A 69,583-nucleotide genomic window follows, 5' to 3' on the forward strand; every position below is an offset into this window, starting at 1 on the left:
AATTTCAAAACACTCCTGTTTCTAACTACTTTCCTCAAGGAAAGTCTGATAAAAGACTTCCTCCTGAGAGCCTGCCTTCTGTCTGTGGTCTGTTCAGCAGCTTCTCAGCTGTAGCGTCTGGAGCTGCACACCAGGCACCCCGTTCAGACGGCCGGCTCAAACGGGACTGAAAAGAAGGTGTGGCATTGGGTTCTTAAAGGTGCCCCCTAGGCCACGAAATCTGTGATTTAATCTAACCAATTAGGCCACGAACTGTGTGAATCAATCTAACCAAATTAGGCCACGAACTCTGTGATTCAATCTAACCAAAGTAGCCAAGTAAGAAAAACACCTGATCTTAAGGCATCAACACATTCTTGATTGAAGACTTAAAGGCACGGAATACAGTCCTGATTGGAGACTTAAAGGCACGGAATACAGTTTTGATTTAACACTTAAAGGCACGGAATACAGTCTTGATTGAAGAAAAAAGGCACAGAATACAGTCTTGATTGAAGACTTTAAGGCACGGAATACAGAGTGAAAGTATATGGCCAAACATGGTAAATGCCTTTGAATGGTTTGTTTTATGTAAGTGTATCATAAGATGACCCAGAAGAAATGTCAGAACCTTGGCTTCCACTGTATTCCAAGAATGTTCCAAATTTAAGCCCTTAAGTCTCAGATTGACTAAGCTTGGGAGGTGGAAATGCAGGTACTGGTTACTTAGTGATGGGCAGCAGAAGATCACAGTTTCCTGTCATGTCACAAAACTTAATTTCGTTGGTTAAAACTCTTGTTTTTCTGCTATTTCAGGATATCAAAGCCAAACGACTTCATAGATGGAGTCCCATATTAAGACCTGGGGCCATTGAGCTGCCCCGTTTCCAACAGCTCAGAGAAAGCCAAGAGGCTCATCGGAACAGAATATTCCCTCATTGAAAGAGGAGAGAACCCTAGGGTAAGTGGAGGCCTGTTGTGTCAGCCAGTCCTGAGGCTAGGTGAGACAATGGACTGGACTTCATCACAAATTCTTTATGTTGTGTGGGATCCACCAGAGAAGAATGCTGAGATTTGGGTCTATGACCATAAATTAGTCAGCTGGCAGAGTACCCTGGGTGGGTCCTCTGTGTCCCAGTGGATCACTGAACATTTCTCAGGGAGAGCTTTAAGTGCAAAAGTTATATTATATAGTTCTTGGTGGAAAACAAAAACACACACACACACACACACACACACACACACACACAAACACACACACACACACACTCACACACACACACACACACACACACACACAGTGTGTGCTACTTCCACTTAAAGGTGTCTGAAAAGGTGTCTGAAATTGCTGAAAGAGAAGAAGCCTGTGGGGAGCCACAGCTATCAAGATGCTTATTTTCAGATGACAGATGCATACTAGAACTCTTGATACATTACCAGCTGTACTTGAATGCCGAACAGTCACAGAGAAGCCTGGATGTCTGTGGAATATTGCAATAATCTTTATCTTAATGGAGCTGATGGTTTATCAGACATATGGGAAAGAGTCTGTGTTATACTCCTTCCTTCTCTAAATCTTGCTTTGTAACAAACCTAGGGTATTTAGTTACCTTGGTAACATACAATTAAAGGAAAAGTATATGAGAAATATGTCAGCAGAAGCCATTAGAATGCAGATGTTTCAACATCTGTTTGTGTGTATCAGCACACACACTTCTCACCCAGATGGAGTCCCAGAAAAGGCGTGTGTTGATTCTCCATCTTCATTGGAGACTAGCTGTCACAGAAGCTGACTAAGCAATTTCTGCAACCTGGTAAATCTTGGCTTTGAGGTTCCTTGGCACCGAAGGAAGATACTAAGAGGATTTATCTATACAGAACAATATATTTCATTCTAGAGAAACATGAGTCAGGTATGAAAGGGAAGGGTTACATATGTCAGTGATTACAGGGGCCCTTGAGTGATGTGCTGGTCACCTTGGGTACACTGATTGGCCTCCTTTGGTGACTAGTGAGTGGTTATGGGAAGCCCAGGCAAAGGCTCTAAAAGTGTTCTGTTTTACTTAATTCAGAGCTGACACCCAAACTGTCTGTCCTTCCAGTGACCCCCTAGCTGAGGGGCAATATATTGCAAGGAAAGCCTAAGAGGCTCATGGATGTTCCTTCATTCTCACATGATTTGCAACACACATATACACGTGGCCATGAAGAGAGAAACAGGAAAGAACAAAAGGCCAGAAAAAGAGAGAAGATGAACTCAGCATTTGATGCAGTCACCAAAGCCTAGCATGTTCAGGATTCTTCAGTGGGTGTTGACAAGGATAAATATATTGCAAAACCCATGCTATAGAAACTACTAGAAGGTTTCACAGTTCTGGAATCATAGGTGAAAGCTGAGATTAAGCTGAAGTGTAGGACAGTGAATTGTTTCACCTTGGAGCCAAAGTTGATTGGAAACTCACTAAGAAGCCCCTTGAGTTCTGAAATGAATGCAATCCTCAGGCCTTTGTCTACTGTACTGCTGGTATCTCATATGTGAACACTGGCACTGTTGTCAATCCCTGTTGTTGAACCTTCTTCAGCTCCAGTGAAAGATTTAGGGGACCTGCCAGGGCTTAGATCAGGATAACCTAGGTGTAGAGGAATTTTAATCTAGCAACATGGCTGCTGTGAAAAAGGATCACATCCAAAAGACCTTCTAGGCCTATGTGCTCTGAGTGGAATGCAGACACTCTTGATCACAATAGGACCTGGCCAGTCTACAGACACACCCGTAGTACACACCGTTAACCTACAGCAAAGAAAGTAAGGTTATTTCGAAGAAGGAAGTAGCTACGTTTGAAAGCAGCCATATTTGAAAGCAGCCATGTTTGAAAGCAGCCATATTTGAACGCAGCCATATTTGAAAGCAGCCATGTTTGAAAGCAGCCATGTTTGAAAGCAGCCATGTTTGAAAGCTGCCATGTTTGAGAGGCAAAGTATTCAATCAGAGAAATATTTGATAGAATGAGTCAGAGATGCTACAGACCCAACTCTCATGAGAAGAGAACAGGAAAGAGAGACTACTTAAGAGAAGCACAGGGAGAGGAATGAAGGTGTGGTGGTGTGCACAGCAGTTTTACCGGGATAGGTTGGAGAGAGAACAGGCTAGAAAGGATCAGCATATTCCACAGTAAGTCACAAGGCTGAAACATTCTAGGCCTCAGTTAGCAGATGGAGGTTGGAAGCTGAAGACTTCAAGGTCTGGATTTGCGGAGGATTTGATTGTATGAAGGCTAGAAGTGTTTAGGCCTAGTCCTAGGGAGAGTTAGAAATGAGAAAACAACCTTCTGGGCTCAGCCTAATCATTGTATCCATAAAGCTTGGGTGTGGCTCTCATCTCATCACTTCATCCAATGAAATAAAAGTGATGATTACATCTAGGCCTGAGTCAAAAGAGTTTCATTCCATGTGGTACCTATATGGAACCAGGGAGGATCCCACATGGGATACCCAAACAGAGTTACCTGAGCTGCTGCTGGTTGGGGACGACAACATCCACAGAAAGCTATAGATGTAGCTGTGTCAGCACTCTGGCAGGCTAGTAGGCTGGAGAGATGTAAGCCAGTGAAGCTTGTTAGCCAGCAGAGATAGCAAAGTTGTTGAACCTCTAGTGACTGGGAGACCCTGTCTCAAACACATAATCACAGAAAAATACAGGCACTTCTGTGGGCATTGTCATGAACACACTTAATGCAAAAGCCACATGTAGAAAATTTGCAATGTCCTGAACTCAGGGATGGATAACAAGTTTAAGACGACATGTGAGGTTCAGTGAATTGTATCATATTAGAGAAATGTTTGTCTAACAGCCCAGCAAGTAGCTAACTGAACCCTGAAATGGAGGCAATCCTCTGGCCTTGGTCTACCATATGGCCAACATGAGCTATGTGACTTCCAGCCCTGCTGTTACTGTGTGTTGTTGAGCATCCTCTTGTTTCAATGGGAGAAGGGCAAACCTAGGGGAAACTGCCAGGGTCCCACACCAGGTTACCCTGAGCTTGAGTCACCAGGACTTCATACCTTACGGTATGTGTTACCTGGTTTCTGGGAGTCAACAAAGCCAAAGCCTTCAGTAACACAGCAGAGGTCTAAGGAGAGAACAGACTGTCCTGTCTCTCAAGGGTCTTAAGATCACAGGTGGGAGATACCTGTGCACAGTGTCAAAAGGCCTAAGTGTCAACATGGTGAACCTGATGCAGTAGGTTGAGCACCATTTGGGTTTGTGGATTGCTATTGGGCCATAGGGAGTATGAGAAACCTCATGCACTTGTCAGAAGAACACGAATGCACAGACATAATTTCTAGGGCAACTTTATTGGTGAAAGTAGAAAATCTCATACAATAGGATAACTGGCAGATAGTTTTGAACACTGAAGTAGCTGAAAGGACATACTAGAGGTCACTGATGACAAGAGTGGAGAGAATGGTGACTTTTCTTCAGAGTGATTCTCAGAGGCTCACCTCAGAGTCCAGAGATCATGCTGAGGTGAGGCTAGTGGCAAAGAGAGGAAAGGAATGTGGTCCCACCCACCGTAGAGGGCGCTCATTTGGAAGCAAATTAATAGGATACAGTCATGTCAGCTACTTGGTTAAGGTGGGGGACAATCAATTTGAAAGAATCTGGCAAGTCTGAGCAGGGAGGTGGCATCTGTTCTTCAGGTGACAGGTTATTCTCCATCACTGTCCTCTGAGGAGGAGGAGACCTGAAGGTCCTCATAGAGGACACTCAGTTTGACCTGGGATCCTGCTGCCTCCCCTTCCTCAGGGAAGGCAGGGCTCTCGATCTGAGGCGTTTGCTTCTCAATGGGAAGTGGTGCGGGCACTGTCAGGAACCTGGAGCTCCAGAAATTATGGCTGTGTTTGGTAAAGATCATTCTGAGGGCTTGGCCAGACTCAATACAGGGTCTGGTTGAGACCAGAGCAGCCCTGCCATGTAGCTGTTGTTGGTCAGTGCTGGGCACCTGGACTGTTATTTTCTTGCTCATTTCAGCTGCATCTTTTAGTTCAAGTGTGTTGGCAATGGGATAAGACAGACTGTCCAGGGTGCTCTTGGAAGCAGTCCTTGCATGGCTCTCCTCTGGTGCATTGGTAGAGTCTATTCTTTGTTTCTTCAGGGGATTCTGGCTAGGTTGTGTGGAGCACTGGGACATTTCCTCATCTGGGGCCCAGAAGCTGAGTTTTGGGTTCTGTCTATCTTGGTGGATGACAGGATGCTTGCTAGGTTGCATTTTCTTACTGGGACCCTGGGTCTTTGACTCTTTGTGAAACAGTTCACTAATTGCTTTCCTTTTGGGGACGGCAACAGGGTGTTGATGCGAGATATCCTGTAGCTTTTGATCCAGTAGGTTTTCTGAGGCTGTTTTTCTGCCATCCTGGCTGAACACTGGCTTGGCAACACTGGGGACAGTCATGTTGTGACCTTCCTTCTGTCTGGAATGTACGATGAAGGGGCTGTCCAAGCTTTGCAGGGCAGGCTTCTCAGGGCACGTCTGCTTCCCAAGAGCCATTTCAACTGGTGGCTCAGATATCTTCCTGTAGCCAGGAATGATTGACATCTGTGGTTGCTGTAGAAAAGATAGAGATATGGTAAGATGAGCTGGGCACTGTCAGCATGGAAGGACAGTCAAGGCTTTCAAAACACCAGGAGCTCATGGGATTTATGGTGGCATGAGCAGCTCAGTCTGCTGTGAAATCATCAGGCTGTGGTGACCCACATTAGCTATCCAAAACTTGCAGCATGGTGGGTTGGAAAGTGGAAGGGAGAGAGTTTCAGTCTCCCTACAAAGTTTAAGTGAACCTTATTCTGATAATCCAAATCTCTCTCTCTCTCCCTCTCTCTCTCTCTCTCTCTCTCTCTCTCTCTCTCTCTCTCTCTCGCTCTCTCTCTCGCTCTCTCTCTCTCTCTCCCTCTCTCTCTCTCTCTCTCTCTCGTTCTCTCTCTCCCTCTCTCTCTCTCTCTCTCTCTCTCTCTCTCTCTCTCTCTCGCTCTCTCTCTCTGTCTCCTCCCCTCATCTCTCTCTCTGTGTGTGTGTTTTTGTGTGTGTGTGTGTGTGTGTGTTGTCTTTGGACAAGAGGTTCATGAAGGGAAATATTGACATATGGATAATCATAGAGACAGCTAGGAAGATGTCCATGATCCTTCTGTGGTCCTAGAAGAACAGTTAGAATCAAATTACCATGTAATTGACAGCATAGTTTTGAAAATTCTAATAATTTCCCTTGGGATATGAAGCAGGGCAAGAGGCATTTGCTTGCCTTGAATCTGTTTCTCACAATGGTCTTTGAGGTCAGTGATGTAGGCAACAGATTGGGAAGGTGTAAATGGATGTGTTCATGCTGCTTAGACTTCTCTAGCATAAGTCTAGTTTTATAGAAAGAGCAGACAAAGTCAGTTCAAAATGGCACCAGCAAAGCCTGTGGCCATATGCACAGGTCACCAGAAAGCTTGGAGAACAGGCCATGTTTTTAATCTGACCTCAGAAGGAGCGAAGACCTGGAGACCTACATGGGTAAACAAGGAGGAAACTGCCTATCATCCAGGTAAGCTGACCTATAAAGGAGACCTAAAGCAGAGGTTCACTCACTCCTCCAAACCCAAGTCCATCTGAACTATGAAAATGAACAAATGAATCGTTGCTGCCAGAGAGGGTTTGTGAAGCCTGGTGTGTACAGAGGACACTGGGTGAGCAAATAGACCATGCAGAAGAAGGTGCAAGCGTCAGAGCAGAGAGGAAGGGACTTTCAGGGACAGGGTATGTATTTGTACTTACAGCCAAGGTGCCCTGCTGGTTACTCCATTGCAGCTCTGTTGGAAATTTCTGGAAGGTTGTCTTTCTCTGCTGCTCATCACACCTGTGGGACAAACAATATGGTGGGAAGACTTTAGTCTTTAGTCTCAAATACTCCCTCCCTCCCTTCTCCTTCCCTCTCTCTCTCTCTCCCTCTCCTGTGAGAAGACCATTTACTAGCTCTCTGGCCCTTTCTGTTTGGAGACTGGGAGATAAGACATGGTATCCCCATGAGCTCCGTCCTACCTGGAGCCTTCCCTTCTGCCAGATCCATTCCCATCACTTACCTCTGTCTGGCAGCTTGACTGAGTTTCTGTAGACCCTTAGGCCTGCAAGGATCCATGTTCTCTTTCTCCTTCTTGGCTCCCAGAGGCTGTGCAACTAGGAGGAAAAGGCCCCGCTTAATGGGACACCTTCTGTTTCTTGCAATGTGGCCAAAGGCTCCACAGTCTCTGCATTTCACCTGTGAGGAGCAAAAGAGATCTATGAGCCAAAACGGGATCCAGGGACCTCTCCACCCTCAATCCCCCCTCAAGGCTCAAAGACCCCTTGATGTTCTCTCCAAGGACAACATTCACTAAAGCACGGGTTGGAACTCCACCTGGTTGTCTCTTTGAACCTGGGAGAGAGAAGCATAATTGGGAGATGTATGGGGAAACACTGGAAACCCTGTATATGCCATCAGACCAATCCTGCCAAAGAGGAGCTGAGCTTTTTCTCAGTCTGCTTCAGATGCAGGGGGAGCAGTTCCTTTGTCTGGCCCTCTGATACCTCTGATATGGTCAGGAGCATGGATCAGTGTGACAAATGTAACAGGGCCCCAGATCTTAGGAACCCCCAGACATTTATATAACTATCTCCAAGATAGAAGTACCCTTCATGTCAGAGAACTCATTCCATAGACACTACCTCCTGGCACCATGAAAATGGGACCTATAGAGATCATATCCAGAGGTTAGGCAATGCACCTGATTGAGGGATGAATCCACTTACCCATTTCCAAATTTTAACCCAGTATGTGCCTATTCTAAATCATCAGATCCTACCACAAAAGCCTATATTCTACAAAACTGGAAAACCTGGAGGAAATGGAAAGTTTCTAGACAGATACCAGGTACCAAAGTTAAATCAGGATCAGATAAACCATCTAAGCATTCCCATAAAGAAATAGAAGCAGTCATTAAAAGTCTCCCAACCAAAACAACCCAGGACCAGTTGGGATTATGCAGAATTCTATTAGACATTCGTAGAAGGCCTAATATCAATACTGCCAAAACTATTCCACAAAAAATAAACCAGAAGGAACACTCCTGAATTCCTTCTATGAAGCTATTATTATAGGTATACCTAAACCACACAAAGACGCGAAAAAGAAAGAGAACCTCAGACCAATTTCCTTTATGAATATTGATGCAAAAATAGTCAGTGAAATTCTCACAAACAAAATCCAAGAACACATCAAGACAATCATCCATCACGATCAAGTAGGCTTAATCCCAGGAATTCAGGCATGGTAATCCAGTATAGAAACAAACTCAAAGGAAAAAAAAAAAAACCACACATGATCATCTCATTAGAAGCTGAGGAAGCATTGGACAAAATTCAACAAACCTTCATGTTAAACGACTTGGAAAGATCAGGAATTCAAGGCCCATACCTAAACATAGTAAAAGCAATATACAGCAAACCAGTAGCCAACATCTAACTAAATGAAGAGAAACTTGAAGTGATCCCACTAAAATCAGGGACTAGACAAGGCTCCCCACTCTCTCCCTACCTATTCAATATAGGACTCAAGTCCTAGTCAGAGAAATCAGACAACAAATGGAGATCAAAGGGATTCAAATTGGAAAGCAAGAACTCAAAATATCATTATGTGCAGATGATACAATAGTATACTTAAGTGACCTCAAACGTTCTTCCACCAGAGAACTACTAAGCCTGATAAACAACTTAGCCAAAGTGTCTTGAATAAATCAGTAGCCTTCCTCTACTCCAAGGATAAACAGGCTGAGAAAAAAATTAGTGAAACCACAGCCTTCACAATAGTTGCAAATAACAAAATAACTCGATGTGGCTCTAATTGAGTAAGTGAAAGATCTGTATGACATGAACTTCAAATCTCTAAAGAAAGAAATTGAAGATCTCAGAAGACGGGAAGACCTCCGATGCTCATGGATTGGCCGGATTAATACTGTAAAAATGGCCATTTTTCCAAAAGCAAGCTACAGATTCAATGCAATCCCCATCAAAATTTCAAGTTAATTCTTCATAGAGTTAGAAAGACCAATTTGCAAATTCATTTGGAATAACAAAAAACCCAGGATAGTGAAAGCTATCCTCAACAATAAAAGAACTTCGGGAGGAATCCCCATCCCTGATCTCAAGCAGTTTTATAGAGTAATAGTGATTAAAACTGTATGGTATTGGTAGAGAAACAGGCAGGTAGATCAATGGGATAGAATTAAAGACTCCAAAATAAACCCACACACATATTGTCACTTGAACTTTGACAAAGGTGCTAAAACCATCCAATGGAAAAAAGGTAGCATTTTCAACAAATGGTGCAGGTTCAACTAGAGTTCAGCATGTAGAAGAATGCAAATTGACCCATTCTTATTGCCCTGTACAAAGCTTAAGACCAAGTGGATCAAGACCTCCTCATAAAACCAGGTACACTTAAACTAATAGAAGAAAAAGCCATCCAGAGCCTGCCCTACCTGGGGATCCATCCCATATACAGCCAGCAAACACAGAGAATATTGCTGATGCCAAGAAGTGCTTTGCTGATGGGAACGTGATATAGCTGTCTCCTGAGAGGCTCTGCCAGAGCCTGACCAATACAGATGTGAATGCGTGCAGCCAACCATCAGGCTGAACTTGGCGACCCCAATGGAGGAGTTGAGGGAAGGACTGAAGGAGCTGAAGGGGTTTACAAGCCACAGGAAGAACAGCAATATTAACTAAACATACCCCCCACCCCTGCCCCTAGAGCTCCTAGGGATTGAACCACCAAACCAAGAATACAATGGAGGAACCCATGGCTCCAGTTGAATATGTAGCAGAGGATGGTCTTGTAGGACATCAGTGGGAGGGGAGGCCCTTGGACCTGTGAAGCTCAATGCCCCAGTGTACGGGAATACAGGGGTTGGTAAGTGGGTGGTTGGTAGGTGGATAAGTGGGTAGGTGGGTAACCACCCTCATAGAAGCAGGGGGAGGGTGATGGGATGGGGGTTTTCAGAGGGCAAACCAGGAAAGGGGATAACATTTGAAATGTAAATAAATCCCACAGATTCCTGCTCCCAAACCCCATGGGAGCAAGAGCTCACAGCCCAGAGTAGTGGGCTCTCCTGACACTGCAGAGCAGGAGAGATCACCAATACTGCCCACCCCTGCCCACATCCCTGGCCTAAGAGGAAAGTGTATAGAGCCTGTGGGAACTGGAAGATAGGGGCACGCAAGCTGCAGGTCCACTTCGGTCCAGACACCGCTGGAATCTGAAGGGACTGGTCAACAGCACCCTGCACCCAAATCCTGTGGGAGGGAGAGCTAAACCTTCAGAAGGGCAGACACGCCGGGGAAGCTGGAAGAGACTACACTCTGCCCACATTTCTGACTCCAGAGGAAAACACCTAACTACATCTGGGGCCCTGGTGCACCTGGGACCTGGGAAAAAGGCGGGGCAGGCCCTTCTGGTTGCAGCCCTCACGGAGAGCTCAAAAGCAGCCCCCCATGAGCAATTTCATCCCAGGTCTAGAGGTAAGATCAAATTTTCTCCTCCAAGTGTCCTGCCTGGTGGGCTCAGGACACACGCCCACAGGAACAGCTGTAGACCAGTAAACAGGAAAGACTACACACCTGAAAACAGAACACTCTGCTCCCATAACTGGCTGAAAGAAAACAGGAAAACAGGTCTACAGCACTCCTGACACACAGGCCTATAGGACGGTCTAGCCACTATGATAAATAGCAGAACAAGGTAACACCAGAGATAACCTGATGGCGAGAGGAAAGCACAGGAATCCAAGCAACAGAAACCAAGACTACACGGCATCATCGGAGCCCAATTCTCCCACCAAAGCAAACACTGAATATCCAAATACACCAGAAAAGCAAGATCTTGATTTTAAATCACATTTGATAATGATGATGGGGGACTTCAATAAAGACATGAAGAACTCCCTTAGAGAAACGCACGAAAACATAAATAAACAAGTGGCAGCCTATAGAGAGGAATCACAAAACTTCCTGAAAGAATTCCAGGAAAATACAATCAAACAGGTGAAGGAATTAAAAATGGAAATAGAAGCAATAAAGAAAGCACAAAGGGAGACAACCCTGGACATAGAGAGCCAAAGGAAGAGACAAGGAGGTGTAGATACAAGCAAAACCAACAGAATACAAGAGATAGAAGAGAGATCTCAGGAGCAGAAGATTCCATAGAAATCAGTGACACAACTGTCAAAGATAATGTAAAATGGAAAAATATACTGGCCCAAAACATACAGGAAATCCAGGACAAAATGAGAAGACCAAACCTAACGATAATATATAGAAGACAGTGAAGACTCCCAACTCAAAGGACCAGCAAATATCTTCAACGAAATCATAGAAGAAAACTTCCCTAACCTAAAGAAAGACATGCCCATAAACATACAAGAAGACTACAGAACTCCAAATAGATTGGGTCAGAAAAGAAACTCCTCCCATCACATAATAGTCAAAACAGCAAATGCACAAAGCAAAGGAAGATTAAAAGCAGTAAGGGAAAAAGGTCAAGTAACATATAAAGGCAGACCTATCAGAATTAAACGAGAGGTCTCTCCAGAGACTATGTTCTATTCTTGTTAACTGAAATACAACAACCTAGAACTTGATTTCCATGCAGGAAACTCACTGGGAGAGAGGCTCAGTGATCCACTGGGATCCAGAGGACCCAGCTACCCAGTGCACTGTCCCAGCTGGCTACACAGGGCTCTTTATTGGCCTAAACCTATATCCCCGCATTCTTCTCTGGTGGATCTCACAAAACACAAAGAGTTTGTGGTGTAGCCCTGCCCACCTCTCACCTAGGCCCAGGGCTGGCTGACACCTACAGATCTCCACTTACCCTAGGGTCTTCCTCTTTCACTGGTGGAAGAGTCTGTTTCCATGAGGCCCCTGGCTTTCTCTGGGCCGTTGGAGCTGGAGTGGCTGGATTGCTCTGGGTCTTCACTTGTGACTTCATTTTGTGGACCCGTTGGCTTGGATTTCCTGAAACAGAAGTTAACAAAAAGAGTTTCAAGCAATGGAATTAAGTTTGATGACATTGTAGGAATATGTGGCCGGGTGATGGCTATGGCAAATGAACCTGTTCCTGTTCCCACCTCCCAAACGTATTCCATCAGGGACTCAGGGACTTGAAGTAGGAACATTCAGGGACTGTGTCCCTTCAAGAATCCCTCACTACAGTCAAACTCTAAAGGAGAAAGTAGTATTTCAGTGAAATGCCCTTACCCTTACGTGAGAAATCCATCAGGGAACTTCAGATTAATTTCAAAACACTCCTGTTTCTAACTACTTTCCTCAAGGAAAGTCTGATAAAAGACTTCCTCCTGAGAGCCTGCCTTCTGTCTGTGGTCTGTTCAGCAGCTTCTCAGCTGTAGCGTCTGGAGCTGCACACCAGGCACCCCGTTCAGACGGCCGGCTCAAACGGGACTGAAAAGAAGGTGTGGCATTGGGTTCTTAAAGGTGCCCCCTAGGCCACGAAATCTGTGATTTAATCTAACCAATTAGGCCACGAACTGTGTGAATCAATCTAACCAAATTAGGCCACGAACTCTGTGATTCAATCTAACCAAAGTAGCCAAGTAAGAAAAACACCTGATCTTAAGGCATCAACACATTCTTGATTGAAGACTTAAAGGCACGGAATACAGTCCTGATTGGAGACTTAAAGGCACGGAATACAGTTTTGATTTAACACTTAAAGGCACGGAATACAGTCTTGATTGAAGAAAAAAGGCACAGAATACAGTCTTGATTGAAGACTTTAAGGCACGGAATACAGAGTGAAAGTATATGGCCAAACATGGTAAATGCCTTTGAATGGTTTGTTTTATGTAAGTGTATCATAAGATGACCCAGAAGAAATGTCAGAACCTTGGCTTCCACTGTATTCCAAGAATGTTCCAAATTTAAGCCCTTAAGTCTCAGATTGACTAAGCTTGGGAGGTGGAAATGCAGGTACTGGTTACTTAGTGATGGGCAGCAGAAGATCACAGTTTCCTGTCATGTCACAAAACTTAATTTCGTTGGTTAAAACTCTTGTTTTTCTGCTATTTCAGGATATCAAAGCCAAACGACTTCATAGATGGAGTCCCACATTAAGACCTGGGGCCATTGAGCTGCCCCGTTTCCAACAGCTCAGAGAAAGCCAAGAGGCTCATCGGAACAGAATATTCCCTCATTGAAAGAGGAGAGAACCCTAGGGTAAGTGGAGGCCTGTTGTGTCAGCCAGTCCTGAGGCTAGGTGAGACAATGGACTGGACTTCATCACAAATTCTTTATGTTGTGTGGGATCCACCAGAGAAGAATGCTGAGATTTGGGTCTATGACCATAAATTAGTCAGCTGGCAGAGTACCCTGGGTGGGTCCTCTGTGTCCCAGTGGATCACTGAACATTTCTCAGGGAGAGCTTTAAGTGCAAAAGTTATATTATATAGTTCTTGGTGGAAAACAAAAACACACACACACACACACACACACACAAACACACACACACACACACACACTCACACACACACACACACACACACACAGAGTGTGTGCTACTTCCACTTAAAGGTGTCTGAAAAGGTGTCTGAAATTGCTGAAAGAGAAGAAGCCTGTGGGGAGCCACAGCTATCAAGATGCTTATTTTCAGATGACAGATGCATACTAGAACTCTTGATACATTACCAGCTGTACTTGAATGCCGAACAGTCACAGAGAAGCCTGGATGTCTGTGGAATATTGCAATAATCTTTATCTTAATGGAGCTGATGGTTTATCAGACATATGGGAAAGAGTCTGTGTTATACTCCTTCCTTCTCTAAATCTTGCTTTGTAACAAACCTAGGGTATTTAGTTACCTTGGTAACATACAATTAAAGGAAAAGTATATGAGAAATATGTCAGCAGAAGCCATTAGAATGCAGATGTTTCAACATCTGTTTGTGTGTATCAGCACACACACTTCTCACCCAGATGGAGTCCCAGAAGAGGCATGTGTTGATTCTCCATCTTCATTGGAGACTAGCTGTCACAGAAGCTGACTAAGCAATTTCTGCAACCTGGTAAATCTTGGCTTTGAGGTTCCTTGGCACCGAAGGAAGATACTAAGAGGATTTATCTATACAGAACAATATATTTCATTCTAGAGAAACATGAGTCAGGTATGAAAGGGAAGGGTTACATATGTCAGTGATTACAGGGCCCTTGAGTGATGTGCTGGTCACCTTGGGTACACTGATTGGCCTCCTTTGGTGACTAGTGAGTGGTTATGGGAAGCCCAGGCAAAGGCTCTAAAAGTGTTCTGTTTTACTTAATTCAGAGCTGACACCCAAACTGTCTGTCCTTCCAGTGACCCCCTAGCTGAGGGGCAATATATTGCAAGGAAAGCCTAAGAGGCTCATGGATGTTCCTTCATTCTCACATGATTTGCAACACACATATACACGTGGCCATGAAGAGAGAAACAGGAAAGAACAAAAGGCCAGAAAAAGAGAGAAGATGAACTCAGCATTTGATGCAGTCACCAAAGCCTAGCATGTTCAGGATTCTTCAGTGGGTGTTGACAAGGATAAATATATTGCAAAACCCATGCTATAGAAACTACTAGAAGGTTTCACAGTTCTGGAATCATAGGTGAAAGCTGAGATTAAGCTGAAGTGTAGGACAGTGAATTGTTTCACCTTGGAGCCAAAGTTGATTGGAAACTCACTAAGAAGCCCCTTGAGTTCTGAAATGAATGCAATCCTCAGGCCTTTGTCTACTGTACTGCTGGTATCTCATATGTGAACACTGGCACTGTTGTCAATCCCTGTTGTTGAACCTTCTTCAGCTCCAGTGAAAGATTTAGGGGACCTGCCAGGGCTTAGATCAGGATAACCTAGGTGTAGAGGAATTTTAATCTAGCAACATGGCTGCTGTGAAAAAGGATCACATCCAAAAGACCTTCTAGGCCTATGTGCTCTGAGTGGAATGCAGACACTCTTGATCACAATAGGACCTGGCCAGTCTACAGACACACCCGTAGTACACACCGTTAACCTACAGCAAAGAAAGTAAGGTTATTTCGAAGAAGGAAGTAGCTACGTTTGAAAGCAGCCATATTTGAAAGCAGCCATGTTTGAAAGCAGCCATATTTGAACGCAGCCATATTTGAAAGCAGCCATGTTTGAAAGCAGCCATGTTTGAAAGCAGCCATGTTTGAAAGCTGCCATGTTTGAGAGGCAAAGTATTCAATCAGAGAAATATTTGATAGAATGAGTCAGAGATGCTACAGACCCAACTCTCATGAGAAGAGAACAGGAAAGAGAGACTACTTAAGAGAAGCACAGGGAGAGGAATGAAGGTTGGTGGTGTGCACAGCAGTTTTACCGGGATAGGTTGGAGAGAGAACAGGCTAGAAAGGATCAGCATATTCCACAGTAAGTCACAAGGCTGAAACATTCTAGGCCTCAGTTAGCAGATGGAGGTTGGAAGCTGAAGACTTCAAGGTCTGGATTTGCGGAGGATTTGATTGTATGAAGGCTAGAAGTGTTTAGGCCTAGTCCTAGGGAGAGTTAGAAATGAGAAAACAACCTTCTGGGCTCAGCATAATCATTGTATCCATAAAGCTTGGGTGTGGCTCTCATCTCATCACTTCATCCAATGAAATAAAAGTGATGATTACATGTAGGCCTGAGTCAAAAGAGTTTCATTCCATGTGGTACCTATATGGAACCAGGGAGGATCCCACATGGGATACCCAAACAGAGTTACCTGAGCTGCTGCTGGTTGGGGACGACAACATCCACAGAAAGCTATAGATGTAGCTGTGTCAGCACTCTGGCAGGCTAGTAGGCTGGAGAGATGCAAGCCAGTGAAGCTTGTTAGCCAGCAGAGATAGCAAAGTTGTTGAACCTCTAGTGACTGGGAGACCCTGTCTCAAACACATAATCACAGAAAAATACAGGCACTTCTGTGGGCATTGTCATGAACACACTTAATGCAAAAGCCACATGTAGAAAATTTGCAATGTCCTGAACTCAGGGATGGATAACAAGTTTAAGACGACATGTGAGGTTCAGTGAATTGTATCATATTAGAGAAATGTTTGTCTAACAACCCAGCAAGTAGCTAACTGAACCCTGAAATGGAGGCAATCCTCTGGCCTTGGTCTACCATATGGCCAACATGAGCTATGTGACTTCCAGCCCTGCTGTTACTGTGTGTTGTTGAGCATCCTCTTGTTTCAATGGGAGAAGGGCAAACCTAGGGGAAACTGCCAGGGTCCCACACCAGGTTACCCTGAGCTTGAGTCACCAGGACTTCATACCTTACGGTATGTGTTACCTGGTTTCTGGGAGTCAACAAAGCCAAAGCCTTCAGTAACACAGCAGAGGTCTAAGGAGAGAACAGACTGTCCTGTCTCTCAAGGGTCTTAAGATCACAGGTGGGAGATACCTGTGCACAGTGTCAAAAGGCCTAAGTGTCAACATGGTGAACCTGATGCAGTAGGTTGAGCACCATTTGGGTTTGTGGATTGCTATTGGGCCATAGGGAGTATGAGAAACCTCATGCACTTGTCAGAAGAACACGAATGCACAGACATAATTTCTAGGGCAACTTTATTGGTGAAAGTAGAAAATCTCATACAATAGGATAACTGGCAGATAGTTTTGAACACTGAAGTAGCTGAAAGGACATACTAGAGGTCACTGATGACAAGAGTGGAGAGAATGGTGACTTTTCTTCAGAGTGATTCTCAGAGGCTCACCTCAGAGTCCAGAGATCATGCTGAGGTGAGGCTAGTGGCAAAGAGAGGAAAGGAATGTGGTCCCACCCACCGTAGAGGGCGCTCATTTGGAAGCAAATTAATAGGATACAGTCATGTCAGCTACTTGGTTAAGGTGGGGGACAATCAATTTGAAAGAATCTGGCAAGTCTGAGCAGGGAGGTGGCATCTGTTCTTCAGGTGACAGGTTATTCTCCATCACTGTCCTCTGAGGAGGAGGAGACCTGAAGGTCCTCATAGAGGACACTCAGTTTGACCTGGGATCCTGCTGCCTCCCCTTCCTCAGGGAAGGCAGGGCTCTCGATCTGAGGCGTTTGCTTCTCAATGGGAAGTGGTGCGGGCACTGTCAGGAACCTGGAGCTCCAGAAATTATGGCTGTGTTTGGTAAAGATCATTCTGAGGGCTTGGCCAGACTCAATACAGGGTCTGGTTGAGACCAGAGCAGCCCTGCCATGTAGCTGTTGTTGGTCAGTGCTGGGCACCTGGACTGTTATTTTCTTGCTCATTTCAGCTGCATCTTTTAGTTCAAGTGTGTTGGCAATGGGATAAGACAGACTGTCCAGGGTGCTCTTGGAAGCAGTCCTTGCATGGCTCTCCTCTGGTGCATTGGTAGAGTCTATTCTTTGTTTCTTCAGGGGATTCTGGCTAGGTTGTGTGGAGCACTGGGACATTTCCTCATCTGGGGCCCAGAAGCTGAGTTTTGGGTTCTGTCTATCTTGGTGGATGACAGGATGCTTGCTAGGTTGCATTTTCTTACTGGGACCCTGGGTCTTTGACTCTTTGTGAAACAGTTCACTAATTGCTTTCCTTTTGGGGACGGCAACAGGGTGTTGATGCGAGATATCCTGTAGCTTTTGATCCAGTAGGTTTTCTGAGGCTGTTTTTCTGCCATCCTGGCTGAACACTGGCTTGGCAACACTGGGGACAGTCATGTTGTGACCTTCCTTCTGTCTGGAATGTACGATGAAGGGGCTGTCCAAGCTTTGCAGGGCAGGCTTCTCAGGGCACGTCTGCTTCCCAAGAGCCATTTCAACTGGTGGCTCAGACATCTTCCTGTAGCCAGGAATGATTGACATCTGTGGTTGCTGTAGAAAAGATAGAGATATGGTAAGATGAGCAGGGCACTGTCAGCATGGAAGGACAGTCAAGGCTTTCAAAACACCAGGAGCTCATGGGATTTATGGTGGCATGAGCAGCTCAGTCTGCTGTGAAATCATCAGGCTGTGGTGACCCACATTAGCTATCCAAAACTTGCAGCATGGTGGGTTGGAAAGTGGAAGGGAGAGAGTTTCAGTCTCCCTACAAAGTTTAAGAGAACCTTATTCTGATAATCCAAATCTCTCTCTCTCTCTCTCTCTCTCTCTCTCTCTCTCTCTCTCTCTCTCTGTCTCTCTCTCTCTCTCTCTTTCTCTGTCTCCTCCCCTCATCTCTCGGTGTGTGTGTGTGTTTGTGAGTGTGTGTGTGTGTGTGTGTGTGTGTGTGTGTGTTGTCTTTGGACAAGAGGTACATGAAGGGAAATATTGACATATGGATAATCATAGAGACAGCTAGGAAGATGTCCATGATCCTTCTGTGGTCCTAGAAGAACAGTTAGAATCAAATTACCATGTAATTGACAGCATAGTTTTGAAAATTCTAATAATTTGTCTTGGGATATGAAGGAGGGCAAGAGGCATTTGCTTGCCTTGAATCTGTCTCTCACAATGGTTTTTGAGGTCAATGATGTAGGCAACAGATTGGGAAGGTGTAAATGAATGTGTTCATGCTGCTTAGACTTCTCTAGCATAAGTCTAGTTTTATAGAAAGAGCAGACAAAGTCAGTTCAAAATGGCACCAGCAAAGCCTGTGGCCATATGCACAGGTCACCAGAAAGCTTGGAGAACAGGCCATGTTTTTAATCTGACCTCAGAAGGAGCGAAGACCTGGAGACCTACATGGGTAAACAAGGAGGAACCTGCCTATCGTCCAGGTAAGCTGACCTATAAAGGAGACCTAAAGTAGAGGTTCACTCACTCCTCCAAACCCAAGTCCATCTGAACTATGAAAATGAACAAATGAATCGTTGCTGCCAGAGAGGGTTTGTGAAGCCTGGTGTGTACAGAGGACACTGGGTGAGCAAATAGACCATGCAGAAGAAGGTGCAAGCGGCAGAGCAGAGAGGAAGGGACTTTCAGGGACAGGGTATGTATTTGTACTTACAGCCAAGCTGCCCTGCTGGTTACTCCATTGCAGCTCTGTTGGAAATTTCTGGAAGGTTGTCTTTCTCTGCTGCTCATCACACCTGTGGGACAAACAATATGGTGGGAAGACGTCGGCTTTAGTCTCAAATACTCCCTCCCTCCCTTCTCCTTCCCTCTCTCTCTCTCTCCCTCTCTTGTGAGAAGACCATTTACTAGCTCTCTGGCCCTTTCTGTTTGGAGACTGGGAGATAAGACATGGTATCCCCATGAGCTCCGTCCTACCTGGAGCCTTCCCTTCTGCCAGATCCATTCCCATCACTTACCTCTGTCTGGCAGCTTGACTGAGTTTCTGTAGACCCTTAGGCCTGCAAGGATCCATGTTCTCTTTCTCCTTCTTGGCTCCCAGAGGCTGTGCAACTAGGAGGAAAAGGCCCCGCTTAATGGGACACCTTCTGTTTCTTGCAATGTGGCCAAAGGCTCCACAGTCTCTGCATTTCACCTGTGAGGAGCAAAAGAGATCTATGAGCCAAAACGGGATCCAGGGACCTCTCCACCCTCAATCCCCCCTCAAGGCTCAAAGACCCCTTGATGTTCTCTCCAAGGACAACATTCACTAAAGCACGGGTTGGAACTCCACCTGGTTGTCTCTTTGCACCTGGGAGAGAGAAGCATAATTGGGCGATGTATGGGGAAACCCTGGAAACCCTGTATATGCCATCAGACCAATCCTGCCAAAGAGGAGCTGAGCTTTTTCTCAGTCTGCTTCAGATGCAGGGGGAGCAGTTCCTTTGTCTGGCCCTCTGATACCTCTGATATGGTCAGGAGCATGGATCAGTGTGGCAAATGTAACAGGGCCCCAGATCTTAGGAACCACCAGACATTTATATAACTATCTCCAAGATAGAAGTACCCTTCATGTCAGAGAACTCATTCCATAGACACTACCTCCTGGCACCATGAAAATGGGACCTATAGAGATCATATCCAGAGGTTAGGCACTGCACCTGATTGAGGGATGAATCCACTTACCCATTTCCAAATTTTAACCCAGTATGTGCCTATTCTAAATCATCAGATCCTACCACAAAAGCCTATATTCTACAAAACTGGAAAACCTGGAGGAAATGGAAAGTTTCTAGACAGATACCAGGTACCAAAGTTAAATCAGGATCAGATAAACCATCTAAGCATTCCCATAAAGAAATAGAAGCAGTCATTAAAAGTCTCCCAACCAAAACAACCCAGGACCAGTTGGGATTATGCAGAATTCTATTAGACATTCATAGAAGGCCTAATATCAATACTGCCAAAACTATTCCACAAAAAATAAACCAGAAGGAACACTCCTGAATTCCTTCTATGATGCTATTATTATAGGTATACCTAAACCACACAAAGACGCGAACAAGAAAGAGAACCTCAGACCAATTTCCTTTATGAATATTGATGCAAAAATAGTCAGTGAAATTCTCACAAACAAAATCCAAGAACACATCAAGACAATCATCCATCACGATCAAGTAGGCTTAATCCCAGGAATTCAGGCATGGTAATCCAGTATAGAAACAAACTCAAAGGAAAAAAAAAAACCACACATGATCATCTCATTAGAAGCTGAGGAAGCATTGGACAAAATTCAACAAACCTTCATGTTAAACGACTTGGAAAGATCAGGAATTCAAGGCCCATACCTAAACATAGTAAAAGCAATATACAGCAAACCAGTAGCCAACATCTAACTAAATGAAGAGAAACTTGAAGTGATCCCACTAAAATCAGGGACTAGACAAGGCTCCCCACTCTCTCCCTACCTATTCAATATAGGACTCAAGTCCTAGTCAGAGAAATCAGACAACAAATGGAGATCAAAGGGATTCAAATTGGAAAGCAAGAACTCAAAATATCATTATGTGCAGATGATACAATAGTATACTTAAGTGACCTCAAACGTTCTTCCACCAGAGAACTACTAAGCCTGATAAACAACTTAGCCAAAGTGTCTTGAATAAATCAGTAGCCTTCCTCTACTCCAAGGATAAACAGGCTGAGAAAAAAATTAGTGAAACCACAGCCTTCACAATAGTTGCAAATAACAAAATAACTCGATGTGGCTCTAATTGAGTAAGTGAAAGATCTGTATGATATGAACTTCAAATCTCTAAAGAAAGAAATTGAAGATCTCAGAAGACGGGAAGACCTCCGATGCTCATGGATTGGCCGGATTAATAGTGTAAAAATGGCCATTTTTCCAAAAGCAAGCTACAGATTCAATGCAATCCCCATCAAAATTTCAAGTTAATTCTTCATAGAGTTAGAAAGACCAATTTGCAAATTCATTTGGAATAACAAAAAACCCAGGATAGTGAAAGCTATCCTCAACAATAAAAGAACTTCTGGAGGAATTCCCATCCCTGATCTCAAGCAGTTTTATAGAGTAATAGTGATTAAAACTGTATGGTATTGGTAGAGAAACAGACAGGTAGATCAATGGGATAGAATTAAAGACTCCAAAATAAACCCACACACATATTGTCACTTGAACTTTGACAAAGGTGCTAAAACCATCCAATGGAAAAAAGGTAGCATTTTCAACAAATGGTGCAGGTTCAACTAGAGTTCAGCATGTAGAAGAATGCAAATTGACCCATTCTTATTGCCCTGTACAAAGCTTAAGACCAAGTGGATCAAGATCACCTCATAAAACCAGGTACACTTAAACTAATAGAAGAAAAAGCCATCCAGAGCCTGCCCTACCTGGGGATCCATCCCATATACAGCCAGCAAACACAGAGAATATTGCTGATGCCAAGAAGTGCTTTGCTGATAGGAACGTGATATAGCTGTCTCCTGAGAGGCTCTGCCAGAGCCGGACCAATACAGATGTGAATGCGTGCAGCCAACCGTCAGGCTGAACTTGGCGACCCCAATGGAGGAGTTGAGGGAAGGACTGAAGGAGCTGAAGGGGTTTACAAGCCACAGGAAGAACAGCAATATTAACTAACCATACCCCCCACCCCTGCCCCTAGAGCTCCTAGGGATTGAACCACCAACCCAAGAGTACAATGGAGGAACCCATGGCTCCAGTTGAATATGTAGCAGAGGATGGTCTTGTAGGACATCAGTGGGAGGGGAGGCCCTTGGACCTGTGAAGCTCAATGCCCCAGTGTACGGGAATACAGGGGTTGGTAGGTGGGTGGTTGGTAGGTGGATAAGTGGGTAGGTGGGTAACCACCCTCATAGAAGCAGGGGGAGGGTGATGGGATGGGGTTTTCAGAGGGCAAACCAGGAAAGGGGATAACATTTGAAATGTAAATAAATCCCACAGATTCCTGCTCCCAAACCCCATGGGAGCAAGAGCTCACAGCCCAGAGTAGTGGGCTCTCCTGACACTGCAGAGCAGGAGAGATCACCAATACTGCCCACCCCTGCCCACATCCCTGGCCTAAGAGGAAAGTGTATAGAGCCTGTGGGAACTGGAAGATAGGGGCACGCAAGCTGCAGGTCCACTTCGGTCCAGACACCGCTGGAATCTGAAGGGACTGGTCAACAGCGCCCTGCACCCAAATCCTGTGGGAGGGAGAGCTAAACCTTCAGAAGGGCAGACACGCCGGGGAAGCTGGAAGAGACTACACTCTGCCCACATTTCTGACTCCAGAGGAAAACACCTAACTACATCTGGGGCCCTGGTGCACCTGGGACCTGGGAAAAAGGCGGGGCAGGCCCTTCTGGTTGCAGCCCTCACGGAGAGCTCAAAAGCAGCCCCCCATGAGCAATTTCATCCCAGGTCTAGAGGTAAGATCAAATTTTCTCCTCCAAGTGTCCTGCCTGGTGGGCTCAGGACACACGCCCACAGGAACAGCTGAAGACCAGTAAACAGGAAAGACTACACACCTGAAAACAGAACACTCTGCTCCCATAACTGGCTGAAAGAAAACAGGAAAACAGGTCTACAGCACTCCTGACACACAGGCCTATAGGACGGTCTAGCCACTATGATAAATAGCAGAACAAGGTAACACCAGAGATAACCTGATGGCGAGAGGAAAGCACAGGATTCCAAGCAACAGAAACCAAGACTACACGGCATCATCGGAGCCCAATTCTCCCACCAAAGCAAACACTGAATATCCAAATACACCAGAAAAGCAAGATCTTGATTTTAAATCACATTTGATAATGATGATGGGGGACTTCAATAAAGACATGAAGAACTCCCTTAGAGAAACGCACGAAAACATAAATAAACAAGTAGCAGCCTATAGAGAGGAATCACAAAACTTCCTGAAAGAATTCCAGGAAAATACAATCAAACAGGTGAAGGAATTAAAAATGGAAATAGAAGCAATAAAGAAAGCACAAAGGGAGACAACCCTGGACATAGAGAGCCAAAGAAAGAGACAAGGAGGTGTAGATACAAGCAAAACCAACAGAATACAAGAGATAGAAGAGAGACCTCAGGAGCAGAAGAGTCCATAGAAATCAGTGACACAACTGTCAAAGATAATGTAAAATGGAAAAATATACTGGCCCAAAACATACAGGAAATCCAGGACACAATGAGAAGACCAAACCTAAGGATAATATATAGAAGAGAGTGAAGACTCCCAACTCAAAGGACCAGCAAATATCTTCAACAAAATCATAGAAGAAAACTTCCCTAACCTAAAGAAAGACATGCCCATAAACATACAAGAAGCCTACAGAACTCCAAATAGATTGGATCAGAAAAGAAACTCCTCCCATCACATAATAGTCAAAACAGCAAATGCACAAAGCAAAGGAAGATTAAAAGCAGTAAGGGAAAAAGGTCAAGTAACGTATAAAGGCAGACCTATCAGAATTAAACGAGAGGTCTCTCCAGAGACTATGTTCTATTCTTGTTAACTGAAATACAACAACCTAGAACTTGATTTCCATGCAGGAAACTCACTGGGAGAGAGGCTCAGTGATCCACTGGGATCCAGAGGACCCAGCTACCCAGTGCACTGTCCCAGCTGGCTACACAGGGCTCTTTATTGGCCTAAACCTATATCCCCGCATTCTTCTCTGGTGGATCTCACAAAACACAAAGAGTTTGTGGTGTAGCCCTGCCCACCTCTCACCTAGGCCCAGGGCTGGCTGACACCTACAGATCTCCACTTACCCTAGGGTCTTCCTCTTTCACTGGTGGAAGAGTCTGTTTCCATGAGGCCCCTGGCTTTCTCTGGGCCGTTGGAGCTGGAGTGGCTGGATTGCTCTGGGTCTTCACTTGTGACTTCATTTTGTGGACCCGTTGGCTTGGATTTCCTGAAACAGAAGTTAACAAAAAGAGTTTCAAGCAATGGTATTAAGTTTGATGACATTGTAAGAATATGTGGCCAGGTGATGGCTATGGCAAATGAACCTCTTCCTGTTCCCACCTCCCAAGCGTATTCCATCAGGGACTCAGGGACTTGAAGTAGGAACATTCAGGCAATGTTTCCCTTCAAGAATCCCTCACTACAGTCAAACTCTAAAGGAGAAAGTAGTATTTCAGTGAAATGCCCTTACCCTTATGTGAGAAATCCATCACGGAACTTCAGATTAATTTCAAAACACTCCTGTTTCTAACTACTTTCCTCAAGGAAAGTCTGATAAAAGACTTCCTCCTGAGAGCCTGCCTTCTGTCTGTGGTCTGTTCAGCAGCTTCTCAGCTGTAGCGTCTGGAGCTGCACACGAGGCACCCCGTTCAGACGGCCGGCTCAAACGGGACTGAAAAGAAGGTGTGGCATTGGGTTCTTAAAGGTGCCCCCTAGGCCACGAAATCTGTGATTTAATCTAACCAATTAGGCCACGAACTGTGTGAATCAATCTAACCAAATTAGGCCACGAACTCTGTGATTCAATCTAACCAAAGTAGCCAAGTAAGAAAAACACCTGATCTTAAGGCATCAACACATTCTTGATTGAAGACTTAAAGGCACGGAATACAGTCCTGATTGGAGACTTAAAGGCACGGAATACAGTTTTGATTTAACACTTAAAGGCACGGAATACAGAGTGAAAGTATATGGCCAAACATGGTAAATGCCTTTGAATGGTTTGTTTTATGTAAGTGTATCATAAGATGACCCAGAAGAAATGTCAGAACCTTGGCTTCCACTGTATTCCAAGAATGTTCCAAATTTAAGCCCTTAAGTCTCAGATTGACTAAGCTTGGGAGGTGGAAATGCAGGTACTGGTTACTTAGTGATGGGCAGCAGAAGATCACAGTTTCCTGTCATGTCACAAAACTTAATTTCGTTGGTTAAAACTCTTGTTTTTCTGCTATTTCAGGATATCAAAGCCAAACAACTTCATAGATGGAGTCACACATTAAGACATGGGGCCATTGAGCTGCCCCATTTTCAACAGCTCAGAGAAAGCCAGGAGGTTCATAGGAACAGAATATTCCCTCATTGAAAGAGGAGATCCCTAGGGTAAGTGGAGGCCTGTTGTGTCAGCCAGTCCTGAGGCTAGATGAGACAATGGACTGGACTTCATCACAAATTCTTTTATGTTGTGTGGGATCCACTAGAGACGAATGCTGGGATATGGGTCTATCACCATAAATTAGTCAGCTGGCAGAGTACACTGGGTGGGTCCTCTGTGTCCCAGTGGATCACTGAAACTTTCTTGGGTAGAGCTTTAAGTGCAAAAGTTATATTATACACTTCTTGGCAGAAAACACACACACACACACACACACACACACACACACACACACACAGAGTGTGTGCTACTTTCACTTGAAGGTGTCTGAAGTTGCTGACAGAGAAGAAGCCTGTGGGGAACCACAGCTATCAAGATGCTTGTTTGCAGATGCCAGATGCATGCTATAGCTCTTGATACATTAGCAGCTGTACTTGAATGCGGAACAGTCACAGAGAAGCCTGCACAACTCTGGAATGTTGAAAAATCTTTATCTTAATGGAGCTAATGGTTTATCATACATATGCAGAAAGAGTGTGTTATATTCCTTTCTTCTCTAAATCTTGGTTTGTAACAAACCTAGAGTATTTAGTTACCTTGGTAACATACAATTATAGGAAATGTATATGACAAATATGTCAGCAGAAGCCATTAGAGTGCAGATGTTTCAACATCTGTTTGTGTGTATCAGCACACACACTTCTCACCCTGATGGAGTCCCAGAAGAAGCAGGTGTTGATTCTCCATCTTCATTGGAGACTAGCTGTCACAGAAGCTGACTAAGAAATTTGTGTAACCTGGTTTAATTTTTCTTTGAGTTTCCTTGGCACGGAAGCAAGATACTAAGAAGAATTATCTATACAGAACAATATATTTCATTCTAGAGAAACATGAGTCAGGTATGAAAGGGAAGGGTTACATACGTCAGTGCTTACAGGGGCCCTTGAGTGATGTGCTGGTCACCTTGGGTACACTGATTGGCCTCCTTTGGTGACTAGTGAGTGGTTATAGGAAGCCCAGGCAAAGGCGCTGAAAGTGTACTGTTTTACTTAATTCAGAGCTGACACCCAAACTGTCTGTCTTTCCAGTGTCCCCCCTTGCTGAGGGGCAAGATATTGCAAGGAAAGCCTAAGAGGCTCATGGATGTTCCTTCATTCTCACATGATTTGCAACACACATATACACGTGGCCATGAAGAGAGAAACAGGAAAGAACAAAAGGCCAGAAAAAGAGAGAAGATGAAGTCAGCATTTGATGCTGTCACTAAAGCCTTGCATGTCCAGGAGTCTTCAGTGGGTGTTGACAAGGACAGATATATTGCAAAACCCATGCTATAGAAACTACTAGAAGGTTTCACAGTTCTGGAATCATAGATGAAAACTGAGGTTAAGCTGAGGTGTAGGACAGTGAATTGTTTCACATTGGAGCTCAAGTTGGCTGGAAAGTTACTAAGAAGCCCCTTGAGTTCTGAAATGAATGCAATCCTCAGGCCTTGGTCTATTGTACTGTTGGTATCACATATGTGAACACTGGCACTATTGGCAATCCCTGTTGTTGAACCTTCTTCGGCTCCAGTGAAAGAGTTAGGGGATCTGCCAGGGCTTAGATCAGGATAACCTAGGTGTAGAGGAATTTTAATTTAGCAACATGGCTGCTGTGACATGGAATCATATCCAAAAGACCTTCTAGGCCTATGTGCTCTGACTGGAATGCAGACACTCTGGATCACAAGAGGACCTGACTGGTCTACAGACACACCCTTAGTATACACCTTTAACCTCTAACAAAGAAAGTAAGGTTATTTTGTAGAATGAAGTAGCCTCATTTGAGAGGAGCCATGTTTCAAAGCAGCCATATTTGAGAGCAGCCATATTTGAAAGCAGCCATGTTTGAGAGCGGTCATATTTGAAAGTAGCCATGTTTGAAAGCAGCCATATTTGAAAGCAGCCATGTTTGAAAACAGCCATATTTGAAAACAGCCATGTTTGAGAGGGAAAGTTTTCAAACACAGAAATATTTGATAGAATGTGTCAGAGATGCTACAGACCCAACTCTCATGAGAAGAGCACAGGAAAGAGAGACTACTTAAGAGAAGCACAGGGAGAGCAATGAAGGTGTGGTTGTGTGCACAGCAGTTTTACCGGGATAGGTTGGAGAGAGAACAGGCTAGAAAGGATCAGCATATTCCACAGTAAGTCACAAGGCTGAAACATTCTAGGCCTCAGTTAGCAGATGGAGGTTGGAAGCTGAAGCCTTCAAGGTCTGTATTTGAAGAGGATTAGATTGTATGAAGGCTAGAAGTGTTTAGGCCTAGTCCTAGGGAGAGTTAGAACTGAGATAACAACCTTCTGGGCTCAGCCTAATCATTGTATCCATAAAGCTTCGGTGTGGCTCTCATCTCATTACTTCATTCAAGGAAATAAAAGTGATGATTACATGTAGGCCTGAGTCAAAAGAGTTTCATTCCATGTGGTACCTATATGGATCCAGAGAGGATCCCACATGGGATACCCAAACAGAGTTACCCGAGCTGCTGCTGGTTGGGGAAGAAAACATCCACAGAAAGCTAGAGATGTAGCTGTGTCAGCACTCTGCCAGGCTAGTAGGCTGGAGAGATGCAAACCACTGAAGCTTGTTAGCCAGCAGAGATAGCAAAGTTATTGAACCTCTAGTGACTGGGAGACCCTGTCTCAAACACATAATCACAGGAAAACACAGGCACTTCTGTGGGCGTTGTCATGAACACACTTAATGCAAAAGCCACATGTAGAAAATTTGCAATGTCCTGAACTCAGGGATGGATAACAAGTTTAAGATGACATGTGGGGGACAGTGAATTGTCTCACATTAGAGAAATGTTTGTCTAACAGCCCAGTCAGTGGCTAACTGAACCCTGAAATGGAGACAATCCTCTGGCCTTGGTCTACCATATGGCCAACATGAGCTATGTGACTTCCAGCCCTGCTGTTACTGTGTGTTGTTGAGCATCCTCTTGTTTCAATGGGAGAAGGGCAAACCTAGGGAAAACTGCCAGGGTCCCACACCAGGTTACCCTGAGCCTGAGTCACCAGGGCTTCATACAGTATGGTATGTGTTACCTGGGTTTCTGGGAGTTAACAAAGCCAAAGCCTTCAGTAACACAGCAGAGGTTTAAGGAGAGAACAGACTGTCCTGTCTCTTAAGGGTGTTAGGATCACAGGTGGGAGATACCTGTGCACAGTGTCAAAAGGCCTAAGTGTCAATATGGCGAACCTGATGCAGTAGGTCGAGCATCATTTGGGTTTGTGGATTGCTATTGGGCCACAGGGAGTATGAGAAACCTCATGCACTGGTCACAAGAACACGAATGCACAGACATAATTTCCAGGGCAACTTTATTGGTGAAAGTAGAAAATCTCATACAATAGGATAACTGGCAGATAGTTTTGAACACTGAAGTAGCTGAAAGGACATACTAGAGGTCACTGATGACAAGAGTGGAGAGAATGGTGACTTTTCTTCAGAGTGATTCTCAGAGGCCCACCTCAGAGTCCAGAATCATGCTGAGGTGCGGCTAGTGGCAAAGAGAGGAAAGGAATGTGATCCCACCCACCATAGAGGGTGCTCATTTGGAAGCAAATTAATAGGATACAGTCATGTCAGCTACTTGGTTAAGTTGGGGGATGATCAGTTTGAAAGAATCTGGCAAGTCTGAGCAAGGAGGTGGCATCTGTTCTTCAGGTGGCAGGTTATTCTCCATCACTGTCCTCTGAGGAGGACGAGACCTGAAGGTCCTCATAGAGGACACTCAGTTTGACCTGGGATCCTGCTGCCTCCCCTTCCTCAGGGAAGGCAGGGCTCTGGAAAGCAGGTGTTTGCTTCTCAATGGGAAGTGGTGCGGGCACTGTCAGGAACCTGGAGCTCCAGAAATTATGGCTATGTTTGGTAAAGATCATTCTGAGGGCTTGGCCAGACTCAATACAGGGTCTGGTTGAGACCAGAGCAGCCCTGCCATGTAGCTGTTGTTGGTCAATGCTGGGCACCTGGACTGTTATTTTCTTGCTCATTTCAGCTGCGTCTTTTAGTTCAAGTCTGTTGTCAATGGGATAAGACTGAATGTCCAGGGTGCTCTTGGAAGCAGTCCTTGCATGGCTCTCCTCTGGTGCATTGGTAGAGTCAATTCTGTGTTTCTTCAGGGGATTCTGGCTTGGCTGTGTGGGGCATTGGGACGTTTCCTCATCTGGGGCCCAGCAGCTGAGTTTTGGGTTCTGTCTATCCTGGTGGATGACAGGATGCTTGCTAGGTTGCATTTTCTTACTGGGACCCTGGGTCTTTGACTCTTTGTGAAACAGTTCACTAATTGCTTTCCTTTTGGGGACGGCAACAGGGTTTTGATGCGAGATATCCTGTAGCTTTTGATCCAGTAGGTTTTCTGAGGCTGTTTTTCTGCCATCCTGTGTAAACAGTGGCTTGGCAACACTGGGGACAGTCATGTTGTGACCTTCCTTCTGTCTGGAATGTAAGATGAAGGGGCTGTCCAAGCTTTGAAGGGCAGGCTTCTCAGGGCACATCTGCTTTCCAAGAGCCATTTCAACTGGTGGCTCAGACATCTTCCTGTAGCCAGGAATGATTGACATCTGTGGCTGCTGTAGAAAAGATAGACATATGGTAAGATGAGCAGGGCACTGTCAGCATGAAAGGACAGTCAGGGCTTTCAAAACACCAGGAGCTCATGGGATTTATGGTGGCATGAGCAGCTCAGTCTGCTGTGAAATCATCAGGCTGTGGTGACCCACATTAGCTATCCAAAACTTGCAGCATGTTGGGTTGGAAAGTGGAAGGGAGAGAGTTTCAGTCTCCCTACAAAGTTTAAGTGAACCTTATTCGGATAATCCAAATCTCTCTCTCTCTCTCCTTCTCTCTCTCTCTCTCTCTCTCTCTCTCTCTCTCTCTCTCTCTCTCTCTTTCTCTCTCTCTCTGTGTGTGTGTGTGTGTGTGTGTGTGTGTGTGTGTGTTTGTGTGTGTGTGGTCTAGGAAGAGGTACATGAAGGGATATATTGATGTATGGATAATCAAAGAGACAGCTAGGAAGATGTCCATGATCCTTCTGTGGTCCTAGAAGAATGGTTAGATTCAAATTTCCATGTAATTTACAGCATAGTTTTGAAAATTCTAATAATTTCTCTTGGGATATGAAGGAGGGCAAGAGGCATTTGCTTGCCTTGAATCTGTCACTCACAATGGTTTTTGAGGTCAATGATGTAGGCAACAGATTGGGAAGGTGTAAATGAATGTGTTCATGCTGCTTAGACTTCTCTAGCATAAGTCTAGTTTTATAGAAAGAGCAGACAAAGTCAGTTCAAAATGGCACCAGCAAAGCCTGTGGCCATATGCACAGGTCACCAGAAAGCTTGCAGAACAGGCCATGTTTTTAATCTGACCTCAGAAGGAGCGAAGACCTGGAGACCTACATGGGTAAACAAGGAGGAACCTGCCTATCGTCCAGGTAAGCTGACCTATAAAGGAGACCTAAAGCAGAGGTTCACTCACTCCTCCAAACCCAATCCATCTGAAGTATGAAAATCAACAAATGAATTGTTGCTGCCAGAGAGGGTTTGTGAAGCCTGGTGTGTACAGAGGACACTGGGTGAGCAAATAGACCATGCAGAAGAAGGTGCAAGCGGCCGAGCAGAGAGGAAGGGACTTTCAGGGACAGGGTATGTATTTGTACTTACAGCCAAGCTGCCCTGCTGGTTACTCCATTGCAGCTCTGTTGGAAATTTCTGGAAGGTTGTCTTTCTCTGCTGCTCATCACACCTGTGGGACAAACAATATGGTGGGAAGACGTCGGCTTTAGTCTCAAATACTCCCTCCCTCCCTTCTCCTTCCCTCTCTCTCTCTCCCTCTCTTGTGAGAAGACCATTTACTAGCTCTCTGGCCTTTCTGTTTGGAGACTGGGAGATAAGACATGGTGTCCCCATGAGCTCCGTCCTACCTGGAGCCTTCCCTTCTGCCAGATCCATTCCCATCACTTACCTCTGTCTGGCAGCTTGACTGAGTTTCTGTAGACCCTTAGGCCTGCAAGGATCCATGTTCTCTTTCTCCTTCTTGGCTCCCAGAGGCTGTGCAACTAGGAGGAAAAGGCCCCGCTTAATGGGACACCTTCTGTTTCTTGCAATGTGGCCAAAGGCTCCACAGTCTCTGCATTTCACCTGTGAGGAGCAAAAGAGATCTATGAGCCAAAACGGGATCCAGGGACCTCTCCACCCTCAATCCCCCCTCAAGGCTCAAAGACCCTTTAATGTTCTCTCCAAGGACAACATTCACTAAAGCACGGGTTGGAACTCCACCTGGTTGTCTCTTTGAACCTGGGAGAGAGAAGCATAATTGGGAGATGTATGGGGAAACCCTGGAAACCCTGTATATGCCATCAGACCAATCCTGCCAAAGAGGAGCTGAGCTTTTTCTCAGTCTGCTTCAGATGCAGGGGGAGCAGTTCCTTTGTCTGGCCCTCTGATACCTCTGATATGGTCAGGAGCATGGATCAGTGTGACAAATGTAACAGGGCCCCAGATCTTAGGAACCCCCAGACATTTATATAACTATCTCCAAGATAGAAGTACCCTTCATGTCAGAGAACTCATTCCGTAGACACTACCTCCTGGCACCATGAAAATGGGACCTATAGAGATCATATCCAGAGGTTAGGCACTGCACCTGATTGAGGGATGAATCCACTTACCCATTTCCAAATTTTAACCCAGTATGTGCCTATTCTAAATCATCAGATCCTACCACAAAAGCCTATATTCTACAAAACTGGAAAACCTGGAGGAAATGGAAAGTTTCTAGACAGATACCAGGTACCAAAGTTAAATCAGGATCAGATAAACCATCTAAGCATTCCCATAAAGAAATAGAAGCAGTCATTAAAAGTCTCCCAACCAAAACAACCCAGGACCAGTTGGGATTATGCAGAATTCTATTAGACATTCGTAGAAGGCCTAATATCAATACTGCCAAAACTATTCCACAAAAAATAAACCAGAAGGAACACTCCTGAATTCCTTCTATGAAGCTATTATTATAGGTATACCTAAACCACACAAAGACGCGAAAAAGAAAGAGAACCTCAGACCAATTTCCTTTATGAATATTGATGCAAAAATAGTCAGTGAAATTCTCACAAACACAATCCAAGATCACATCAAGACAATCATCCATCACGGTCAAGTAGGCTTAATCCCAGGAATTCAGGCATGGTAATCCAGTATAGAAACAAACTCAAAGGAAAAAAAAAAAAAACCACACATGATCATCTCATTAGAAGCTGAGGAAGCATTGGACAAAATTCAACAAACCTTCATGTTAAACGACTTGGAAAGATCAGGAATTCAAGGCCCATACCTAAACATAGTAAAAGCAATATACAGCAAACCAGTAGCCAACATCTAACTAAATGAAGAGAAACTTGAAGTGATCCCACTAAAATCAGGGACTAGACAAGGCTCCCCACTCTCTCCCTACCTATTCAATATAGGACTCAAGTCCTAGTCAGAGAAATCAGACAACAAATGGAGATCAAAGGGATTCAAATTGGAAAGCAAGAACTCAAAATATCATTATGTGCAGATGATACAATAGTATACTTAAGTGACCTCAAACGTTCTTCCACCAGAGAACTACTAAGCCTGATAAACAACTTAGCCAAAGTGTCTTGAATAAATCAGTAGCCTTCCTCTACTCCAAGGATAAACAGGCTGAGAAAAAAATTAGTGAAACCACACCCTTCACAATAGTTGCAAATAACAAAATAACTCGATGTGGCTCTAATTGAGTAAGTGAAAGATCTGTATGACATGAACTTCAAATCTCTAAAGAAAGAAATTGAAGATCTCAGAAGACGGGAAGACCTCCGATGCTCATGGATTGGCCGGATTAATAGTGTAAAAATGGCCATTTTTCCAAAAGCAAGCTACAGATTCAATGCAATCCCCATCAAAATTTCAAGTTAATTCTTCATAGAGTTAGAAAGACCAATTTGCAAATTCATTTGGAATAACAAAAAACCCAGGATAGTGAAAGCTATCCTCAACAATAAAAGAACTTCTGGAGGAATTCCCATCCCTGATCTCAAGCAGTTTTATAGAGTAATAGTGATTAAAACTGTATGGTATTGGTAGAGAAACAGACAGGTAGATCAATGGGATAGAATTAAAGACTCCAAAATAAACCCACACACATATTGTCACTTGAACTTTGACAAAGGTGCTAAAACCATCCAATGGAAAAAAGGTAGCATTTTCAACAAATGGTGCAGGTTCAACTAGAGTTCAGCATGTAGAAGAATGCAAATTGACCCATTCTTATTGCCCTGTACAAAGCTTAAGACCAAGTGGATCAAGATCACCTCATAAAACCAGGTACACTTAAACTAATAGAAGAAAAAGCCATCCAGAGCCTGCCCTACCTGGGGATCCATCCCATATACAGCCAGCAAACACAGAGAATATTGCTGATGCCAAGAAGTGCTTTGCTGATAGGAACGTGATATAGCTGTCTCCTGAGAGGCTCTGCCAGAGCCGGACCAATACAGATGTGAATGCGTGCAGCCAACCGTCAGGCTGAACTTGGCGACCCCAATGGAGGAGTTGAGGGAAGGACTGAAGGAGCTGAAGGGGTTTACAAGCCACAGGAAGAACAGCAATATTAACTAACCATACCCCCCACCCCTGCCCCTAGAGCTCCTAGGGGTTGAACCACCAACCCAAGAGTACAATGGAGGAACCCATGGCTCCAGTTGAATATGTAGGAGAGGATGGTCTTGTAGGACATCAGTGGGAGGGGAGGCCCTTGGACCTGTGAAGCTCAATGCCCCAGTGTACGGGAATACAGGGGTTGGTAGGTGGGTGGTTGGTAGGTGGATAAGTGGGTAGGTGGGTAACCACCCTCATAGAAGCAGGGGGAGGGTGATGGGATGGGGGTTTTCAGAGGGCAAACCAGGAAAGGGGATAACATTTGAAATGTAAATAAATCCCACAGATTCCTGCTCCCAAACCCCATGGGAGCAAGAGCTCACAACCCAGAGTAGTGGGCTCTCCTGACACTGCAGAGCAGGAGAGATCACCAGTACTGCCCACCCCTGCCCACATCCCTGGCCTAAGAGGAAAGTGTATAGAGCCTGTGGGAACTGGAAGATAGGGGCACGCAAGCTGCAGGTCCACTTCGGTCCAGACACCGCTGGAATCTGAAGGGACTGGTCAACAGCGCCCTGCACCCAAGTCCTGTGGGAGGGAGAGCTAAACCTTCAGAAGGGCAGACACGCCAGGGAAGCTGGAAGAGACTACACTCTGCCCACATTTCTGACTCCAGAGGAAAACACCTAACTACATCTGGGGCCCTGGTGCACCTGGGACCTGGGAAAAAGGCGGGGCAGGCCCTTCTGGTTGCAGCCCTCAGGTAGAGCTCAAAAGCAGCCCCCCATGAGCAATTTCATCCCAGGTCTAGAGGTAAGATCAAATTTTCTCCTCCAAGTGTCCTGCCTGGTGGGCTCAGGACACACGCCCACAGGAACAGCTGAAGACCAGTAAACAGGAAAGACTACACACCTGAAAACAGAACACTCTGCTCCCATAACTGGCCGAAAGAAAACAGGAAAACAGGTCTACAGCACTCCTGACACACAGGCCTATAGGACGGTCTAGCCACTATGATAAATAGCAGAACAAGGTAACACCAGAGATAACCTGATGGCGAGAGGAAAGCACAGGAATCCAAGCAACAGAAACCAAGACTACACGGCATCATCGGAGCCCAATTCTCCCACCAAAGCAAACACTGAATATCCAAATACACCAGAAAAGCAAGATCTTGATTTTAAATCACATTTGATAATGATGATGGGGGACTTCAATAAAGACATGAAGAACTCCCTTAGAGAAACGCACGAAAACATAAATAAACAAGTAGCAGCCTATAGAGAGGAATCACAAAACTTCCTGAAAGAATTCCAGGAAAATACAATCAAACAGGTGAAGGAATTAAAAATGGAAATAGAAGCAATAAAGAAAGCACAAAGGGAGACAACCCTGGACATAGAGAGCCAAAGGAAGAGACAAGGAGGTGTAGATACAAGCAAAACCAACAGAATACAAGAGATAGAAGAGAGACCTCAGGAGCAGAAGATTCCATAGAAATCAGTGACACAACTGTCAAAGATAATGTAAAATGGAAAAATATACTGGCCCAAAACATACAGGAAATCCAGGACACAATGAGAAGACCAAACCTAAGGATAATATATAGAAGAGAGTGAAGACTCCCAACTCAAAGGACCAGCAAATATCTTCAACAAAATCATAGAAGAAAACTTCCCTAACCTAAAGAAAGACATGCCCATAAACATACAAGAAGCCTACAGAACTCCAAATAGATTGGATCAGAAAAGAAACTCCTCCCATCACATAATAGTCAAAACAGCAAATGCACAAAGCAAAGGAAGATTAAAAGCAGTAAGGGAAAAAGGTCAAGTAACGTATAAAGGCAGACCTATCAGAATTAAACGAGAGGTCTCTCCAGAGACTATGTTCTATTCTTGTTAACTGAAATACAACAACCTAGAACTTGATTTCCATGCAGGAAACTCACTGGGAGAGAGGCTCAGTGATCCACTGGGATCCAGAGGACCCAGCTACCCAGTGCACTGTCCCAGCTGGCTACACAGGGCTCTTTATTGGCCTAAACCTATATCCGGGCATTCTTCTCTGGTGGATCTCACAAAACACAAAGAGTTTGTGGTGTAGCCCTGCCCACCTCTCACCTAGGCCCAGGGCTGGCTGACACCTACAGATCTCCACTTACCCTAGGGTCTTCCTCTTTCACTGGTGGAAGAGTCTGTTTCCATGAGGCCCCTGGCTTTCTCTGGGCCGTTGGAGCTGGAGTGGCTGGATTGCTCTGGGTCTTCACTTGTGACTTCATTTTGTGGACCCGTTGGCTTGGATTTCCTGAAACAGAAGTTAACAAAAAGAGTTTCAAGCAATGGAATTAAGTTTGATGACATTGTAAGAATATGTGGCCGGGTGATGGCTATGGCAAATGAACCTGTTCCTGTTCCCACCTCCCAAGCGTATTCCATCAGGGACTCAGGGACTTGAAGTAGGAACATTCAGGGAATGTGTCCCTTTAAGAATCCCTCACTACAGTCAAACTCTAAAGGAGAAAGTAGTATTTCAGTGAAATGCCCTTACCCTTACGTGAGAAATCCATCGCGGAACTTCAGATTAATTTCAAAACACTCCTGTTTCTAACTACTTTCCTCAAGAATAGTCTGATAAAAGACTTTCTCCTGAGAGTCTGCCTTCTGTCTGTGGTCTATCCAGCAGCTTCTCGGAGCTGTCTCGTCTGGAGCTGCACACCAGGCACCCCGTTCAGGCGGCCGGCTCAAACGGGACTGAAAGGAAGGTGTGGCATTGGGTTCTTAAAGGTGCCCCCTAGGCCACGAAATCTGTGATTTAATCTAACCAATTAGGCCACGAACTCTGTGATTCAATCTAACCAAATTAGCCAAGTAAGAAAACCACCTGATCTTAAGGCATCAACACATTCTTGATTGAAGACTTAAAGGCACGGAATACAGAGTGGAAGTCATATGGCTAAACATGGTAAATGCCTTTGAATAATGGTTTGTTTTATGCAAGTGTATCATAAGATGACCCAGAAGAAATGTTAGAACCTTGGCTTCCCCTGTGTTCCAAGAATGTTCCAAATTTAAGCCCTTAAGTCTCAGATTGACTAAGCTTGGGAGGTGGAAATGCAGGTAATGGTTACTTAGTGATGGGCAGCAGAAGATCACAGTTTCCTGTCATGTCACAAATTTAATTTCGTTGGTTAAAACACTTGTTTTTCTGCCATTTCAGGATATCAAAGCCAAACAACTTCATAGATGAAGTCACACATTAAGACATGGGGCCATTGAGCTGCCCCATTTCCAACAGCTCAGAGAAAGCCAAGAGGCTCATAGGAACAGAATATTCCCTCATTGAAAGAGGAGAACCCTAGGGTAAGTGGAGGCCTCTTGTGTCAGCCAGTCCTGAGGCTAGGTGAGACGATGGACTGGACTTCATCACAAATTCTTTATGTTGTGTGGGATCCACCAGAGAAGAATGCTGGGATATGGGTCTATGACCATAAATTAGCCAGCTGGCAGAGTACACTGGGTGGGTCCTCTGTGTCCCAGTGGATCACTGAAACTTTCTCGGGGAGAGCTTTAAGTACAAAAGTTATATTATATACTTCTTGGTGGAAAACACACACACACACACACACACACACACACACACACACACACACACATTTGTATCATCCAAATAAAGTTCACCTAAAGTTTTCAGGAAACCTGAGACTCCTCCCCACTACCAAGTTTTTAATCTACCTAGGCTCCAGATTCTGGATAGCTAATGTGGATCTCCACAGCCTGAGTGATTTCACTTCACTTCAGAGAGCTGATACAAACATAAAGTATTAGTCCTACAAGATCAAAGTGTTTGGAAGGCCTTATGTCTGGAAATCAGTCTGGCCATTCTTTGACAATTGAGACTAGTTCTACCACAAGACCCAGCTATACCACTCCTGGGCATATAATCAAAGATTCCCCACTATCTCACAAGGGCACTTGTTTAGCTATGCCCACAGCAGCTTATTGGTAATAGCGAGAAATCAGAAGCAACCTTGTGCCTCACCCGGGATATGTATTTTATTCCTCTTCTGAGAAAGACTCAATCATCCTCTCTTGCGACTATCTAATTATGGTTCTGTAAGCCTCTGGTAAGTTTATAGGTACGTCTTTCTTTGGGTTGAGGAATGTTTGTCTATGATTTAGTTGAAAATATTTTCTGGTCCTTGGGTTGGAACTCATCACTTTTTTCTATTCCTATTATTCTTAAGTTAGGTCTTTTCATGGTATCCCAGATTTTTTGGATGATTTGGGTCAGGGATTTTTTTTTAGCTCTGACATATTCTTTGACTGATGTATCATTGTCTTACACTGTATCTGTCCTTCCTAAGATTCTCTTTTCCTCTTCCTATTGCTGTCGTTGTTCCTGTTGTTCCTGTTCTCTTCCCTAGGTTTTTCACCTCCAGGATTCCCTCGGTCTGTGTTTTCCTTACTGCTTCTATTTCAATTTTCAGGTCCTCAGGAGTTTTACTCATTTCCTTTACCTGATCATTTGTATTTTCCTGTGTTTGTTCAAAAAAAATTTATTCATTTCCTCTTTAAAGGCCAGTAGCATCGTTATAAGATTGGGTTGGAGGTTGTTTTCTTGTGCTTCGGTTGTGTTAGGACACCCAGGGCTTGCTGTAGTAGGATAGCTGTGCTCCGAAGGTACGATGTTGCTCTGTCCTTGTTGACTGTGTTCCTATGTTGACTTTTAACTGCCTGATTATCCATGTGTATTCCTGTTGTCCCGGGTGTTGGGAAGACTGGACTACCTGGCTGTTCCTGGGACAGCAGGTCTCTATGTGGCAGCTTTAGGCCGGATAATGGAATTCAGGGGACAGTGGATGTTTCCTACAAGTTAGATGAGCTCCGAAGAACAAAGCTGATTACTGATGGGGTTGTGTGGGGGAGGGGGAGGGATTTTTCTTGTGTTGCAGGCCTGATGTACTGGATGGCAAGGTGATGGGAAAATGGAGCTCCGGGAGAGAGCCAGCTGCTCAGGACAGCTGGTTGTGCCCCAGAGGTCACAGCAGGAAGAGGAATTCACAGCTGTTTTTTTTTTAAACACATGTATTAAGTGTAAAATCATGTGCTTTCTTCTCAATGATAATTTGTCCTGGTTTACACACAAAACGACTCATGTTAGTTGTGTGAGTGTGTCCATGCAGGCCCATGCAGGTGTTTGTGTATGTGTGTCAGAACACATGTGGCACTCACATGGCAGTCAGCAGAGATTGTCAACTGTCATTCCTTAGACCTTATCCTCTTTCTTTGGAGATGGAATCTCTCAGCAGTTTGTCTCTGACCACATGTGCTAGCCTGAGCTATCACTGAGCCCCAGGAATACATTTGTCTCTGCTTTCCCAGCCCTGGGGTCATGGGTATGGGCTTGTGAATACTTGGCTTTTAAGTGTGCGTTCTGGGGCTTGGGCTCAGGTTCAGGTCTTTACAGGGAGTCAATCGCTTTTTGACAGAGGTATCTGTCCAGCTTCAGAAATATTCTCACCTTTCTGACAGAGCTAAGCTTGTTTAAAAAACTGATTTTAGCTTCGCAATTATGATCTACTGGAATCATGTGTAGTTTTCACGTCTTTCTTGAAATACCAGTTATTATTTCAATAGATAGACTTAATTAAGGGGCATTTTCCTAAACATTTCCATTGTTCACATTTATCTCAAAAGGGTTTGACCCTCGTGGGTTCAGCACTCTGTCATTCATCCCATGTGTGTAACCCAACTATCCAGATAGCAAAGGGCAGAAGCACAGGACGGGCAGTAGTGCTGTTAAAACGTTTATTGAGAAAGGGAGAAGAAATGCTATGACCAAAAAGCATCTTGCAAAGGAAGGGTTATTTTGTGACTAGCCACTAGAGGGTGGGATTGCCTTATTTTCCAATCTTAGCTTCTCCTCACTAAGAATCTTGTAATGTGGTCTTAATCAGAAGAATCTACTTGTCCTACGTTTTCTCTTCTCTCAGAGATTTTTCCATTCGTTGGCCCTTCTGTTGTCTCTTGTGGTTTCCCACTTTTCAGTACTTTTCAGTGAAGGAGTTGGAAAAGAGAAAGCTGGTGGTTGTGTAATAGAACAAGGGGCCATTTTCCAACTCCTGCAAGCAGCAGAACTCAGCAGCTTCAGCCATGTGGCTCTGGCTTTAGAGTCAAGAATGAAAAGGACGACTGGGACAATTGATACTGGTCAGCTGGAGTTAAGTAATTAGTGGTGATTAAGACAAGACCACTGAGGTGAAGTCTTCTGGGAAGAGTTTTATGAGAGCACAAAGAAGCTGTGTTCCAGAGATAGCCAAGGTTGTACCTCATGCTGCAGCTGGACTTGGTAATGTGTAAGAATCACCCAGATAGTGACGGTTTTGAAGACATGAAGGGGTCATGAAGAGCAGCTGAGGCTTGGCCCTGTGAGAGGCCATAGAAGGTCATTGGTGAAGGTGTAGCCTCAGTTGCAGTTGACAGCCCAGAATTGAAGGGGTCATGCAAAGAAGTTGAGGCTTGGTATCATGAAGAAACTCTATGAGAGGCTATTGGTGAAGCCTAGTTGTAGCAGAAGACCCCAGCATATTGAAGATACCAGTACCAAAGAATTGTCACTAAAAACAGCAGCAGCAGTGGAGTGCATCAACCTGAGCTTAGAGTGCTACAGAGGGCAGAGCTGGAGAGGTGACACCAGCCCTTTCAAGGAGCCCAGAAGATCATGTGCGGATCCCAGACATTGAAGCAAGAAGCTGTAACATTGAAGCTGTCTTGGAGACCTCAAGATATTTGAGATGCCAGAGCCATAGGGTATCTCCTGAGGAATATTGCTAGCGGGGAGTAGAATTGGAAAGGCAGAGTTTGGAGTTTGCCCAGCTGGTTTCTTGTCTTGATTTGTGGATTACAGTTAAGTGATTGGATAGATCTCAGAAGAGACTTTGAACTTTGGACTCTTAACATTGTTGAGACTATGGGGACTTTGGAAGTTGGACTAAATGTACATCTTATTATGCTAAGTCTAGATATGGCCCCCATAGACTCATGTGTTTGATTAGGCCTATGGGGGCCAGGGAGTGGAATGTGATAATCTGTATATGCTAAGCTCAGGGAATGGCACTATTAGGTTTAGCTCTGTTAGAGTAGGTGTGGCCTGGTTGGAGTAGGTGTGACACTGTGGGCATTGGCTTTAGGACCCTACTCCAAGCTGCCTCGAAGGGAATATTCTGCTAGTAGCCTTCACATGAAGACATAGAACTCTCAGCCCCTCCTGCACCATGCCTGCCTGGATGCTGCCATGTTCCTACCTTGGTGATAATGGAGTCAACCTCTAAATCTGAAGGTCAGCCCCAATTAAATGTTGTCCTTATAAGAGTTGCCTTGGTCATGGTGTCTGTTCATAGCAGTAAATCCCTAAGAGAAGTTATACTCTGTAATACTTTTAGTATCATTGACTATTTTTTTCTTTGACAAGGGGGAAAAGCTTTTAAACAGTCATAGCCCTCAGAGAAACTCTGGAAGGCTGCCTCAAAGATACCAATAGAATTGTATATCATAAAATGGAAGTACTAATGGAAAGATAGAATATAAATTATAAAATGGAATGAAATAAAAATTTTGGGCTAAATAATTTGAATATCTGAAATGCAAAATGTTATAGAGGATTATAATATTAAAATGGGGCCACAAAAATGTGAAGAAAATATTCAAATAATACTGTGAGGTTGAATTTTGTAAATCACACATGTTCCTTGAATAGTGAGCTTCTGCTCATTAACTCAGTATCTGATAACATCAAATTTAAAGTTTTATGATGCCACTGTTTTAGATCTAGTCTTGAGTTCAGCTATGTATAGTATGTAAAATGGCACTCAACTTACTAGCCATCAACAGAGACATCACACACACACACACACACACACACACACACACACACACACACACACACAAATATTTTGCTTCTTTTTTTATTGGCTGTTTTAAATTTACATTTCAAATGTTATCCCCTTTCCTGGTTTCCTGTCCATAAACTCCCTATCCCATCCCTTCTCCTCCTTCTTCTATGAGGGCGTTCCCCCACCCAACCACCCACCCCTTTCCAAGTGCATTTGGAGCATAGATATTCAGGATTGAGAGTTCATCTTGGTGAATTTTTTTCCTTTGATGAATATGAGGTGTCCTTCCCTATCTTTTTTGATAACTTTTTGTTGAAAGTCGATTTTATTCGATATTAGAATAGCTACTCCAGCTTGTTTCTTTGGACCATTTGTTTGGAAAATTGTTTTCCAGCCTTTTAGTCTGAGATAATGTTTGTCTTTTTCACTAAGGTGTGTTTCCTGTATGCAGCAAAATGCTGGGTCCTCTTTCTGTATCCAGGTTGTTAGTCTATGTCTTTTTATTGGGGAATTGAGTCCATTGATGTTAAGAGATATTAAGGAATGGTGGTTGTTGTTTCCTGTTAATTTTGTTTTTAGATGTGTAATTATGTTTGTGTGTGTCTCTTCTTTTTGGGTTTGTTGCAAGAAGATTACTTTCTTGCTTTTTCTAGGGTGTAGTTTCCCTTCTTGTGTTGGGGTTTTCCATCTATTATCCTTCGTAGGGCTAGTTTGTGTAAAGATATTGTGTAAATTTGGTTTTGTCATGGAATATCTTGGTTTCTCCATCGATTTTAATTGAGAGTTTTGCTGGATATAGTAGCCTAGGGGGGCATTTGTGTTCTTTTAGGGTCTGTGTGACATCTGCCCAGGATCTTCTGGCTTTCATAGTCTCTGGTGAGAAGTCTGGTGTAATTCTGTTAGGTCTGCCTTTACATGTTACTTGACCTTTTCCCCTTACTGCTTTTAATATTCTTTCTTTGTTTTGTGCATTTTCTGTTTTGAGTATTATGTGATGGGAGGAATTTCTTTTCTGGTCCAATCTATTTGGAGTTCTATAGGTTTTTTGTATGTTTATGGGCATGTCTTTCTTTAGGTTAGGGAAGTTTTCTTCTATAATTTTGTTGAATATTTTTACTGGCCCTTTATTTTGGGAGTCTTCACTCTCTTCTATACCTACTATCCTTAGGTTTGATCTTCTCATTGTGTCCTGGACTTCCTGGATGTTTTGGGTTAGGAGCTTTTTGCGTTTTATATTTTCTTTGACAGTTGTGTCCGTGTTTTCTATGGTATCTTCTGCCCCTGAGATTCTTTCTTCTATCTCTTGTATTCTGTTGGTGATGCTTGTATCTATGACTCCTGATCTCTTTCCTAGGTTTTCTATCTCCCAGGTTGTCTCCCTTTGTGATTTCTTTATTGTTTTTATTTCCAATTTTAGATACTGGATGGTTTTGTTCAATTCTTTTACCTGTTTGGTTGTGTTTTCCTGTAATTCTTTAAGGAATTTTTGTGTTTCCTCTTTAAGGGCTTCTACTTGTTTATCTGTGTTGTCCTGTATTTCTTTAAGGGAGTTATTTATGTCCTTCTTAAAGTCCTCTATCATCATCATGAGATGTGATTTTAGATCCTAATCTTGCTTTTCTGGTATATTTGGATATCCAATATTTGCTTTGGTGGGAGAACTGGGCTGTGATGACATCAAGTAATCTTGTTCTCTGTTACTTAGGTTCCTGTACTTGCCTCTCACCATCTGGTTGTCTCTGGTGTTAGTTGGTCTTGCTGTCTCTGACAGTGGCTTGACCCTCCTGTTAAGCATGTGTGTCAGCCTTTCTGGAGACTGGCTTTCTCCCAGTGGGATCTGGGTACAGAGAGCTGTGTCACAGGGTCAGCTCTGGGTGCAGACAGAAACTGGAAGGATCCTGTCCCAGACTGCTCCTGGGCTCCTGTGTCCTCAGGGCTCCAGGCAGGTTTCTCAGACCAGAAGTGGTGGTCTTACCTCTACTTTTAAAGGTGTCAAAGCTCCTGGAGATTGACTTTCAGCTCTGGGTGCAGGCAGAGACTAGAAGGATCTTGTCCCTGACTGCTCCTAGGTTCCTGTGTCCAGAGGGCTCTAGGTGAGTTCCTTTTGGACCAGGAATGTGAGCAGAAGTGGTGGTCTCCCCTGAGCTCTCAGGGTTGTCTGCACTTCTGAGAGTCTAGCTCTTTCCCCGATTGTATTTGGGAACAGAGAGATGTGGGACTGGATCAGCTCTGGGTACAGGCAAAAACCAGAAGCACTTCTTGGTTTTTTGACTTAGAGAGTATTTACTCTGTTGGTTGCTTAGTAATATCTCTCGGAAGCTTCCTCTTAAATCCTCCAGGTGATGAACCCTTCTACTACTCCTGGAAGGCAACATTCTGGAGCTACTTGCACTCACAGGCAAATGCTTAAATGCCACTTACATGAGAAGTTGCTCCCCATGGCCATAGCATCTTCCCTGATCATGTCCCCAAAGTCTCCAGTTAACATTTCTTCCTTATGAGCTATAAGACTATAACAGGGGAGAAGACCCACCATCTTTATCATCTACCTGAAGAGTCTTTAGTCAAGTTTCTCACCCTTAGAGTCTACTATGACCGTTGGGCACTGTTGTACATGTGCCCTGGTATGTAAATCCCAGTGGGATGTGAGCTAAGAAAGGATCATGGTAATGACTGTATAATTCCCCAGTGCTGGACAATCCCTGGTCCTGGTAGATACCAGGATCTAGCCCTTCCCTCCTGGAGACCTGTCAGGGTGGAGGCTGTGACAGGTATTCGCCACAGATAAGCTTCTTATTGTCACAGGCCAGAATTACATTTAAAATCAAATACAGATTAATAGTAAAACACACATTCCTTAAAATGGACAAAATTATTAAAATGCTATAACCTGATGATATTTGAAGGTAATCAAGAAACATGTCAATATAAGCTGACAACCAGGGAGACTTACTTTCTTAGGTCTTAAGCTCATAAACACTGTAGATCTTTATTCTCAAGCACTGGCTCCCTGTAGTAGCAGCTCTTTAACAGTCATCAAAGACAACCTGCACAGATTAACTCGTGTGGGTTGCAGGGAGAGGGACAAGGTACTAAAATTAAGGTAGTAAGATGTCGTTTTGGCACTGACACCTAACTGACTCTGTGACCTGAGCTTCACCAGGACAGTAGGCAGTCATAAACGTCTTCTCTTTGAAATGCAATCATTGAGAAGAATTATCTATATGATTCCTTCTCATATTGAGAGTGAATAATTTCAGTGTCTGCAGACAGCATGCTCCACCCCACTTCCTAAAATCCTATAAACTATTTTCTTTATGGTATCTGTTTCTGAAAGACCATATTTATTTGAAAAAAATCAGTTTCAAATTAATTTACAACATATTCAGGAGTGTACTACATAGAAGCTCATTATAGTTGGTAAACTTTTAGTATTGTAGACATAAATACAAGGCATGATATTATTTATCTCAAATGTGACATGTGAAGATACAGTTTAGACATATGTGCACACTTTGTGTATGTGTGTGTTTGCACATGGTTGTCATACAGAGTCAACAGATTTATGATTATACAGCTACTTCCAAAATTAAGATACACAATAGTTCTGTCACCTCCAAGAGTTATCTAAGCCCATTTTCCAAGCCAGCCATTCCCCACCCTGGGCAGTAGGTAGAGAACCTGGAGCTCAGAAACGTTGACAAATAAATGCTATCACACCCAATGACACTCGACAGGTTTGAGTGGGGACTTCAAGGTAGTGAGTGTAATAAGATGGGCAAATGCAGGCAATGCAGTTACAGCAGGAAGAAAACACCAGCAGAGACAGAGTGAGTGGGGAATTCAGCAGAGGAGGTACCCTCAGATCTAGTGAGAATGGAAAAGGGGTGTGTGTGTGTGTGTGTGTGTGCGTGTGTGTGTGTGTGTGTGTGTTGCAAACCACATTGTAGGCCATCTCAGAAAAGGCCAGGAAGACAAATGCAGGTCCTAGACTGTTGTCAGCAACCTGTGCCTTTGTGAAGAAAACAGTAGCTTATTTTTTTTTAAGTTTGATTATATATAGGCTGTTTTCAGACACAACCGAAGAGGGCATCGGCTCCCATTACAGATGGTTTTGAGCCACCATGTGATTGCTGGGAATTGAACTCAGGACCTCTGGAAGAGCACTCAGTGCTCTTATGTGGAGCCATCTCTCTAGCACCAGTGGCTTCTTTATAAAGACAAATTCTATTAGCTTGGTGACAGTAGACTATTCCACAAACTGTAGAGAAGACAAGAGTTTGAAAACTGGGAAAACGTGCATCGTGTTTCTATCCATTGGACACTGAAAGAAAGAAAAGCTAAAGGAAGAAATAAGAAGGGTAAAGGTGATGACAGATGCTCCCTTAGGTTCATCTGAGACAGAATTTCCTCGATCAGGTCAGAGATCCCATGATCTCTTTTGGCATAGTTTTGAGAGTAAATATAAAATCACAGAGACAAGTATGTACACCAGAATAAGTCTCGAGAACATGCTTTCTTTCTTATGTTAAAATTCATTTATTCATTAGTACTTATCTGTACATTGTGTGCCTTTGTGGGTTTTCATGTTCCTTGGACATCCAGGTGCCTAAGGGGGCCTGAAGAAGTCATCAGGCCTTTGAAACTAGAGCCCCAGGAAGTTGTGTGCTGCCCGGTCTGGTAGCTGGGAATGGAAAGTGAACCTTTCGGGAGCAGTAAGCACTCTTAAATGTATAGCCATCATCCCAGCTCCTATCTCTTATTTTAAAACATTTTCAAAAACATGTCTTCTTTGAGAAAATAGTTTTATTTGGTTCTTTTATTTTCATCTTTGCAGGAAGCAAGCTTATCGGGGTTGGCTAGGAAGTCTTGCAGCTTATACCTAGGGAACTTTTCTTTACATCCAGGAGGAGGATGAAAGCTTCACGCTAAAAGTGGCCTGTGATATACACTGGACTCCCAGTTCTGGTGACTTAGAGTGAAGGGCAAGCCAGAGTGTGCCATGTCTCTGTGGGAGGCATTTGGGGGGAAGTGTCTACTTGTTTTTCTTTGTGGCTGATTGTTTTCTCCTCTCCTTCCACTTTGGCTGCTAAGAACTGCCACACCTATATCCCAGGCCTTCGTTCTTCCATTTTCGCCTCAAACATTAATGGACAGGCTAAGAACATGCGATGGAAAAGCCAGAAGTCTTAAATTATAAGTGTAGTAAATCCTAGATTGAACATGGGCTCCTCTCTAGTTAGGCACTGAGTTCATGGCTTCTGAGGACTGTGCTGTCCACACAGGCTATGATTTAAGTTCTCTCCATACATGACCAGTGTGAGACATGTTTACTCTACAGCCAACCCGCATTTTGATAGGAGCTCTGTTCTGTGTGGAAGGCCATGTTTCAGTCCAGCCAGCGTATGGAAGTCAGCCCAAGTGATTTCTCACAATGTGTGTCGGGGCTATTGCTGAAGCCATCTGTGTCTAGCAGGTGACCCATTTACTGTGAGGGTCAAGTTCCTTCTATTTTCAGGTATCAGAAATCTGAGAGGAAGACCCATTGTCAAAGATCCGCTTAAAGCTAGGGAGAGAACTAGAGAAGGCAGCTCGTCCGAGTCACGGGCGAACCTTCCATCTGACCTGCTTTTATGGGTTTTCTTACTTTTGTCAGCCAGTGGAACAATGCATGGACTGTGACAGAAAGAGAGTGTATTGTATGGACTTCATTTACAGGAGATAGTGTCAGCCCCACAGAAGGTCAGACCCAGGGAGGCCACTTTCTGCTGTCCTAGACACTCGATGGATCTGACTTCACAAAGTCCAGAACTGGAGAAGAGGCCAGTGAGGGACAGCCCGGAGACGTTTCTTCTGAGATCCTGCTCATGGTTGGGGCTGAGAATTCAGTGTTTCTTTTTCTCCTTGCAGCACAGTGGTGTTAAGTCAGCTCGGCAGGTCCCGATCTTTTTTTCAAAGGAGAGGCAGGCAGTTTCACATCGTCCTTTCATCTTTTTACAGAGGAACCTTCTGTACAGTGTGCCCTTGGCTAGGGGGAGAGAGTAACTGTTAGTTATCTAGTAATCTTTTACTAGGTCAAAAAGTGAACACTTCATTACTTAACCAGAGAGAGAGAGAGAGAGAGAGAGAGAGAGAGAGAGAGAGAGAGAGAGAGAGAGAGAGAGAAAGAGAGAGAGAGAGAGAATAAGACTCCTGATAAGTGCAATCAGTGCCCTTAGCAATCATCTGGAAAAGTCGCACATAATGTAATCCCTCTGTTCCAAGCAGCTAACTCATATGGAAAGAGACTCTCTCTCTTCCTAGGAATGCAGCAATCTACTTCCCAACTCGAAGAAACAACCTTCCTAACAAGATTTTCTTTTTTCACCTCTAGTGTCTGACGTAGACCAAAATATAAAGACAGTACAATTAATACTATAGGCAGGCCAACAATAATCCGTGCCCGATATCGTAGGATCTTAATGTTTCGGGTATAAAATCAATCAACAGTGCTCTCCTTATTGGCACTTGCAGATGAGAAATGTAAGCACAGAGTTCAAAAACTTAACTGGGAGCCTGGTCCGCCAGGGAGAGCTCAGTACACACCGTCCCTGGGAGAGCTCACCACGGGCTGCTTCCTGCGTGCTCCTTATGTTTTGTTCTGCCTCTGAGCAAAGGTTCATGTAAACCAGCTTCTCATTTTTCTGCATCTCCCAGTTAGAGTGTGGTTTGCCCAGCACCTGCTTCTCAGTACTTGGCATTATGGCTTTTAGGCAAATGGGTTTATATTACAGCCTATGCATACACTCTTTCCTCACTCACTTATGTAACTACACATCAAAGGTTTCGAATGATTTTACTCTTTTGGGGAATCTATTATTTACTAACAGATATTGTATGGCAGTCTATTTCCAGACAATTAAGGACAAAGGCTCTGCTTTAATTAAAAATCTCTGCTTATTTTTGTATAGCCAAGTGAATACAGCTGGAGACAAAGTCTTGCAAATGTTAAGAACACACTGTCAGGGTCTCTTGTCTCCCTAGAGCTTCTGGTGTTGACACACGTACCCAAGATGGTTAGACACTTGGGAGTTATGCGGTTAGGATGGGAATACAGGGAGCATGGAGCAAGGGTATTTGAGGGGGCTAACCAGAGTATTGTTGGCTGTAGGCTATGCTGCACAAACAGATCTGTTTAAAGCACCCTGAATCTCAAGTGCAAACAAATCCAGATGGTAGCAGTTTTAATTAGGTTATTATTTAGGTTATTATTTATTATATATGAGGTCCCCCCAAAAAGGTTTGAAATGATCTCACAGTCAGCTATCTGAACCAACTACCAAGACATGGAAAATGTTGATTTTTTTTTGCCATTTTAAAGCAGTCACTTTGTCATGTGCTGACATATGTTGAGATTTGAAAACCAGGGGAAGGATCTAAAGGAATGAAGAAGTCCAAATCCCTGCGTAGATTGACTGGAGAAGTGGCCCAGGTGCTCTAGTCAGAACTGATCGGAGTCAGTGCAACCTGAGTCTTCTGTTCCTCAGTTAGGAACAATGTTTTGCTAGGAATAACGTAAGGCCCCAGACTTACAGATCACTGAGATGAGGGATGAGGTTTCCCCGAAGTTAGCTTGGTTTCCAAGGACAGACCCAATTAAGTTGCCAACACTGCCTCTCCAGCGACTTCCTTCTTACCTGGGTGAAGTTGAATGAGAAGAACAAGCCCGGCAACAATTAAGGAAAAGATTCTCATGTCTCCAGGCAGCAATGAAGGTGAGATGGGAGAGGTACAGTAACGGAGCCCAGCTCCTTTATTAAGGAGAGTAAAACCCATTCTAGTGCTCAGAAACAGCCTTAAGGGAGAACTATTTTCCATGCTCCATTGAGTGACTTGTGGGACAGCTGATTACCCTTTTGTCTAAGTCTTTTACTGAAGGCAAGGCAGAGAAAGCACCCTGCCTTATTGCCTGGAAGGTTCTTTTTCCTTTCTTCTTAGGTGTCTATCACTTTCCTTCGTGTTCCATCTCAAGGATCCCCGATTCCAGAAAATCTACAACCATCCACCCCTTCTTCCTATAGTAAGGTTGTAGATATAACATGCATGTTTACAAGTTTTATCTACCAGTTCTTAGTTAATTGATTGATAACAGCTATTAGTGGCTTTTGTGGGATAAATTAACTACCCCAAGAGATACTAAATGTCATAGAAGAAACCAGGTCAATTTTGATTTCTTCTAGTAGGTTCTTATATCAGGGTTGTTTAGGTTTCCAGGGATAAGCTCAGGGTAATTCATTACTAAACAAAAAAAAATTAGGTGCAACCTGTCATTAAATCTCTCAAGCTTATACATATATAAGGATTTTGAAGACGGTATAATTCTTAATTTTTTCCATAATCATTTGTGGCACAATAGTTATGCATATTTGTAGTGCAGATATCTACTATCAGTAGGCCTTAAGTTTGTCCTAAAACCAAAGGAGATAGTGAAGGGTTTTGTGCAGAAGACTTATCTGGAACATTCATAATATATGTGGAAGAACATTCCAGAGGGGGAAAAAATCTACTTTCCCAACAGAGTGAGTGCTTAGCAGATCAACTCTCACACAATAGTAAATTAATTTCTGGAAAATGCAGAGCTGCCAAAAGGATGTGTAAGATCCAATGAAGTCGGGCATGCTTTGGAGAAAAGAAACCATCTAGGTAAAGAACGAATTTGGTGAGTTACCCTTGATTCTTACTCTGCTAGACTCTTGGCCCTCAGTGCGAGATATGATGGAACCTTTAAACTGTAGGGCTTAAAGTCCTGCCGTGGTGACCCATCCCTGCCACAGTCCTCAGGGAGAGAGTTTCAGGCCAGCTTGTGCTACACAATGAGTACCAGCCCAATCCGGTCTCAGACTGACTCTGTCTCAGCAAATCAAAAGTAAACCAAAAGTATGTGTAGATAAGTGTAAGTTAATTAGGTCACTGGGGCACTGTCCTTAGAAGGAGTGACATGGTTCTCATGGGGACTCGCTATCCCAGACAGGTTATAATAACAATGCCCCTCCCTGTTCTCTGGCCTCTTGTCTTCCATGCTGTCTTTGGCTCTCATCCATGCTCCCCTTCAGGACACCATCACCAAGATTTGACGTGGCCTGGGAGATGCTCTCTGAAGCCGAACACAGATCCACCTGATCACCGACCTAAGCCCGTCAGTGGAATAAACTCTTTAAAATAAAGTACCTAGACTCAGTTGTTGGGTGTTAGCAAAAGAAAAACAGGCAAATACACTCACCTGTACCTACCCTCAGGTGAGGACCCTGTTCAACACTTTATCAGAGTCAGAGCCAGAAAAGGGGGTACTTAGAGCTCACATCCCCCCTTAGGCCCAGAAACCTTGAGGAGGATGTGACCTCCCTTTGTGTGCAGGTGTTGCTCTCTTTCCATTTCCTGAGCAAGGCTGGTGCTGTTACTGATACTAAGTACTTCGGTTTGGAAAAGCAGGAGAGGTGTCCTGAGGATGAGATCCCTTCCCACCGAAGGGCCCAGGGTGGGAATCACAAACACACCTGAAAGCATTTCTGTGGCAGGGTTGTCTAGGAAACTCTCCAGGTTCAGTTGTGCAAGCTCTCAGGGATTGCTGCAGCTCCAGGCCAAGGGGCCTGGTAGCTTCTTGAGGTGGCAGGAGAATTTGCATGTCTATGCCATCCAAGTTTGGTTGGCTTGCAGAATGCAAGACCAGTGGGGATGTGGAACCTCTCAGGAAAGTTCCAGAGAATGTGGCCTGGATACAGGGCTGTAGAGCAAGGTCAAACTCCCTGCAAGGAGTCCTGGGAGGGGCTTTGCACAAAGCTCTGGGAGTGAGGTCAACTTTGGCCAAGACCCTAGGGTGTTAGAGATACCAAGAATGTTGGATCTCTGCTAAGGAAAGTCACACTTACCAAATGGGTCAGTCTATAAGAGGCCATATTTGCTGCAGGAGAAAGGGCTATGGTGTAGACATGGCTAGCTAGATCCCCTGGGGTTCACGTCATGTCACCCCATATCCCAGAAGCCAGGCTTGGAGCAGAAAGAAGGCTTTCCTGTTTGTCCAGCTGGATTTTGGTCTAGGTTTGGGCCTTGCTATCCTCATGATTCTTCTTGGCATGCATGTATTTTCTCTGTGACATGCATGTTGGAAGCATGCCATTTGGATGTTTTATGTTTGTGTATGTTCAATGCTGAGTTTTCATTGAATTTCAGAAAAGACTGGACGGTAGAGTTTTGATTTGTTAGTATTTCCTTCAAGTATTTTAGTGATCTGTTCTTAGGTGCAATTTTCTAAAATATTGTATTCCATCTCTTGGACTGATACTTCAGTCATAAAACAACCTTGTTTCTCATAACAGTCTTTTTGTGTTTGCCAAAGTCTGTTTTACAAGCTACTGGTCTACCACTTTTTTCCAATAGTTCTTTGAATGTAACGTTTTTGAACTCTACAACTTAAACTTGTCTTTTAAAACCACATTCTATTAATCTCTATTTGGGATGGTTAATTGATTTTTCCTTAATGTAATAATCAGTAAAGTAGAACTTGTATCAGTTTTGCCATTTGTCTCCCAAATGTTATGGAGTTACCCTTTTTTTCCTTTCCCTTTTTGGTGCAACACACACACACACATGTATATATGTATATGTATATATGTGTATATACATATATATTTGTTATAAGCAATTGCCTTTAAGAATTTTATTAATGTTGCAATCATACACAATTCTTCAATGGTAACACCAACTCACTTTCAATAGCAAATTGGAACCACAGCCTCAGTTATTCCATTCACTTTTGATGTAAAAGTAAATTGGTGAGGTCTGAAGTGAGAGGCTCTCTTGCTGGTCTTGAAGGATGAGATTGCCTTGGACAAAGGGAGCTGTGAGCAGGGGATGATCAGTGGTCTGTCGTTGGTAGAACTGCTGAGGTTGGCCCCTGACTGCATGCCTTTGGAAGACATTTTCCCTCTGATGGCAAGGCAGCTCGAGTGGATGCTTTATTGTTAGTCTTGTGAAACACTGAGATCTGCACCAGACCCAGACTTCTGACCTGAGATAGTTTGAGATAGCCTGTGCCGTGTTAAGCTGCTAACCTCACAGTGCATTCTTATGCAGCGACATGAATAGCAATCACATTTTAAGGTGCGTGCATTCTGTAGATGAGCATTTGCATGCTCTCACAAGGAGGCTGTGCTCTCCAAAGCATTGAGCAGTTTCCCAAGTGGTTGAGAGTCTTCGTAATTGTCTTTTTATGAATTCGTCTCACTCCTAGAACTTTATGGTAAAACTCCTTTATGCTAAATTCTTTCCCAACATGCTATATCCTTAGCTGTTTTCCCCTAAGGATGCCTTTGAGTCAATGAACCCATGTGATATTTGTGTGACCCATCGAAAACACACATCTTGTTGCCCTCTATCCAGTATCTAGCCACTGCCTGTCAGAAGCTACACCTGCCATGGGAGAGCCAGGTGAGAGCTGAGGGAAAAGTGATAGCTTTAGTATAGGAAACAAATTCTCTGGTGGGGAAATATCCCTGTTTCTATTCCTGTCTGCCATTTTTCCTAGCAGATGGTATTAATTAAACTCAGCCCAAAGTCAGGAACTTAGGTGGATCTGGATTGGATAGACCGATGCTAAGGTTTCATAGAAGGGAAGGGGTAGGAGAAGATCCTATGTTGTAGATCACGCTGGTCAGAATCCTGCTCAGGTTCCTGTGTCCCCATAAAACTGATCAGTGTGAGCCCCACAGCTCTGAGTTTTGACGTTTAGTTTGTTAAGCTACAAATTTTATTCCGTAAGGTGGAAGTTACAGTTTGTTGTCTGCACATATCCTATACAAGTGGACATTTCGATTCTTCTCTAACCATTTCCTTTTGCAGGCAAGGACAATGCAGTCTCCGTAGTACAGGCAATAACAGAGCACATGAGGGTTGTTTAAAACATAGACCATAATTGTCATAATCTGTGGATAATAGTACATTACCTCATCGAGAATCAAGTGAATGGATTTTCCTTGTATTCTACAGAACTACAAAGCTGTTGACAGGGTCAACAGTGACACTTTCGTTCACTCCCACGGTCATTAGTATGTTAGAGAAACAGGAAGAGGCAGTGATACACACGCTGCCCCTTGTCTCCCAGCTTTCCTGTACCATAGGCAGCAACACAAATCAAATACCCGGATCAAATACAAATCAGAATGATAGTCACACTCTCAGGTGACCCTGAGCCCTATGAGGAAACCCTGGAAAGAACACTTATGAGTTATGAGTGTGCTGGAGATGTGCAGTCCTGTCTGCTTGCGTAGAAGGCATTCATTGCTGTTTTGATTTCTGTCATCTTAACATTGAAATGAAGCACAGAAACAGAATGAGGTGAGATGGGCCTGAACAGCACTGACTGTGACCCCGTGAGGCCACAGATGTTCTCTCCTTGACCATCCATTCAGCACGGCTTCTTACCCTCAGGCCATTGGTCCTTGGTTCAGATCCTCTCCCGACAGCAGAAGAAGTTCAGCTTGCACTTGCCGGCGATCTTCTCACTGTCCAGGCACGTCCTCCTGCATTTCCCCCGGCCCAGCCTGCATGTCTCGCACACAGCAAACTCCCCTGTGTCAGGAAAGAGCTGCTGAGAGGTTTGCTGGAACTGTGTGGGAGTGGGAAGAGTATCTAAGGCCCCTCACAGGCAGGGTTTGTGTGTATGGCTAGGAGTGTTTTCTGGAATTAGGCCAGAGGTGTTGGGGGTAGCTCAGTTGGCAAAGTGTTTCTTTGGTGAACATGGGACCCTGAGTCTGATCCTCTATGCCCAGATAAAAAGTCAGGGGCTTCTGTACACTTGCAGTCCTCAGCTGGGTAAGCAGGGACAGATGAGTCTCTGCGGCTCAGGGGTCAGCTTAGCTGAACTTAGGATAGATTCTTTCTCAGAAAGGGAAGTGGATGGCTCCTGAGGAATGTCCTGTAAGTTTGACCTCTGGCTTCCACACAGGCACAAACACACACACACACATACACACACACACACACACACACACACTCACACACACTGTAAGAAGAGAACTACCCCCACAGCATCTGCTAACCCCAGTGTGGAGCTGAAGAGTTAAGAACAATAGGTAACCATCACCCGCGTCCTCCAGGTGTTTACTGTCTTTCATGGGCCCCATGTAAATGATAGCGCAACATCTATTCTTCAGAACTATTAAAATGCACGTCTGTACTCCTGAAAATTTACTAGATAGACTTTGGTTTCAAACTTTCAAAGCTGGAATGAATAATTTAATCTTAATACTTGTTTGGGCCTAGTATCAGCTGCTTAATTTACCAAGCCTCATTCGCCTGATGAACATACTAGAAATACCTGTCCACACTTTTAAATTGCTGAGTGGTGAAGGGAAATGACTGTGATAATGTTTTGCTGTATGGTATATACTAGTAAGGGGGCTTTAATAATTAACCGGCATAATCCATGTTTATTTGTTAAGAACTGGAGAAATTAGTGCTCCATGAGTTAGCTCCATAGTTTAACTCTGTTCAGTTATCATCATCACCAACACCACCACCACCACGATCAACACCACCACTATCATCATCATTATCATTATTATCATCATAATGTTAGTGTGTGTGTGAGAGAGAGAGGTGTATCATATAGTACACATGTACATATGTGTGCAGGCTAATGCCTCCATGTATGTGCCCACCAAACATCAAGAAAAAGGCCTTGGGTATTATTTTCTGCCACTCTCAGCTTTGAAGCAGGGCCTCTCTTTGAACCTTAGCTCAGTTTTCCTAGCTGCTCTGATTCCCAGTGAAACCCCTAGCTCTGCCCTTGAACCTCCTAACTCTACCCCCACAGCACTACGGTCCCAGGCTCAAACAAAACTGTGTGTGCTCAAGTCCAGACTTGGGTGCTCATAGTTGCACAGCAAGCACTCAATCTGTGAGCCACATCTCCAGCCCTCCAAGAATAGTTTAATATTTCTTTTAATTGTGTTTGCCTCGTGATGTCTTCCCATGTAAGAGAACCTCTGGTGCGCACCCAAAGCCCGTGGCTAACTGTTATAAACAGTGCTTTGTGATGAGGGCGGCACCTCACCGACCATCTACGACATTCTGCATGATCCTCCTCATCCAGCAGATGCCCTCGAGCAGACCTTGTTCAAGTTAGGTCCTACGGGAAGGAAGCCAGGATCTCTGGGTAATGCTAATTGGTGAGGATGAGGTTGAGCCTAAGCATCACACATTAATGGGAAAGTCACTGGAAAAATACAAATATGACCATGGCCACAAGAGTAATAGAAGATGACACCAATAGACCAGAACTCAGTCCTTTCACAACTACCTTCCTTCCTTGGCCTCATCAGTCAAAGATAGCTAACTGGGCCTCAGTCCCCAAGAGAGGAGAGAATACAGGTACAGGATATAATTTACCTCCTGGAAATGACTGGGAATACTCAAGTCCTGCCCAGGACCCTAAATTTAAAACAAAATACATTTTAGGACAGAATATTAAAACAAGAAGTAACACTTTATAAAATGTCGCCTACATGCTACATGACTCTTGAGGGACCAGTGATGTTCTGGCTGCTCTCTTTATTGGATTTCTCAAGTCCACTCCTGGAAGCCAGAAAGACCAATGTACTGAACAATAAAATCAAAATTAATGCTCTATCCGGTTGGCTCTTAGGAAACATTAATGCAGATCCAAGAAATCTCCGGGGAAGGAAGACTTACTCTCAGTTTCAGGATGGTTCATGGAAGAGTCTTTGGATTTCATGGTCTGCTCCTCCCCACCCCCAATCCCATCAAATTCCCATCAACTTTGATTTACCTGATGGCAGTTCAACTACAATGAAGAACAAAGCCAGACCAAAATAGAACGTCCCTCTGCTCAGAGCCATGTTTGAGGGGAGATTCTTGAACACAGAGAATCAGGGGTTCTTTGAGGGGACAGGAAAGCATTTATATTGGAAAGTAATGGGCTATGTTCTAGGTCAGCGAAGTGAATCAATAAAGAAAGCAGGATTGCATGCTCCATTTGCCGGGATCAAGAGCTGGTGCAATGAGTTAGAACCTTGAGTCTGCAAAGCCCTACTTCCCCACGCCTAGCCAGTGTGTAGAATGGAGTGGACATTGGTCCAAGGCTGGGAGAATCCAGGACCATGCACGCTCTACTGTGGGAATTGAGGGAGAGGATGCTGATAGCTTTCCATGACTTCTCAAGGATCAGCGCTCATGTTCTTTGCAGCACGTTCTGGGGATCCAGTATGATTTCAGCTCAGGAGAACTTTGAATGCTCATCTTTTTACAGAGCTCTGGTGGGGACTAGAGGCAACACACAGATGTGCACACTGACCCTCCTCATTCTCACTGTCGTGTCAATGAATTGTTCAGCAGAATGTGAGGAGTAACAGACCTTTGCTAAGGTAGCTTTGAATCCTGTGCCTGTCAGACGTCTCAACACACACTCAAGTTGTAGTCACAGCAACCTTTAATAATCAAAAGTGTGGTGTGGACATCAAAAGGATATTCATGTGAAGTCCCCAAACTGTGTCCTGCTTGAGCCATCTGGATGCTTATAGTTACATGATATTCTGGTTTTCAGTCTCAGAGGCAAACAGGCCTTGTGTCACAGGCTTGTAACCCAGCTACTCTGGAGACTAAGGCAGAAGCACCACAAGCTAAAGGCCTGCTTGGGCTACACAGTGAGTTCAAAGCCAGCCTGTATAAGTTGGTGATATTTTAAAGTAAGTGAAAAGGGGCTGGGACGTAGTTCAGTAAAGTGTTTGGCTCGCACACACAAAGCCTATATTCAATTCTCAGTGTGCCTTTCTTTCACACACAGGAAAAATGTAGACTACATAGCAGACAGATATCTATCTATCAAGTAGACCATCTTGGATAGGTTAACAATTTTGGAAACCTCGGCCTCTTTATCCTTAAAATTGGGTTACACTGATAATATCAGCCTCATTGGGCATTGAGTGCATTGCACATGGCATAGAAGTGTTTAGCAGAATGTCGTCGTCATCATCATCATCATAATTACATTTATATTTCTATATAGCTTTGAACAACCACTCTGCTAAGTAGCGTAGCAATATGACTCCTAATGACATATCTTATACTCATAGATCAGAGCATCTCTTGACCCTCAGCAGAGAAACTTCCTCTTGCGTTATATGGTAATTAACACAGAGATCCACATCTGAGCGATGTGTAGATTGTGAGAGACTGTGGAGCTCTCAGCCCTCAGTGGGATATCTTTATTACACTCCTCTACTCAAAGCCCAGGGATCTATGTGGAAAAGGAGCTGGGAAGGGTGTCAGGTAGCAGACAACCACAAGGGGACTCCTCCAGATACTACAAGGTTGGTGAACACCTGAACTCATAGAGCCTGGCAGTGTGTACAAGACCTGCACAATGTAAGCTAGACAAATAGCAAAGGGGAAGTGGGCACAGAGTTCACGCCTAGACAAGAAGCTACTTATTCGTAATCAATAGCTGCTGGGATAGGGAAATAAGTTTCCATCACTGGAGTGATACTGGGCATATCACCCACCCTCCAGGACAGACCTTCTGCTCAGGGTAGATGGCCAACCCAAATCAAACAACGTGAAGTTTAGTAGGTAATGGGGAGGATCTGGGAGGTATTACAGGAGGGTAAAAAATGTGGTCAAAATATACTATGTGAGGAATTAGAGAGAGGGCACTGTATTTAAGAGCACAGACTCCTCTTCCAGAGGTCCTGAGTTCAGTTCCCAGAAAAGGGTCTCACAACCATCTGTAGTAGGATCAGATGCCCTCTTCAGGTGTGTCTGACGACAACTACAGTGTACTCATATAAATAAAATAAACAAATCTTTAATAATCTGTGTAAAATTCTGAAAAAAAAATAAATGAAAGCATAAGCAAAACAAAACAAGCCTCCGAGATTAAGATGATGTAACACTTGAAATGGGCTGCACGCAGCAAGTCCAGAATTTAAAAACAAATGATGGGGTACACGCTTAGGTTAGCTCCTGTTCCCAGTGTGCACAGCCCACAAATCTGACTCTGCAGTTCAGAGACCACCTGACCACAGGGCACCAGTTCTTCACCGGAACATGGGCTATTGTATACTTTCACTCCTATATCTGTGATCTGAAGCCACTAGGGAAGGAACACAGTCAGAATTAGCAAAGCAAAGGACTGGACTCCAGATTCTTCTAGCACAAAACCTGCACCCAGTCCATCCTTCTCTCCACTTCTGCTCTTTGCTCATGCCTATTTTCCTTCTTGGGAACTTTCCAGAACCAGAAAAAACCAGCAACACACTATAGGTTGAGCAGCACCCACTGAGGTGGGTGGGCTCCCTGTAGCAGGTCGTGGGGTCACTTGTTCTGATGGGTTCACTGATCAAGGCCCTGTTTGCTCTGGAGAAGCATATAAAGGTGGGTGGGTGTTGGTGCCCTTTACCATGGACACCGTGCTGACCCTCACAGCCCTTCAGGTCATGAAGACGTTCTTATTTCTCTTTGCTGTTTTCTTCTTTCTTGACCCAGGTAAAGAAAATGGAAATCTTTATATGGAGGGTGATCTGTGGTGATGGCCCAGACACAAGGTCTGTCCTGCCAATGCCCAGGAGTGATCGACCCTAGGATTTAGGATACCTTTTGTCTGTTGGATTTGAAAGAGAACAGTAATTACAGAAGGTAACTTCCCTATGACTTATCAATGAATCACGTACTGATACATTGCCTTTTCTATTAATGATAAGTTCTCACAGCTTTGGGAAGGTTAAAGGGCATCATTAATGATGTGTTTGATGTCTGGCTTTATGCTTATTATCAAAAATGATGGACAAAAATTAAAGGAAGAATTAAAATGAAGAAATTGACAGATTTTTTAAAAATATGTTTTAAGTGTAGAATAAAGCAGACAACAAAGAGACAGAAGAGGAGGTGGAAGAGGAAAGAGGTGGGCTTCCATTCCCATATCCATCCTGGCACAGGCAAAGCACACACTGGAGGCAGCCATTTCCTAATTGCTTGTCTAACGATGGGTCTGTGTTGTAGAGTTGTGATGATGAACACATTTACTTCTCCAAAGCCAGTGCCTTGGAGGAAAATCCTGTTGTGCTTTTAATATAGAGATATTCAGAGTCGTTTTTCTTTTTGGCTTGAAACTTCATACACATGTATGAAGTATATACCATATGTACATTCTATGCACATGGAGACTGGGACTTGGTCGGGTGTAGCTTCTTTTCAGGGACATACAGGTCAGTCAGCATTGGCACTCCGTGCTGCGCAGTGTGACCTGTATGGGGCATCCTCTCCACATCAGAGCGCTCTGCTCTTTCTCACTCTTCTGGAAAGTTTCAAAGGCTGCAGCTGCATCCTCTCCAAGATTAAGAGGCAAGACTCGACCTTAGCGAGTTCCGTGGAGCTGAAGAAAGGGGCTCATGGGAGTCCAAGTGAATCTAACTTATTCCAGGTACTAGTGCTGTTGCCAGCCCACATGGGCTAATTTCACATTAGTTGTGTGCAGCCCTGATCTGTGTTGTGGCAAATCTCTCTGAGTGGTTGCTGCATTGGGATACAGAGATGTAGGCCTTCAGTAGATCAATGATACGGCATGCATTTGCTGGCATCAATGTGAACGTTCAAGGCTGCAGAGAGATATTGGGACTGCTCAGTAGGATTACATAGTTAACACAATGTAAGATTATCCAGTATAAAATTATCCGCCGTTCCAAATGCACCACACATGCAGAGACTCCATCTGGACTCGTTAGAAAGCGACAGGCAAAGATGTTCTTTTGGTCCAAAAGCTGTTGGTTTATCATTGTGAATTGGATATGCTAAAAAGTTCTCAAGGCAGAGTAAGGTCTTGAACCTTTAGTCTGACACAGCCTTAGTATGTTAGGAGAGCAGAGAAAATATTGAACACTGTAGAGAAAGACAGGGTTTAAAGGGCTTTGAAACCATGGGGTACTTATACTTGTGAATCGATATCCAGACAGTGGATAATGGCTGGAATGCGAGAGTAGTCACCCCCTGGGATTTAAGACTTGCAAACATTTGAGTTAGCGGACTTTGTATTCATGTCAGACAGAATCCATGTACTTTCCGTACCTCCATGGCATGTTCTTCAAGTCATCGACTCTTGAGATTTTGATCCTGGTAATATGGATTGTGTGTCTTTAACATAAGGTAGCAGACTGCTCTCGTGAGGGCTAATGCAAGAACTGCAGTTTCCTGCAAAATGACAAATTAAAGGCACAGGGAGTTGGCCTCAACTACGCCCCCTTCCCTAAAGTGTCTGACTCTTACAGTGGAATTTTGGTGGAGCGTGATGGAGAAGTCAGATATCTTTCTGTACTTGGGTATCCGTGATGGCCCATTAGAAACCCAAGGACAAAGATTTTCTTTGTCTTCAACCTTCCTGGGTTGTCACTGGGAATTAGATTTACTCCAGGCCTCTACTTTCTGTCTTCTCCATTAAGCTTTTGTCCATTGTACACAATTCCACTTTTAATACCAGTCTTGTGCTGTCTCCACAGACTTAGCTCTTGCTCTCTTCCCGAGTAGCCATCTTTGAAAGTGTGTAAGGGAAGTTCCAGGGTGTGAACATGTTCATGAGTTGAGTTGATAATCTTCTTTCTAATATATTTATACTTGTCTTATAAAGTCCTAATCAAAACTGCTCAGGTGTTAGCTAATTCTTTGTGCTCTTTCACCTTGTGTGACAAAAGATGGGGTTATCCCACAGAAAATGTTTCTCTAAGCGATTCGTCTACCTGAGTCTAAAGGAACTAAGACACAGCTTTAAAGTGGTTGTTGCTGATGGTAGACAACCATCACAGACAGTGATTAGCCACATTTGAAATAGAATTAACCTGGGCGGGGCTTCTTCTTTTGTGAAGCCAAGAATGCATTTTTCGATGAGAAGTGCAGCAGGATTAATGGGAGATGCACAGAATCTTGTCTGAAGAATGAAGAACTCATTGCTCTCTGCCAGAAGAACCTGAAGTGCTGTGTGACAGTCCAGCCGTGTGGGAGGGACAAGGGCGACGAGTTGGATGAAGACTCGGGCTACAACAGGACTCGGGGATGAACTAGTTTTGTCTTTCTGCTGGAAGCAGATGCTGCAATGAAAATAAATGGCTGCTTTCTTTATCTTGTCAACTGCTTCTTTCAGAAGGCCAAGAGTAGCTATCTAAACTGGATGGTCACTCTGTACTCTTTCCCTATGGATTTGGGAGGCAAGCATCCCAAAGTTCCAAGGTATTTATTTCTCCTAAAACAAGGGTACTAGCATAGCTTAGTTTTGACCAACTGGCTTCCACCAAAGGGAAGAAGAAAGGAATTTGATAATGGAGAAATGAGCATTAGACAGCTCGCTCGTACTCATAAAAATGCATCTTAAAAAGAAAAGCAGTCTTCAGGAAAGAGGCTCCCACTGGCACAGCAGCATGGTTGTTTGGAAAGGAACTGCCCTCCGATTGGATTCCAGGCCCATGCCATGGGAAGGAATAAATACCTAGCATTGGAAACCTAGGTACAAGCCTAAGACTAGGGAAAGTTGTCAAACCTAGGGAGGAACTTTCTCCCTAGGCCATGCTAAATGGATGTGCTACCAAACTGCATCTAACTATTTATGCTTATGTGGTATATCAGTGCTGTTCTCAACTGTGGTCAGAGAATCATTTGTGTACAGTGGTTAGTGCCTACTTCAGAGCCTCATGAGTGGTCAAATTGCTGAGAGTAATTGACTTATCCGTAAGCAGGAACCTCAGTACCACTCACTGTCAGTCCCAGGAAAAGTCACAGAAAAGGAAAGGATGTAAGAGATGGAGGATGGGCAGGTTTGAGAAGTGCCGTCTTCTCTCAAGACATAGCAATAACATTACAAATACACAGCTACGGCTACCTGCACACATGTCCACAAAGGGTAGGACATGAAAACAGGAAGGTGACCTTTTGGGAAGAAGTGTGCAAGATCGGGAGGCGATGAAGGGGACAATACATTACACTCACATGTGTGTATTTTGTTAAATGCTTGTGTTAGAGAGAAACCCAGGTGATACAACAGCCGAGAAGCATGTAGAAACAGAGAGGATACGCAGAGACAGGGGAGCACCAGCCCCCTTCTCCAACCAGTCCACATGTGGTGTGGAGGAGATGAAACCACAAGGCTTGGGCATTGGTTCACTCTGGGTAAACAGACTGAGGACCTCTGAGGTGAGCCCAGCCTGCGGTGCTCTCTGGGGCCAGCAGTGGTCCATGTGGGAAGATATGAAGCTTCTGCCTCAGTCCACACTGGCACAGCACTCATCCCACACTGAATGGTTCTGGCATAGCAAACAGCCCACACTGGCTCAGCTTGCAGCCCACACGCAGTCTTATGTAGAACAGTGGGGAAGACTAGAGTCAGATAACCTCTACCCCAGTAGACTAGCCAAAGAATTAAAGGACACAAGGGATCCAGGCAAGGCTGAAGATTCCTTATATTTACATAACAGAAAAGTCGTGACTGCAACACACTGGCACTTTAGGAGACACTTCCGTGGAATCTGTACCCAGGCAGGAATGAGAAAAACAATCACAAGAACTCAGAAAAAGAACACCAAAAAATAAAAACAAAAACAAAACACCTCTCATGAAAGAACAGATTAAGATTTGAGACAGGAAACAATCAGACAGGGTGATAATAACCCAGCAGATGTCTAATATGGATAACTAAGTAAAACCGTATCAAATGTAACCCTGTGTGTAAACAGGGTTGGCTCTCAGGTTAAAAGAGACTGATTGGATTAGAAAGAAATATGAGAAAGTTTACTATCTAAAGGACAAATGTTATAGAGAAGATTTGACACAAAATTAGAAGGCCTAAGGAAACTCACTATACATTAATAATGGTAGCAATCTAGTTATATGGATACAATCTTGAAGATGTATAATGACTGCACATAAATGCATGCACCTTTAATTCATCCACTGTCATAGGATGAGCACTGTGAGTTTAAAGGACAGACAGGTCCCACACAGTACCAGTGGGTGATTTCGACGCTGAACTTTCACCAATAGACGAACCATCCAGGCAAGAAAATTAAAATAGAAACCGCTAGGTTAAATCGTGCCGTGGATCAAGTCACGTACAGACTGTCCCATCTGGCAACTTCAGAGCAGACTCCTGTCAGCAGCCCAACTTTGTCAAAGCCCAAATTTTGTCAAAAGAGATTCTGTTTAGAACATGAAACAAGTTGCCACAAACGCAAAAACTCAGAACAATATCCCGTGCCTTATCAACTGAAATACAACTAAAAAGAAATAGCAAGAAATCTACAGAAACCTCAGAACAGTCGAGCAATCTGTTCTGCTCCTGTACAGTATTGATTTTGTTTTCTTTGTTTCACTGACTGTCACGTTCATGTGTGGATATTTTGCATGTGTGTTCCTGTGTGTGCCTTTGCACATGTGCGCGTGCACCTGCACACACATACACACACACTCTAAAAACACTGGCATTTTATTGAACATATTCTTAAAAACAACACCTTTCCTCTAACCCAACAGTCCCTTCCACAATGGCAGGGGATAAGACACAGTACCCCTGCCTGCTAAAGCCTGACCCAGCGTACTGTGTTTCCAGGGCTCGTTCCCTTCCACAGCCAAGCAGATTCCATTACCTACAGGATTTCAAGACTGTTCATTGTCGTGCTTCCTAACGACTCCCACGTGTCTACTGTGAAAAGCACACCAGGCAGCTTCCACCTGACACACATTTGCTGAAGGAAATTCGCTGACACGTGGACCGCTCCCAGTTGGCACCCAAGCACAGTTCGGAAGCAGGGCTGCAGCACACCTGCTGATGTGTGCCCACCTTTCTCTGGGGTCTCTCCTCTGCAATCCCAAGGCCTTCTTGACCTGGTCCCATCTCCCCAACCTATTCAAAAGTATGAACTTGTAGCATGGATTTAAGCCAAAGGTCAGTGTTGTTCTCTCTCCCTCTTATTCTCTATCCTACCTTAAAGGTAGCTTAGAGATCAGTTCTATTTCCTGTCTGGTTCTTACTCTTTGCAGTCTCCAACCAGGTGATTTGGTGATCTGCCCTGTTACTGCATAGGGGGAGTGGTTATAAACAGTTGCTCCGAGGACGTGCACACGCTCCCTCCAGCTAAGGTGCATGAGCAAAGTGCTGCTGTCTGCTCTGTGATCCGGGGTGAGGAGAGTTTGTTCAAGGCCAGGCATTTATACTTTCTCTGAAATACTCCATTAAGTTTTCTAAAGCTAAAATTATCAGGAACGATGCCCAAGGGCAAATGCAGGCATCTAAGTGTTTTGTGCTTTTCCTGTGGAAAGGGGTGGGAGTCAAATCCCAGGGCCTCTGTTCTCAGGAAAGGCAAAGATTGTTTCAATGATTCCTCACTCTTGGTCCCCACACCATGGTCACCTGGGAGAACCCCCAACCCTAGACTTAGTGTCAGCAATCGCTATTCTTAACTCACATGTGCTCTTTTCCTAAAATGCACTGACAACTCCTGGCATTCATGTCTTTCACATGCTACACCTCTGTTCTTTGACACGATGCATTGTTTACTTCTTTATTTTTGATTCAGAGGTTTCTACAGAATGGTGGTGTTAACCCCATTTACCTGCCCACTCTCCTCTACAAGCTCCTCCTCAGTAACATGGTGTGGAGCCATTAGATGTCAGTTGAGGGGAAGAAGAATGGAAAGTTCCTTTCCTGAGTCACAGAATATTGGATTGCAAATGCATCTCAGGGATCGTCAGCATCTTAGGGATCATTAATGTCTTAGGAATCATCTAGTTTTGCTTGTTTTAGGCGAAGAAATGTATAAGTGGTATGGGCTTCCTATGGGTAACACTCCCTAACCTACACTCTTAGGTCATAACTCTAAAGTCCTCCTGTAAATATTCCTTTACCCTGTGTCTTGGTGTGTGCTCCCACCTGAAGACACACTGTCCATAAATCCTTCTCTCCACCATGCTGGGGGAGACCCTTCTCCTGCTTCTCTTTTCTCTACCAACCCCAGCACTGTTGGTCTCTGCTCTTCTCAGCTATGTCTCTTACTTCCTCCAAATAAGAAGGGACTCTGGGCTACAAATACACACAGCTGAAGGTGATGGAATTTGGGGGAACACCTGAAGAAAACACATCCTGAGAGGTTACGCAAGCCACTTCAACAGCAGCACACCTCATTGTCATCACTGAATAACTTATGGAACATTGTGGACCATAGTCCACCTTCCTACCTCCTGTACTGAACCTTAGATTTAGGGAGAAAGCAAAAGGAACCAAACAAAGCGGGGGTCAGGGGTTCTGGACGTCGTCTGCAGGCTCAAGAAACCCTTCTAGGTGTTGCTCTTGATTCGTCTCCATCATTGGCAACCTCTAGGACCTTGTTTAGGTGTTCATTGTTCTCAGGCCTTTGGGAGATGAGACTCATTATCTGTTCTGCACTGAAGAGTAGATCCAGGTATAATTGATGTGTGGAAATGAGTTGCTTTTTGCCATCTGCCTCCTTCTGAGCAGTTTTTCTCTCTACCCTAAGTTTGACCCTCTCTGTTCCTTCATGTCAAAATACAGAGAAACACCTTGTGTTGATTGGAAAAACAATTTGTTGATAACAAAAATGGTAGGCCCTGGTTGGACCCACTGAGGAGATCCTGACGTTAGAGTCAGATGCTAGCAATCTCTGGCTCCTGTGCTACTGTGTGGACCTGGAAGCATTGCCAATTCCTGCTGTAGAAAAGCTGCCCGGATCCTCTCTAGTACACCGAATGGAATGACTCTCTTGGAGTCAGTGGTTTGAATCCACTCAGGCATTTGGACACTTGGTTCCCAGTTGGAGTTGTTTAAAGAGCTCTGGGAAGAGCATTGTTGCTGGAGGAAGTACATGTAGAAGCTGGCTTTGAGAGGTCATAACCTGGCCTTTCTTCTAGCTTCTTCCTTCTGTTTGTGTTTGGGGCCAAGCTATGATCTCTTCACTTTCTGCCCCTGCAGCCCAGCTAGAAGAACATATCCAACAGACAGACAACAGCTTTTGGGATAGCCCCCGTTCCAGTTGTTCAGGACCCACATGAAGGCCAAGCTGCACATCTGCTGCATATGTGCTGGAGACCTAGGTCTGGCTCATGTATGTGTTTTGGTTGGTGGCTCAGACTCTGGGAGTCCCAAGAGTCCAGTTTAGTTGACTGTTGGGCTTCCTGTGGAGTTCCTGTCCCCTTCAGGGCCCACAATCCTTTCTTCTCTTCTTCCATAAGAGTCCCCAAGCTCCATCCACTGTTTGGCTGTGGGTGTCTGCATCTGTCTGAGTCAGCTGCTGGGTGGAGCCCCTCAGAGGACAACATGCTCCTGTCTATATGACTAAGGGGTCTGATGGAGGTGGAGGAGAGGCGACCGGAGGGTGGACATGCCCTGGGAGAGCAGGCTGCTCAGGGCAGCTTCTCCTGCTTGTACTATAATGGGAGACAGAAATTGAGTGGACTGGATGGAGGGGAGGTGGGGAGAAACTGGGAGGAGTAGAAAGAGGGAAATGATAGTCAGGATACATTACACGAGGAAGAAAACTATCTTCAATAAATGGGGGAAAAGAAAAGAAAAGAATAGAAAAGAAAAGAAGAAACAGTGGGAGAGAAATTGAACTCAGTTTCCAGGTCTAAAATTCTGTGAAAATTTCATTAGAATTGGCAGCTTCAATAGGCTTGTTAAGATCTACAAGGATGTGAGGTTTTTAGTCCTTCAAAGGAGTTTTTAATTCCTTAGAATTCTTATAAGACGTTTTATTCTGTCCCTTTGTGTGTTATTTGAGCAGGGTCATAGGAAGGCTAAAATCATTTCAGATCAAACTGATATTGGAAAAACTGGTACATTCTGTGACTCCTTGCATGCTTGAAAAATGAAGATCTCAAACCCCCATTTCCACTGTGTGACCACAAGCACAGCACGTCGACTTTTGTCTAGTTCTGCGAACCATCCCATTTACTGCCATCCTAAGGATTCCCTGTCGACTTCCCTTTCCAAAGAGGCTTCTACTGTCTGTTCTGTCTTCCCCCGTGTGAAATTCTTTCTTTCGGGGGTGTTCTACATGCTCCTCACAGCCCTAATGGACACCGTCCTATGTCCTCCCCACAGCGTCCATGGTTCTGTTAGCAAATTGAAAATTTAAATCTCAAAACAGGGAAACGCAGCTGACAAGGCTCACCCCACTCATCCCTGAGTCTCCTCTGGGCACCTCTTAAAGGTCGAACTTGATTCACAAAAGCTGCTGAGACCAAACTGGCTACTCTAGATTTTTCCCTGCCCACATTTCCATTTCCAAGATTAATTGAGATGCCACCCAGGAGGTAATAAAGAGACAACAATATTGAAGATCTTCTCATGTGCATAGTCACACATTATAATCAACACATGGATATGCAACATGTAATATCTGCTTTAGCCCTAAAGTCTCATGTTTTTACTTCCCACCATCTAATGGATTCAGGGGATGAGATGTCATGTACAAAGCAGCACTGTAGTGTTGAGTACATCCAAACGTCTAAGGCCCCGTTTACTGTGTAACACTGCTGTGTGTGCCCCTGTTCCCAGGGCCAGTCTCCTGCATGCTCTTTTTGCTTCCCCCAATCCCCATGGTTGCTGCTCTGTTCTCAACCCACTCATGGTTTTCTCCACACTGAAATGAGTATTTTCAATTACACAAATAGCTTAAGATGTTTTCTATGTTCAAACAAAATGTATGTGCAAATGAGACACATTCGCACAGTGTTACCATAGCAACTCTTCCTGGGATCTGCTGATGTTCCTTGGAAGTCCTTCATGTAAATCTAGTTTAAGTCTTTTTTCCCTCTATGAGTGCCATCAATAATCTTTGGGAAGCATCGTTGCTGCATTCGGCCATTTTGAACACTGACCACTTTTCAATTTACATTTGCTTTGTATTACCTGCTCCCTAGTCCATAATTGTAAGTGACTGCTCTTTAAACAAGTTTTGTGTCACCATAAATTAAACTGGACTCTGCTCCAGTATCCACTGAAGCTTGAACCAGGGTAGTTGACTCATTTTCCAATAGATTGTGAAGTTTATATGGAACCTAAATCTTTCTGGGTCACCCTACCACTCCCAGAGCAAGTCCTAAAGCAGAACAGAAGGAGACTTTAGAACCATGGGGACCACTGTGGCAGTCTCACCCAGGAGATGCTCTGCTGGGATTCTCTTGGTCACACCCTCCAAGTGAATGTTTTGGAGGCTGAGGTTACCTCAGGCAGTTTTCATAGGATGGTGTACAAGTGTCTACTCCAATGTTGTATTGCTCTTCTCTTGCTTATTTTTCTTTTATTGCTGGTTGCTGTATATGTAATAACCTCAGACATACAAGTCTGAGAGTGCTGGTATGATGAATTATTCCCTGAAGAAAATACATAAGGTATTTCATGATTAAATAGCTCTTGAACCAAGGCCTATGTGTCTTGGTTTGGTCTGAACTATACTCTCAGGGATGTGCATGCTTGACAGAAGTCAGTGAGACAAAACACCCACCTGGGGAGAAGATGGAGGAAAAAGGAAAAG

General features: G+C 44.2%; 6 protein-coding genes across 6 annotated transcripts; 1 reads left to right on the top strand and 5 right to left on the bottom strand.

The window, feature by feature from the left end:
• Window positions 1-4,688: 4,688 nt before the first annotated feature.
• On the bottom strand, window positions 4,689-12,036 carry Fam90a1l2 (family with sequence similarity 90, member A1 like 2). The gene is made up of 4 exons (XM_039095138.2): window positions 11,920-12,036; window positions 7,097-7,272; window positions 6,792-6,873; window positions 4,689-5,585 (listed from the first exon to the last, which is right to left on the bottom strand). Exons 1-4 carry the CDS (start codon window positions 12,034-12,036, stop codon window positions 4,689-4,691), a joined length of 1,272 nt encoding a protein of 423 aa, XP_038951066.1.
• A 4,982-nt stretch (window positions 12,037-17,018) lies between these two features.
• Window positions 17,019-24,270, bottom strand: Fam90a1a (family with sequence similarity 90 member A1A). The gene is made up of 4 exons (XM_002728417.6): window positions 24,154-24,270; window positions 19,334-19,509; window positions 19,030-19,111; window positions 17,019-17,915 (listed from the first exon to the last, which is right to left on the bottom strand). Exons 1-4 carry the CDS (start codon window positions 24,268-24,270, stop codon window positions 17,019-17,021), a joined length of 1,272 nt encoding a protein of 423 aa, XP_002728463.3.
• Window positions 24,271-28,799: 4,529 nt separating this feature from the next.
• On the bottom strand, window positions 28,800-36,415 carry Fam90a1l4 (family with sequence similarity 90, member A1 like 4). Its single transcript, XM_039095269.2, has 4 exons — window positions 36,279-36,415; window positions 31,455-31,630; window positions 31,154-31,235; window positions 28,800-30,064 (listed from the first exon to the last, which is right to left on the bottom strand). Exons 1-4 carry the CDS (start codon window positions 36,393-36,395, stop codon window positions 29,168-29,170), a joined length of 1,272 nt encoding a protein of 423 aa, XP_038951197.1. The 5' UTR covers window positions 36,396-36,415; the 3' UTR covers window positions 28,800-29,167.
• Window positions 36,416-47,668: 11,253 nt separating this feature from the next.
• Defb13 (defensin beta 13) lies at window positions 47,669-49,778 on the bottom strand. Its single transcript, NM_001037503.2, has 2 exons — window positions 49,685-49,778; window positions 47,669-48,036 (listed from the first exon to the last, which is right to left on the bottom strand). Exons 1-2 carry the CDS (start codon window positions 49,740-49,742, stop codon window positions 47,894-47,896), a joined length of 201 nt encoding a protein of 66 aa, NP_001032592.1. The 5' UTR covers window positions 49,743-49,778; the 3' UTR covers window positions 47,669-47,893.
• A 4,708-nt stretch (window positions 49,779-54,486) lies between these two features.
• Window positions 54,487-56,914, bottom strand: Defb105a (defensin beta 105A). Its single transcript, NM_001408993.1, has 3 exons — window positions 56,833-56,914; window positions 56,433-56,474; window positions 54,487-54,611 (listed from the first exon to the last, which is right to left on the bottom strand). Exons 1-3 carry the CDS (start codon window positions 56,900-56,902, stop codon window positions 54,487-54,489), a joined length of 237 nt encoding a protein of 78 aa, NP_001395922.1. The 5' UTR covers window positions 56,903-56,914.
• A 2,547-nt stretch (window positions 56,915-59,461) lies between these two features.
• Window positions 59,462-62,160, top strand: Defb15 (defensin beta 15). The gene is made up of 2 exons (NM_001037520.2): window positions 59,462-59,546; window positions 61,913-62,160. Exons 1-2 carry the CDS (start codon window positions 59,498-59,500, stop codon window positions 62,101-62,103), a joined length of 240 nt encoding a protein of 79 aa, NP_001032609.2. The 5' UTR covers window positions 59,462-59,497; the 3' UTR covers window positions 62,104-62,160.
• The last annotated feature ends 7,423 nt before the right edge of the window (window positions 62,161-69,583 follow it).

Source organism: Rattus norvegicus, chromosome 16 (genome assembly GCF_036323735.1).
Source record: "Rattus norvegicus strain BN/NHsdMcwi chromosome 16, GRCr8, whole genome shotgun sequence".
NCBI classification, from domain to species: Eukaryota; Metazoa; Chordata; class Mammalia; order Rodentia; family Muridae; genus Rattus; species Rattus norvegicus.

Excerpts from the sequence above, each read along its gene's own strand:
- Defb105a (NM_001408993.1), bottom strand. The coding sequence starts at position 56,902 with ATGGCTCTGAGCAGAGGGACGTTCTATTTTGGTCTGGCTTTGTTCTTC. Across the intron at positions 56,475-56,832 it reads TGTAGTTGAACTGCCATCAG|GGTCCTGGGCAGGACTTGAG; the intron begins GTAAATCAAAGT and ends TTTTAAATTTAG. Across the intron at positions 54,612-56,432 it reads TTCCCAGTCATTTCCAGGAG|GGGAGTTTGCTGTGTGCGAG; the intron begins GTAAATTATATC and ends TTCCTGACACAG.
- Defb15 (NM_001037520.2), top strand. The coding sequence starts at position 59,498 with ATGAAGACGTTCTTATTTCTCTTTGCTGTTTTCTTCTTTCTTGACCCA. Across the intron at positions 59,547-61,912 it reads TTTCTTCTTTCTTGACCCAG|CCAAGAATGCATTTTTCGAT; the intron begins GTAAAGAAAATG and ends TCTTTTGTGAAG.
- Fam90a1l2 (XM_039095138.2), bottom strand. The coding sequence starts at position 12,036 with ATGAAGTCACAAGTGAAGACCCAGAGCAATCCAGCCACTCCAGCTCCA. Across the intron at positions 6,874-7,096 it reads AGTCAAGCTGCCAGACAGAG|GTGTGATGAGCAGCAGAGAA; the intron begins GTAAGTGATGGG and ends TTTGTCCCACAG. Across the intron at positions 5,586-6,791 it reads ACCAGCAGGGCACCTTGGCT|CAACCACAGATGTCAATCAT; the intron begins GTAAGTACAAAT and ends TCTTTTCTACAG.
- Fam90a1a (XM_002728417.6), bottom strand. The coding sequence starts at position 24,270 with ATGAAGTCACAAGTGAAGACCCAGAGCAATCCAGCCACTCCAGCTCCA. Across the intron at positions 19,510-24,153 it reads TGAAAGAGGAAGACCCTAGG|GTGAAATGCAGAGACTGTGG; the intron begins GTAAGTGGAGAT and ends TGCTCCTCACAG. Across the intron at positions 19,112-19,333 it reads AGTCAAGCTGCCAGACAGAG|GTGTGATGAGCAGCAGAGAA; the intron begins GTAAGTGATGGG and ends TTTGTCCCACAG.
- Fam90a1l4 (XM_039095269.2), bottom strand. The coding sequence starts at position 36,395 with ATGAAGTCACAAGTGAAGACCCAGAGCAATCCAGCCACTCCAGCTCCA. Across the intron at positions 31,236-31,454 it reads AGTCAAGCTGCCAGACAGAG|GTGTGATGAGCAGCAGAGAA; the intron begins GTAAGTGATGGG and ends TTTGTCCCACAG. Across the intron at positions 30,065-31,153 it reads ACCAGCAGGGCAGCTTGGCT|CAGCCACAGATGTCAATCAT; the intron begins GTAAGTACAAAT and ends TCTTTTCTACAG.
- Defb13 (NM_001037503.2), bottom strand. The coding sequence starts at position 49,742 with ATGAGAATCTTTTCCTTAATTGTTGCCGGGCTTGTTCTTCTCATTCAA. Across the intron at positions 48,037-49,684 it reads TCTCATTCAACTTCACCCAG|CCAAGGGCACACTGTACAGA; the intron begins GTAAGAAGGAAG and ends CTCTCCCCCTAG.